The sequence below is a fragment of the Crocodylus siamensis genome, chromosome 3, assembly GCF_052110815.1.
Source record: "Crocodylus siamensis isolate JL-2025a chromosome 3, ASM5211081v1, whole genome shotgun sequence".
Lineage (NCBI taxonomy): Eukaryota > Metazoa > Chordata > Crocodylia > Crocodylidae > Crocodylus > Crocodylus siamensis.
In genome coordinates, this window is record NC_143397.1 from 214,861,392 (window position 1) to 214,933,480 (window position 72,089).

The window sequence follows — 72,089 nt, forward strand, 5'->3', positions numbered from 1 at the left end:
TTAGTCATCATGCTTTTACTGGCAGAGAGAAATGTAATCTACTGATATGAGCACAAGTATCAACAGAACTGTCAAAGATCAAAGTCTTTGATTTCAGATGCCAATGGCAAAAGGTCAGATGCCAAAGGGTCAGAAGCTAACACAACAAACTCTGTGGTTGTAATTTATGCCTCTGTATTAACAGTGTTGCATATACGCACCCCTATCTGTACCTCATTTCAGATTACTTAAGTTTTCATATGAAAGAGACAAACTGACCTTGGCAGCCCAGCACAAAAGATAAAGTACCTATAGTAACGAGATTAGCTAACTTTAGTAAAGTTATAAAATTAAATATACTATGCGCGCCATCCTGTGACCAAACAGAACCAGTACCACCCAAGTAAAAATAACCCCCCTTTTTTATGAAACCTGAGCAAACAAAGAAAGCACGAGTGCCAACTCATTAATTATTTATAATTGGCGTATAGTGATTGGTCACCTGTGAAAAGTATAACTTTGAAAGAACTTCGGCCCAAAGCAGAGAACTGCGTATACACTCAAGAAGAACAGATCGTGCACGAATATTTCTCTCCGCCTACGTTATCTTTCTGGCGTATCCCCTTTTATCTCTCCATCTCTGGTGTTATCTTTCTTATCAAGAGCTCTCGGTAATCTGCAGACTGCAAAGGCTTATATGAATCGCTCGGAAGCAACTGTCTTACCCACCCTGTAAATGCTGGGTAACATGATATCTGCATGCTGTAACTGAATAAATCAATCAGCTCCTCTGCCTACGCTCCAGTACATCAGAAGCGTAAGTAAAATAAATCTTTTGTGAAACCATCACGCTGTGTTTAAATCATCCTGCCTCCTGCTCACCGTTATCACCCACCTGCCCGGTCATAAATCCCCCTCCTCATGCCAAGCCGGTCGTGCCGACCCAGGCTCGCAGGTCAAGGGTGCACCGGCGTTATGGGGCGTGACATGGCGTCACGAACAGGATCCAGGGGAGGTGAAATGGAGTCAGAGTTAATACGTCACTGCCCGTGGCGTGCTGGAGACCGTGATTGTGCGAACTCAAATGATCTATGGGCTCACATTATTTACCACCAAGCAGATGGTCTCATTAGCCCATTGATCACCGGGTATAGATTCATAGATTCATAGATGCTAGGGTCGGAAGGGACCTCAATAGATCATCGAGTCCGACCCCCTGCATAAGCAGGAAAGAGTGCTGGGCCTACATTACCCCAGCTAGATACACATCCAACCTTCTCTTGAATACCCCCAGGGTAGGGGAGAACACCACCTCCCTTGGGAGCCCGTTCCAGACCTTGGCCACTCGAACTGTGAAGAAGTTCCTCCTAATATCCAATCTAAATCTGCTCTCCTCTAGCTTGTGGCCATTATTTCTTGTAACCCCTGGGGGCGCCTTGGTGAATAAATACTCACCAATTCCCTTCTGTGCCCCCCTGACGAACTTATAGGCAGCCACCAGGTCACCTCTCAACCTTCTCTTGCGGAGGCTGAAAAGGTCCAGTTTCTCTAATCTCTCCTCGTAGGGCCTGGCCTGCAGGCCCTTAACCATACAAGTGGCCCTTCTCTGGACCCTCTCCAGATTATCCGCATCCTTCTTGAAGTGCGGCGCCCAGAATTGCACGCAGTACTCCAGCTGCGGTCTGACCAGCGCCCGATAGAGGGGAAGTATCACCTCCTTGGACCTATTTGTCATGCATCTGCTGATGCACGATAAAGTGCCATTGGCTTTTCTGATGGTTTCGTCACACTGCCGACTCATGTTCATCTTGGAGTCCACTAGGACTCCAAGATCCCTTTCCACTTCCGTGCCACCCAGCAGGTCATTTCCTAGGCTGTAGGTGTACTGGACATTTTTCCTCCCTAGATGCAGCACTTTGCATTTCTCCTTGTTGAACTGCATTCTGTTGTTTTCTGCCCACTTGTCTAACCTGTCCAGGTCTGCTTGCAGCTGCTCCCTGCCCTCCGGCATGTCCACTTCGCCCCATAGCTTAGTGTCATCTGCAAACTTGGACAGAGTACATTTCACCCCCTCGTCCAAGTCGCTGATGAAGACATTAAAGAGTATCGGTCCAAGCACCGAGCCCTGCGGAACCCCACTGCCCACACTCTTCCAGGTCGAAACCGACCCATCCACCACAACTCTCTGGGTGCGACCCTCCAGCCAATTCTCCACCCACCGGACTGTGCAGTAATCCAAGTCACAGCCCCTTAACTTGTTCACCAGTATGGGGTGGGATACCGTATCAAAGGCCTTCCTGAAGTCCAAGTATACGACATCCACCCCTCCTCCTGCGTCGAGGCGTTTTGTGACCTGGTCATAAAAAGAGACTAGATTGGTCAGGCACGATCTACCTGCCACGAACCCGTGCTGGTTTCCCCTCAGCATAATTTGTCCTGCCGGGCTCTCACAAATGTGAGCCTTGATGATTTTCTCAAAGATTTTGCCAAGGATGGAGGTGAGACTGACTGGCCTATAGTTACCCGGGTCCTCCTTCCTCCCCTTCTTGAAAATGGGAACCACATTGGCCCTTTTCCAGTCCTCCGGGACTTGACCCGTGCACCACGAGCATTCAAATATTCCCGCCAGTGGCTCTGCAATGATGTCAGCCAGTGCCTTCAGTACCCTCGGATGGAGCTCATCCGGGCCTGCCGACTTAAAGGCATCCAGTTCCTCCAAGTGACCCTGCACCACCTCAGGGTCCACGCATGGAAGTCTGGTGCCTTGCTGCTGCCTCCCTACACTCCCAGTGAGAGACTTGTCATGCCTCTCGCTTAGGAACACTGAGGCGAAGAACTCGTTGAGGAGTTCAGCCTTGTCCCCTCTGTCCGTCACCAATTGTTTCTGCCCATTTAGCAGGGGTCCTATTCCTCCCTGGGCCTTCCTTTTACTCCCTATATATCTAAAAAACAATTTCTTATTGTCTTTTACTTGGGTTGCCATCCTCAGCTCCATGGTAGCTTTGGCCTGTCTAACTGCCTCCCTACAAGCACAAGCATAAGAGGTATATTCCTCTTTGGTGATCTCTCCCTGTTTCCACTTTTTATGTGCTCCCCTTTTGGCCCTTAGTCTGCCCTGGATTTCTCTGGTCAGCCAGGGAAGCCTCCTGGCCCCTTTCCCTCTTTTACCTCGCACGGGGATCGTCTCGCTTTGTGCTTGAAGGATAGCTTCCTTAAGGCACAGCCACCCTTCTTGGGCTCCCATCATTTCAAAACTACTACTCTGCAGTGCATCCTTCACTAATCGCCTGAGTTCGCTGAAATCAGCTTTCCTAAAGTCCAGCACGTTCACCCTACTGGTTACCTTACCCACTCGACGCCTTATGTTGAATTGTACTTTTAGGTGATCACTGTCCCCCAGATGGCTACCGATCTGTAGGTCCCCTACTATGTCATCCCCCGTTGCCAATACCAGATCCAGTAAGGCATTCCCCCTAGTGGGACCATGTACCTCCTGCGTCAGGTGGAGGTCCTGTACACAGGTTAGAAACCTGCGTGAGCGGTGGGACTTCGCTGTCTGTGTCTCCCAGCAGATGTCCGGGTAGTTTAGGTCCCCCATGACCACCGCCTCTTTAGCTTTTATGGTCTCTGAGAGTTGCCTCAGGAGCCCCAAATCTATTTCTTCCCCTTGATGTGGGGGTCTGTAGCAGACCCCTACCACCAAATCCTTTTCTCCTTGCCCCCCATGTAGCCTAACCCACAGTCCTTCTACTTCCTCATCCTTTGATTCTGTCTTGATGAGGGTTGATGTATATTGCTCCTTAACATAGAGCGCAACCCCTCCCCCCCTTTTCCCCACTCTGTCCTTTCTGTACAATCTATAGCCCTCAATATGTACCGCCCAGTCGTGGGATGGATCCCACCAGGTTTCCGTCAGCCCCACTAAGTCGTAGTCATTTAGTGCAACCAGGAGCGCTAGTTCATCCTGGGTATGTGTCTCTCATTGGAGACAAGGGAGGCAAAGAGTGGGCCATTCAATTGGCGCCAAGCTCCTTTGGATGTGTTATGAGCCGAGATGGAGTCACCTTTCGGCCCAGAGATGAGGTCAGGAACTTGTCTCTGGCGCGAGTAAAACCTGACAGCGCGGTGAACCCGACACCCACTCAAGAATTTGCTCACTGCATCCGCCATGAACGGGAAGGGGGAAAGGGCACCCCACCCAACAAGTTCAACTGCCCAAACCTGCCACCCAACTCACGTGGGCATGAACTGCTGACGCAGCTCCGCAAAACCCTAGAATCAGAGAGCCGTACGGTGACAAAGTGGACTGGTCCCAAATGGGACAAAGGAAAGATGATTAATGTTTTATTCCGTACTGTGTCTATCCTGCTGCGCAAGGTCACAAATTTTGATTCACAGCTGGGTATGGCTAGCAACACTGCTGAGGATCTGGCGGTAAAGTGCAGTGCTCCACCAGCGCCCCAAGATGGCACCGCACAAAAACAGAAGCCGCAACTAGAAAATGCCGGTACACAAACGGAGAAGCCACCGCCCTCAAATGGCACTGACGACAACAAGCCACGCCCAGAAATTGGAACTGAGCCAAAGGGGAGACTATACCCAAGCCTAGAGGGACTGACAGCGAATAACGAGACGTCACCGAACGACGCCACACCCACCTTTTGGCCGGCCTATCCTCCCGCCACCGCCCCGCTAATGAAGGACAATCTGACGTCACCAGACGTAGTCACGCCTACCGCCTGGCCAGACCATGCTCCGCCGCCAACCGCTCCGCCTCCACCATACCCAGAGAGGCTCAATGACATGCTGCTAATGAAAACCGAAAGTAAAGCTGGCGAAAAAGAGCCGATAACTTCAGCCTTGCCCATCACCGTATGCAAGCGTACTCAAGCAGGTGGTGTCACACAAACTACCACCACCACTCATCCCAGGACTCGGATGGAAATGAGTGAGCTCCACAAAGAAACAGAAATTCAACCCAACGAAACTCCTATAGTCTGGCTAGGCCATCTCGTAGTAGCGGCAGGACACGAAACTCTTGATTCAGACGAAGCCATGCAACTCGTTCAGAACACAGCCTGGAGCCGAGGGCTAGTTACTGATCCAGCCCCCGTGGCGAGAAATGGACATTGGCAATACCATTGCGGCCTTGGTAGTAGAAGTTCTCATGAGGAAATCACACATCTGGCATGAAGGCAGCCCCAACCAACCTAATGCCATCCAGTTGCTCCACGCCATAATCGGAATTTCTTATGCCATTTGGAACCCAAATCTACACCCTCTGAATCTGACACAAGTGCAGCAGGGTGCAGCATGGCCGCAACGTTATCTACATAACTCAAGTCGAGTTCCCTGCCTCCAGGAAGCCATTGAAGCTGCAACTGACATATACGGAGGTCCACAAGGACTTACTGCAAAATTGGTCCTTAACCCAAGTGTGAATGGAGTGTCGGCAAACGTCTTGGGCCTACTATCCCGCCTGCAATCGGCAATGGCGAGCAACCCTCCTAAAACCCATGCTGCAGCCTACCCAATTCAAGCACCACCCGGAGAGACCAATCGCTGGGGCCCACCCAGAACAGCTCCGCCTCAAAGATCACCGGAAGAAAGAGCCATGTTCGGATTCTTGTTGAACCACACAAAACTCAACAAAGCTCAACTACGGGCACTAGGAGATGAAGGACAGAAACTCCTTGCAAAACAACTGGGCTTCAAATACAACAAGCAGCCAAAAAACGAGTAGTCGCCGTTGGCAAGTCCGACAGCGCAATCCAAGAAGCTACTGCAGATGATTTTCGCCCTTACGCCGAGCTCACCCTCATCGATCCAACAAACCCTCTCAGACAAGTATGTCTCATTCCTACTCGACACAGGAGCCCAAGTCAGCGTGATTACCACTGATGTACCCCATCAGGTGACAAAGAAAGTCATCATGGTACAAGGCCTGAATGCCGAAAAGCCCACGCCTGTAATTGGATTTCTAGTAAAGGGTCATCGAAAAATGCTAACAGGTGTTCTAGGGGGCATCAATCTCCTAGGCGTCCCCGCAATCCGCGCATTAAAGCTCAAAAAACAAGTGTGCAAGCTCTTCCACTTGCTGTGTCACCAGACAGCCGCCATTGTCCACCTTTGCATAACACAACTGCTTGGCGATATCGACCCATCCAGACTAAAGCAGGAGTGCCATCAATGACAGGTTACAAAAATTGATTCTATTTGCAAAAAAGGGTAAATTAATAAAGCTAATGATGTACAATTAGCTGTTAAACAAAATTTTAAAAACTACTTATTTTATAGCGGTAACGACAGGCTCTGCAACCAGCAGCTCAAGAACTTGTGGCTTGTTTCAAAGGAAAGACTTAATATGGCACACATGAACCATCTGTATCAGCATGAGAGGGAAAGTAATATTATCTTGCAGTGCTCCTTAGGGATTTTTCTTCACTTTTCTCCCTATTCCTTAGTTCTAATTCACAAGCCAGGTCAGCATTTGAGAATGCCTTGCTCATCAAGAAGAACTTGTCTGCGTTTTCCACAGAAAAGCCCTCTGTCTTACAGCATAAATATTTGAAGCAAGGATGTTTGCTTCATTACAATTGCAAAGCACTAGATAAATCTGGGGAACTGTGTTTCATAAATCTTAAGGGATTGTATTAATGCATGAATATTATCTTTTATTTATTCATTTATTAGATATATATCTCACTCTATCAGCCAAGTCTTTATAAGATCTTTAAAATATAGCTTTGCATTTGTAGAGTCTTTTCTCAAAGAGATACAAAGCATTCTACAAATACCATTAATTCAGCTTTCCAACAGCCTTAAGGAGATGGGAGAACAAGATTCGCTACAGATTTTTTTACTCATCTGTGGCACAACTGGAAGCATAAATCATATCACTGGAACTTCTGGCCTGTGTTTGAGTAACCATCTCTTCCTTTAGTCTTAATCATAAGAGACCAGCTGCCCCAGTTAATGCACTTCTCTTCATTCCTTCTTTTTGTGTGTACAGGATTCTGCATTCTTCCCCTTTCAGGTGAGATGCTAGAGTTTCTCTTGATAAATCATTAATTCATTCCTGGATCTTTCCCAAATAACTTTAATTCATTCTCTAAGGAATAACTCATTGTAAAGTGGAGAGTAACACTGTCTAATTATAGCTGCCAGGATTTCGCCTCCTCACAAGCTTCAATCATACTCTTGTAATAATTGCACCCTCCCTTCTACCCCTTTTATGTTCTAGTTTCAAGCTTTAAAATAGATTTTAATAAAATCACCTACAGAACTCGTCTTCAAAGCTGTTCCTGAATGCAAAATGTCAGGATAACTCCATTCCCCTTGTCTAAACCTAGTTGAAAGTAGAGGTGCCCCAATACATTGATTCAATATTGGATCAGCATCAATAAAAAGAAAATTGACTGTATTGGAAATTAGCCTGATGCGGCCAATAATTTTGCTGATAAATGCACGTGCATCTGAGCGGCCACAGTGCAGCACGTAGGCTGGTAAGTCTATTGTGGTGGAAGGGGAGGAAAGATAAGGGATGTGGGGGGCTGATTAAGGCGCCTGCAGTAAGGGAGGGAGTAGGGCTGGAGCAGGCACTACCCAGCTGGGACAGGACGGAGCTGCAGCTCATCCAGGAGGGGTGGAGTGGGTGGTGGGGGCAGCTCCTGCTTGTGTGTGCACCCTGGGAAAACGTGGGGACAGGGTGTGTGCCCCCAGATCTGCACAGGAGTGGCCAAGGTGGGCTGCTGCTGCAGGCTGGGGCTGTGCCAGGCTCTTCCCAGCGTGGGGGGGGCTGGGCTGGGGCTGCATTCAAAGCGGGAAGCAGCAGCGCTGGGAAGGGGGCTATGGCAAACTTTAGGATGACTGCAGCCCCCCACTCCTGAAACCTCCCGCCCAGTGCTGCTGCCGCCCACCCTAGTGCAACCCAGCCCAGCCAAGCCCAGCTCCCACCAGGAAGAGCCCAGTTCACCCTGGCCCTAGCCTGCAGCTGCAGCCTGCCCTGTCCCACTCCGCGCAGACCCAGGTGCAGAGTCCCACCCCACTCCATGCTCGCCCAGGGCACATGCACTGGTGGGAATCACCCCCCTTCCCATGGCCCCTGGACAAGCTGCAGCTCTGTCCAGCCCTGCCCTAGCTGGACAGTGCCTGCCCCAGCCCCGCTCCCCCCCACTGCAGGGGGCGTTGATCTGCCCCCCACCACGCCCTCCCCCTGCACCACAACAGACTTACCAGCTGCAGCTCTCCATGCTGTATTTGAAATCAGATTGGTATCAGCCAATAAGCCTCCTTAACAATCGGCTATTAGTATCAGCCCCCAAAATCTCTATCAGTGCACCTCTAGTCAAAAGAAATCAGCTATGAAAAGAAAGCTGCTCAGTGCCATTCACCCAGTAACAGTCTTGCTTCTGAGTGCAAATTATATTCTGACTACAAGTTTTACAGGCACCTTATGTGCTAGGAGTGCATCCCTTTTAGTATAATTAAAAATGGAAGCAATGAGGCATTCAGTGATTGGTATAGTCCAATCTATTTTACCAAGAAACCAGGAATAATTTTATTCATGTCAAATCCAGCTTGATAGAAACATATCACTCTCACTCCCTCCCTCTTCGCACCAAATATCAGGGCTTCATTTGGGATTTCAGACACAGCCATGTGGCCCCAATAAGTTTAACACAGGCTGGGCCAAAGACAGCAGAATGTTTCTCTGAGTCAGTCTCAACAAGTGGAACTACATGTATGAATCTAGAGAGAAAATTGTTCCTAATTGTTCTGAAATTTGAAAAAGACAAGCATTACATTTGGAACATGAACTCTCGATGGAATTCACCATACTAGATGTATGGACTTGTTCTTTTCAAGCTACTGTAATAATGTGGCTTAATAGACTGAGTATTGATAGAACTCCGTCCATATTCCAAGCTACAACACATAGAAGAGGTTGCTAGAGTTCTGTGAATAAACAGTATTGAGAGAATTAATACTTCAACTAAATGTCCAAAAAAGCCAGCACAAGACTTAACCACCTGGCAGAGAAAGAACAACAAAATGCTACTGAGTTGTACAGAGAGCAAGAAGGTTATTTAAAGTAAGTAAATAAAATTTGCTGAACAAGTTCCTGACATCTACTCAGCAAACCCTTCTCTGCAAGGAAAAACACTCTGTAGCTGGCTCCACAGCTAACCACCACCTGAACTATGCAAAATGGATTGATGAAATTAGGAGGCCTCAGGCATTCAGGCAAGGAAACCATCTTTTGTATGCATCTTAAATATAAGGTAACAGCAAGCAAGAAACGCTCTGTTACTCTTCCAGAGCTGTCCATCCCACTTGCCTAGCACTTCCTATACAAGATTTGGACAGTGACAGAGTTCTTAGAATTAAGCATGCAAGCAGCAGCTCTCCAAAATTTAAATTCACTAGATCTCCATGCTATAGACTTCTTTCCTCCTTGCCTCTGAATCAGCCTTACAGGGGCAAGGGGCAAAAAAAAAAAATCAATCATATCCTCAGCTTGTTTGTATTTCAGCATCAGATGTTTTGTGTGTTAAAAAAAAAATCAATTAAGCATCTGGATGCTGCTTCTAACCACTGAACAAGCTTCTGTTACTCCCTTGCAGACTGTGGTTATAATAAAACATTCATTAGGGAAGTCTCTCTGCTCCTAATGCTTGTCGAGATAAAACGTGACACTAGTATACGGGATCACAAGTGACAGGTGACAATATGATATCCAGTTTCTCCCAACCCATCATCACTGAGCTCTTTTCTTTTACAAATACCTTGTTCTGCAACAGCTGTACTTAATGGTAGCTGCATACTTTGACAGCTATGGTGAAAAAATATGCATGTGTGTTTCACTTTGGCCACTGACAGATATTAATGTGCAATGGGATCTGATGCATGACCCCTCTTGCTATGCCACACATGCATGGCAGGAAGCATGATTATAGGATTGAGCATCAGATCCCATCATGCCATATTACTGGTGCAAGGGCAAACCCAGGATCATGATCACCAGCAATCTTCACTCCTGTGGCTGGGACTGAGAGGATTCCAAGTGCCAGAGCACATAGTGAAACCCGACAGATAGGAGCTTCATCAGCTGATTAGGACTCCAAGCCGGAAGCCCGTATCAGCTGATCAGTGTTCCCAGGCTCCAGAGTACAGGAGAATCTAAATTGTCTAAGAGTGAGGGAACATATGCTGGAAGCTGTGCCACATGTTCAGTTAAAGACATGATAGGAACCAGTGACAAAGTTATAATAGAAATGTGTAATAATTTTGTCCCTTATCCCTGGTTTTTATCACACCATTAATAGAACAAATGCGTGGCCAGGTCACTACTTAAGAAATGATTAACCAGTTAATCATATCTTAAGTGTAATGTGTGTCAGGGGCCTTAAACATAAGACACAATAAGCATAGCCAAAGAGAAAAATGATTCTATTTGGTGGAAAATTTGGGTATTTTGAAACCCAACATTTCAAAATTCTCCACAAGGGAGAAAGGTACCCCTGGAGCAGTCTAGAGTTGTGGACCTCAGAAGCCCTGGTTACCCAGACAAATAAGCTAAAAGCAAACCAAACTTAGTTTCAGTTCTGGGAACATTAAAACTTAAATTAACCCTTTTAGAGACTACATCTGTTCACTTCACCTCTTCATGCTTCAGAGGCTCAATTTAACTCTTCATTGCAGGCTTGTTAAATCCTTCCTAGGAAATCTCTCCTTAGATTCTCTTTAAATTATCTTATACATAACCAGTTCATCACTAAAGCCTCCATTGCCTGACACCACCATTCATGCCAAGAGTAAATTTCACTGACCACCTATTTGTATTGCACAGAGTGGCTTCCTGTGCTTACAACACAGTTTCAGGTTACCTGCATAGGTAGAGGTAAATGGAGTGTGCTGAACAGAAAAGACTTATAGTCTTTTACAAGAAACAAAGACATAAAGTGTGCTTCATGAACTACATGCAATAAACATGCACACAAGCAACATTTTCCACCAGCGTACCTTAAATATAGGCTGTACTTATATGAAAACCACATAAAATACTATCATTCTAAAGCTTGTAAATAAAGCAGCCATTGCTAATAGTGCAAAACTGCCATTCTGCAGCAGTTTCACTTACTGTTCTTATTCCAAACCTAGCAGATTCTTTTTATAAAATTACAAACTCCCAGTTCCCTTTTCTGTTATCTATGATTTATGCATATTTGTTTCAAATACCTCCCAAATTTTACCCCAACACTGCAGCTCAAACGAGTCCGTGATCCACAAATACATTTTAATAGAATATATATCCTATTTGCTTTTTTTTTTAATGCTTGAAGGCAACCTAAAAAGAATTCCTCAAGCTGGCTTTTATTTTCTTCTGCTTTTTTTAAGATTTAGGAACAACAGGAATATCAAATCTGTTCTAGGTGCATAGGCAGATTTTTCCTGTGTTCATGAGCTCTCATACTTTAACCAAAAGGGGAGCTTGTGAACAGTCAATCTCCAAGACATTCAAGGCAGGACCAGGCCAAGATACCAGGGAAACTCTTCATATGCTACCCTGCCTCCTGAACCCAAGGTCTTGTTTCTGGCTTGGGAGCCAGCTCTATTACGTGTGATAATTTGGCTGATAAATGGTCTGGCCATGCATGTAGCTGCAGTGCAGCATGTAGGTGGCAAGGAGCACACCCACGCAGCTTGAAGAGCTGCGTGCAGCTGGTAAGTCTGGCGTGGCGGAAGGCAAATGGGGAGGGGGGAAGAGAAAGTCCATGGGAGGGGGAGCAGATCAAGGCCCCCACATTGAGGGAGGAGTGGAGCCGGGACTGAGGCAAGTGTTGCTCAGCTGGGACAGGATGGGCATGGGATGGAGCCACAGCTCATCTGGGGGAAACGGGGAGGTGGGGCAGCTCTTGCCGCTGTGCACCACTCTTGGGTCTTGTGGGTGTTGCTGGTCCGGTGGCTCGACTGGGGCTCACGCACTCATCCGGCGTCTCCTGCTGCCACCCCCAGCACTCATCCAGGGGAGCATATGGGGGGGAGGGGCAGAAGGTGTGTGCCCCTGGATCTGCACAGGGCCAGGGCTGCACCAAGCTCTTCCTGGTGGGGTGAGGCTGGGGGCAGGCAGTGGCAGTGCTGGGAGACGGGGTTGGGGAGGCTGCAGCCACCCCAAAATTCACTGTAGCCCCTTCATCTCCCCTGTCCTAGCACCACCACCACCCAACCTGAGCCCAACCCCACCAGGAAGAGGTTGGTGCAGCCCTGGCCCTGTTCAGATCGGGGTCACCCCCTGCCCCATGCCTTCCCAGACGAGTGGCAGGAGCAGCAGCGAGCACCGCCAGATGAGCGGGCGAGTGCTGGACAAGCCACCAGACCAGCAGCTCCTGCATGATCGGCATACAGCCCTCCCCACGCCCCCTGGATGAGCTGCAGCTCCATCCTAGGCCCACCATGCCCCAGCTGGGTAGTGCTTGCCCCAGCCCCTGCTCCTGCTCCAGCCTCAGCTCCATTCCTCCCTCACTGTGGGGGCCTTAATCTGCGCCTCCCACCCCCCTTCCCTTTCCCTTCCCCACCAGACTTACCAGCTATAAGCAGCCTGGCAGCTTGGAATGCTGCAATCAGAAAAAAATCGAACTGGTATCACCCAATATGCCTCCTTAAAAATCGACTATTGGTACTGGCCCCAAAAATCTCTATCGGTGCAGCCCTATTTAATTCATTTTTTAAAACTAGCATTCCCTTCCTGTGAGCTACTCAACTTCCAGCAATTTCACTCAGGTCATAAATACGCTAGGTTTTCCATCCTCTGAATTTCTAGTACATAAAAGTAACTTTCTTAATGCATCAAAACAGTCAAATGTTGTTTTCCTTTGCAACCACCATCCAACTGTCCTTTGTAGCCACTTGGAAAGTTTACTACATATACTTTCTTTAAAGAAATTGAGTGAATTTATTGTATAAAATTATGATTGGCATGATACAGAAAAAGTTCTTCTTAATGCATATTTCCCCATTAACCTGTACACAGGTATTACAAGTATCAAGCAAAATGCAAAAAACTGTAAGAACTAATTCCATACTACAAAAAGTGTTCACATAGTGAAGTTACTCTGGTTACAAAATGTTATGGAAATAAAAAGCACTTCAAAATACATATTTGGGAAATGTGTCTGAACAATCAATACTAGTTTTAGTTAAGTTAAACAAACAAAGACATCCCCACCTCTCCCCAAATACATCTTTGTTGGTTCAGCCAAAACAGAGCAAAGTTCACATCAGTTCTTTTACTGGGATTATTCACTGAAAAAAAGTTTAGTTAGTAAAGGGATCAACCGTTATCTGATGACAAACTCCACCAAAAAGTAACCCAGTTCTCTCCATTGTCATACCAAAAAGGAACACAATTGTTGGAGGCTGAGATGTGCAAACACACACCTCCACGTACATGCCGACTGTCTCTTTAAAAGAAGTTCTGAACTTCACTATTTCATTTTGCTAGTTCAGCTCCTGAGATCATAAGACCCAAGAAGAGGGGTCTAACAAAGGATGCTTACATATTTAAAGACAGTAATTTGACTTGCAACTACTGAAAAATGGAGAAGGGTTTCAAGTCATATAAATGATACATCCTCACTATAAGACTGTTAAAAAGCTATCAAATCTTTGCTTCCTGACTACTTGGAAGGTTCTTGATTTCTACAGCTAGCACAGGCAAAAAAGCATGGATCCTAAGAACAGCCTTACAAAAAGGAGGTACTGTCATAACCAGTTAGATTCTAACACAAATATTTTTTAAAAGATCATAAATGTTTTTTGCAGTCCAGAACAAAATAATTACAAATATATTTTTGAAATGAACTAATAAACTATTTTTGTGGCAGTTACCACGTAGCTGATTGAGACAGTTGAGGAGTGTTTATATGCATATCTATAGTATGAAACTCACACACACAAATATGCATACAGCGCAAAAGCAATGTACGTACACACACAAGCATTATCTGGTTATTCAGTCCATCTAACACACTGAGGACCAATCCACAGCACTCATAAAAGGACTACTGTCCAATAATTCGAGTACAGTTTTTAGAGTTCCCCTGAGTCCCACAAATGGCGTTGTCCTCTTCCATTATTTTGAGTTTTTTCTTCAAATTTAATTTTTCCTGGTAGTTAAATACACACTAGTTTAAACCTTAAAATGTGAAACTTTAAGGAAAACCAAAAAACATATCAACTGGATTTAGGTTAATTTTTAAAGCTGTTTAAAAAGGAAAAAAAGAAAGGATCTTCACTGCTATAAAAAAAACATGAAGGCCACCTTAGTATAAGACCTATACCGCTCATATCCCAACACTTTTGTTTAAGTGAGAGATTTGACTTTTAGTTGAGTGCCTTATTATGTGAATCATGGAACGTGAAAACATAATCCATTCCTAAAATAAATCTTTAAAAATATTCATAAATAGGATTGCCATGGAACAGCCCTTTTTGTTGCAAATCTGTAAGGGTTGGTAAACCAATACATGAATTCTCCTTCAAGTAGTGCTATTCACCACAATCTATTACATCTTCTACAGTTTCCCTTTCACTTTGCATATTATACAATGTAACTTTAACATGTTATTTAAGAGCACTTCAGTCCCACAATGTAGGATTTAAGCTTGTGTGAATATGTATGACTGGCTCTGCAACATTTCAATGATTTACAAAAATACATTCAACCAAAAATTTATATAGGGTCCTCTTTTTTAAAATAAAAAAATGGGAGGGAAGCCAAATGGTCCCATAATTAGCAAAATAATACACTGTATCATTTCTGGAAATATTTCCAAAGCAAAGCACATTCAAGAGTATTGTATACTGAACTGCATACTTCTTCCTCATTCATCTGTATCAGTAATAAAGTTCTACTGTATATAATTATTCAGGCTTATAAATAGTGCTAAAACAGGAAAAATATTTACCTCTGATTATTTGTCTCAGTTTATAGGAGCAAAACACAAAACAAAACCTAAAGTGCAGCCTACAGGCCATGACAAAAGGTGCAGCCAAATTTGCATTTACATTTTAAGTTACTTAATCTCTTGTTCCTTGCTCAGAATCACCCCCTTGTGCAATTTAAGAACTGGTCAGTTGAGCTGTGCCACAGTACAATCTGTAACCATTTAGAAATGTTTTTAATCTACTTTTTGTCCATAGACATTTCTAGGCAATAGCTTAGGTTCACAAAACCTTACTTTATTAATACTTTAAATCACACAATATTGACCCCATTCCCAGAAAATGCTACTGTCCTCTTGTTGCAGAACGTTGTGGAACCACTGATGTTTGGATGACTGTCTTTAACGAGAGAGGTCTTCATCTCCATTTCACAGGCTACAATTGCTGCATTCAATTCCACTTGAGCTCGGTGAACAACATAAAACATGAGGCCTATGCTTATAACAATCTGTGAACAAAGACAAAATGTTTTTTTCAGTTGAACAGTATATTAAACAAGCAAGATTATAAGCTACTTTAGGGAAAGAATTATTTCGTCTCTTAATCAGTAAACACAGTTATCATTGGATCAATGTTTGGAGGTTAAGGCATTTACTACCAAATTTACTACTAAGCTGCAACCAATCAAATAACCAGGTGGAACTAAGGATTAACAATACTGTAAGTCTAACACCAGTGGTTCTCAACTCATTTGCCATAGTGGGCCACACTTGCAGCTTTCAATGCATCATGTGGGCTGCACCCACACAACTTACTTCCTGTGTATCCATGTCCGAGGGCCTGCAGCAGTGTGCTGATTGGGCCAGCCACATGTAGGCTGAGAACCACTACTCCAGACACTTTCTTCTATCCAATATAATCTTTGGCAAAGAAACAAAACAAAATTTCCCACAGAAATGACATGATTTGGAAAGAGGTATGAAGCATACAACTCTACGGTAGGAATAACATTTTTAAAAAGTCAGTAACATTCTGCTGAGGAAGTTTGATGCACAAACTATTAGAGAAGGATGCTCGACTGAAGATAAGGGCAAAAGAAGACAAGCATTTGTCTTCTATGTCCATCCACTGCAGAAAAATCTCCAGAAACATCAAGCCACTAAAAACTGCCCACACTGCCGAAGCTCCCGCAAGAGAACAGACTGTTTAGGAAGTCCATGGGTAAGAGCAAAGGCACTAACACTATGAAGAACGTGTACAACTTCAGATGTGCTACTGCCATCTGCAGTTCCAAGATGATCTTCATCCCTTGGAAAGCAATGCCAAAGGATTTCAAAGTGATTGTGAGGATCTCAAAGAGTGTATCATTTACATCAAGGATATCAAACACACAGCCCATGGGCCACATCTGGCCTGCGGAGCTTCTCTATCCAGGCTGCCAAGTTACTGCTGGGTTACAAGAAGTTGTGGGGTCAGGGCTGCTGCAGAATTTGGGACTCTTTGACTCTGGAGGCCACAGTTGTCAGCAGTGAGCTAAGTTTGCCGCCAGTGCCCCGGACCGTCACTGCGCTCCTACACACCCTCACTCCCAGGCCTCTTGCTGCCACCATGGCCACACCAGCCGTACCGTGTTCCTTGTTGGATCTGGGTCATAAGGAGCACCCCAATCTTGATATGGCCCAGGACCCCAGATGAGTTTAATCTATATTATTTATCTATATTTATAAATAAAATGTATTTAAATCAATAATTCATAGGGAGCGCAATGCTTTTATAGCAGTCCAGCTGTCTGAATGTTCACAAGGCCTACGGTTACTCCAAGAATGCAAATAAAATTGGTATCTCATGTTGGTAGATGGAGTTCGGAGTTCTGAATTAAGTTAGAGTTGACTTTAGAAATTGTTCTATCAGCTCCTGGACTTCAACACATTTTGGAGGGGTGGGGTTTTTTTTATGTTCACTTTAATACTGTTATTTTTAAAGGGCAATTATGTTCTCAATTTAACAAAGTTATTTGGAATGGCTTGAGAGATGTTTTATACTCCCATAATCCAAAAATTACATCAATACAATTAAAGCTGAATGAATTTTGCTTCCTAAAATATGTCTGCTTTATTTATTATGTGATCTCATAAGGAACCCACTACTGCAGCAGCTATGGTTCTAGCCATAAAAAAACAACACAGCCGTCCATAAAACAACAGCCAAGCTGTTTCTTTAAGTTAACAACAAATGACATTAGAATACTTCAGTGCAAAAATATGGAAAAATATTCCATTTTTTTCCTGTTTAAAACAATTCATTCGTAAGTAAAATCTACACTTAAAAAACTGAGGCGGCAGTAAAGAACTCAAAAATACAGCTTAAAATAAGGGTTGTTTTGCCTCCTAAAAGAGGCACTCTGGAAGAATTAATTACTTAAAACCAATCTGTTTAAAATGCAGCATGCCCCTACAGATAGGCAGCAGGACCACTATTATTAAAATTGAATGGGTTTTTTTTACAGTTTGCTTTTTCAATTTCATTGCTTAGGATAACAGAAGTGTGCACAGAAGTAGCATACGTGGCAATATTTTGGTCCTGGGGAATACACAGAACGTTAAAAGGTGTGGAAACTGTTTCAACCAAGATTTAAAATGGGAAAAAAGCAGAGAAATTTCCTATTGGTCCTCTCTATTTAAAAAATTGAATACAGCCTAAATTTGGGGTCAGATTTGGTCTAAGTTAAGGATCTCCTGCTATGGTATTCATAACAGAGGAAAAACTGCCTACTGAAACAGAACAAAAGCTAGGTAAGCATGTGGCAAACACTGAATCCTAGAACAGCCAGTGTTTAATGAATTGCTGTAGGGTGCAGAGAGAAGTGCAGCTGCCCGCTGTAACTGAGGACGCTCTGCAGGAAGCGCTCTGAGTTACAAGGATCCCCTGGAACAAACAGAAGTTCACTGCTGGTTGGGGGGGGGGGGAAGTGGAATCTAACTCAACCTCCTCTCTGCAAGGCCGTGCTGTTTTCAAAGTGGGATGGGGGAGAGAAAAGGGAGCAAACAAAGCTTGTTCTAGGGGTTCCTCAGCCAGCGCTGGAGGCTGGGGTGGGTGAATTTGAGCCACCTCGGGGGACTCCAATACCCCCTCCCCCAACCAGGGCCTCAAAAAAATCTAGACCAAACTCCCTCCACTCCCTTTCTCCCCTTCCATTCTGAAAACACCTTGACACTAGCAGGCAGCACAGACACAGGTTACAGAAGATGCTCTGTTCTGAAATGTGCTCATGCAATGAGGATTCAGATTTTCACCTGATTGGTCATTTTAGAAGTGGTCTGCAACCATGCACTTGTGTTTAGTCACAGCTATAGAATGCTTTCTGTGGCCAGCTTGAGAGAAAACTGTTACTTCTGTCTGCGCCCATATCAAGAACTTCCCAACAGAGCTAGAAAACAATTTCCACACAGACAAAATATACTTCTAATGCCGGAATTTGGAAAGGACACACAAAACACAGAATATACTCTAACAAATGATAACATTTTCACTTAAGTCTCAACTGAAGGACAGCTCTTCTAGCTTTGCAGTGCCTTGTAGCAGAAAGCAGGATGTGGTTTAATCTTAACTCATAGGCAATGTTTTTTTCTTATTGCCATAACTCATCATGACTGAAAAAAGCAAGAAACTCAAGTTACACAGACTGAGTTCCTTATCCAAAAGAAAGATTTAAAGGTGACTTAATGATAGTACAAATGTAACTTCATAAAGAGATACCAGGTACTACAGGTCTCTTTAATGGAACAGAGAAAGGTAGAATTGTAGCAGCCCTTTTTTATTCCTTTTCTATATCCCTTGCCAGGCTGGAAGCTGAAGCCAAATAAACTCAAATTAGAAAGAACACAGCACAAACTTTTTGTGTTTCAGTGGCCAGTCACTCTCAAGGCTCTTTCAAGCGCTGCTCCCAAGGCTGCCTATTAATTTTACATCAAACAATCACTGAATAAAAGCAGAAACAGTCTTGGGAATAAGGACTGTAACTCAGGGTTTCCATCTTCCACACAAATGCCTTACCTGCTAGGCCTGTTGCACACTATCTTCTTGGCCCTATGCTTCTTACATTTCTTTCTGCCCAGTGCCTTAGCTGCTGCCTCTACACTTGGGGTGCCTATACACCAGCAGCAAAGTTGCTCTGATGCGCTGTAATTACAGCACGTCAGAGCAGGCTCGATTAATCGAGTCTGCTGGAGTGTGGTAACTACCGTGTTCTAGCAGACTCCACTGTCTCATGTATCAGTATCCCTGTGCTGCAAAATGGCAGTAGGGGTGCTTTAACTAAAGCTTGTTCGACAACCTTTAATTAAAGCGCCCTTGCCACCATTTTTCAGCATGGGGATGCTGATACAGGAGACACTCCAGGCACTTTAAATCAGAGTAGCTCTAATTAAAGCCCCTCGTTCTGCTCCACAAATGTTTTCTAAGAAGAGTGAACTATTCTCAGTTCTTTCAAAGGATGCATATACATGCCTACCACCAGAACATGGAGTTAGGCCCCTGCTTAAAGCTGGACAGAAAACAGCTATAGAGTTCTTACAAATTTTCAAGCACTAACTTTATAGTTGGTTGGCTTTTTTATAGCTGGATAGTCACTTTCATTCTGTGATCACCACAGATCCTAGTTTCCTCTGTTTAAAATAAATAAATAAATAAATTTAAAAATCGCAAATTCTGATCAAACCCCACCAAATCCTCATTTTTCCATTATTAAAATAAAATGCATACATCAATCTTAGCTGAACATTATATTTACAATTTTAAAGCAATTTGGAAGCCTGCCAGCGCCTCAATCACTATAATAAAGTAAATTATAAATACCTATAGATTTTTGTTTGATTTTGTGTTTTGTATCATTCAAAAAAAATCAGACCTCCACCCCCCACCCTCCTTGCTCACCAGGACATGGGTCCAGCTGCAACTGTCCCCACCACTGTTCTGTGGTACTAAGCAGCCCTGATAAGCCCTGCCAACCTTTCATAAACCCCTGTAAATAGCACCTAGCACTTAATGCAAGGTCTCAGATCCCACTTTGGGTGTCAAGTATCTAAGAGTTGGGCACTGCAGCACCCAACCCTTAGGCACCTACATCCTTTACTGATTCCAGCACATTGCCCAATAAACTACCCAGGTATAACTCTATTATGCTTTAAGATTTTTTGGCAGAGGGACACTTACTGAATTTTGGCAAGCCATTGAGGGCCACATGACAGGCAGCCAGGAGCAGATAAATATTAATTTTCTCAATTTTTCAGGGACCCCACAGGCCAGACAGAATGGCCTGGCGGGCCGCACCTAGTCCACATTTTGCCCACCCCTGCTTTAAGGGAACAATAAAACAGTCAAAGGGAGTTTGCAAATCCCAAAACACCATTTATCTTGACAAGTTACAAGAAAAGGCCCTGATCCTGCAATCTGTAGTAGGCGGGCATGTGAGCAGGGATCCTTGTGCATACAACAAGTTGCAGGACCAATGCCCAAAACATCTCAGTGTGTGATTTAACAATCACTGATATATTTATTTTTGATCCTTCCCAGCCAGATTATCGTCTGGTAAAATAAACTGTTAAAATTATAATTTCATAACATAGTTTAACAAGATAAACAATAAAATGGAAAAATTTAGCCACTGTATATAAAGTCAGGATAAGATTTTCCCAAATGTATTATTCAAGATTTTTCACCAAATTATGTCTACAGATGTTTAGTGCAGTCTGAATACTCCCAAACTTCTCATAAGCAATGCTGAAAATTCAAGTTATATTGGTTAGTTTTGATCAAATGCACTCTATTTCCTACCTGGAAAAGCTTTTCAATAATCACATTTTATATGATTAAATATTTATGGATAGCATATTCTAAAATTCATTTCAATTTGGCTGTTCCCACAAACACTTCCATCTGTAAGCTAGTCTATTCACCAAAGTCACAGCTAAAAGCAAATCATATTTATTATTTCAGAAACGTTTACAGAAAGGCATGGGGAGTTTCGGGGTGCTGTTTTTTAATGCGTTAGCGTTTAAAAGATTCTGGATTACTCATTAAGCCCAAACAGCCAGGCAAAGTACGGAGCACATGCTTGGGAAAGTGGGGAGCGTTGAAAAACAAACAGACTGTCTCCTCCAGTTAACACATCCCCCGCTTCTCCCTCGTCACCTCCTCCATGCTGTTCCCCTGGGGCACATGGCTCCTTCTGTACCCCTTCCTACTTGCAGCCTCCCCACTGTGCAGATGCACCATCCCAGCTGCACTATGGAAGCTGCCTTCATATACATGAAGAAGCTAGCTGATTTAGCCCTTACCAATTTTAATGGAAAAAAAAAAGGGAAAAAACCCACACAGCCCTAGTCCACTAATGGAGTTTCATTAGTAAAAGGAAAACTATTCAAATAACCTTTTTGCTCTCCCATTTTTCTAGATTTAACCTGTATTTCAAAATACAATACTGTGAATATTCACAAACAAGTTCAAATCACCAAACCTCCTACATTATAAACTCGATATGCAACACACACAAAACATTATGCTTTGTTTAAACAAATGTGTAGCTTGTCTTTTTATATCAGTATTATGATAAAAACTGAGCAGGACAAGCTATTATAGTGCAACTTCATATTTGCAAGCAAACTGTTGCAAGTGCTTTTCTATCTAAAAGAATCAGCTAATCCTGTCAAATGAAGTTTTAATACATACTCTGTCACTGGCATGGAAATATCAATTCACCATACTCTCATTCAGCACTGCTCACCTTCAAGATTTATGGTCAAAAAAGTAATTACATAAACATTTGTTGAAGTAATTTATACTTTTTATGAACTCAGAATTACCGGTAAAAATGCAGCATTTCAACTGGTCACCAATCAAGTTGTGTGTTTCTATAGCAACTACCATTCCAAAGAACTAAACAAATTGGGGGCATGTTATCCGCTCAGAATACTGTAATGTAATCTCTACTAGGCATGTCCACACATGCTATTAGGGGTGCACCAAAAGAGATTTTGGGGACAATATCAATAGCCAATATTTAAGGAGGCTTATTGGCTGATAATGATCTGACTTCCGACATGCAGCTCTTCAGCTTGAAAAGTTGCATCCAGCTGGTAAGTCTGGTGTGGTGGAAGGGGAGGGAAAGGCTCGGGTGGGGGATGGCAGATCAAGGCTCCTGCAGTGAGGGAGGGAACGGAGCTGGGACAGGCGTTGACCAGCTGGGGCGGGAAGGGGCATAGGACAGAACCGCAAGCAGTTCATCCGGGATGGGGGTGTCCCTCTGGATCTGCACATTGTAGGGTAGGCTGCAGCTGCCAACCGAGGCCGGGGCCAGGGCGGGTGCAGGACAGACATGGCTCATCGGGGAGGCAGCAGCTCCCACCACTGTGCATGGCTCATCTGTCAGCTCTCGCCACTGCTCCTGCTGCTCATCCAGGAGGGCATGGGGGGCGTGTGCCCCGCCAGACCTGCCTGGGACAGGAAGAGCCCAGCCCACCCTGTGCAGATGCAGGGGCACACAACAACCCCTCCTCCCCCATGCCTTCCCAGACAAACAGTGGGAGCAGCGCCAGGAGCCACCAGACTAGCACCAGACAAGCCACACACAGCGACAGGAGCCACCCCCCACAACAAGCCGCACGTCCAACCCTGCTTGGTTCCCAGCTCCCAGGGAGAGCAGGGAGCTGGACAGGACCAGGCAAGTTCCCTATCCCTTGTGGCCCCCTGGTGTTGGGGCTGACTGGTAGCAATTCTGCTCCCTGTCACCAGCTACATTTTAAGTTACTGCACAGTATATACTGTGCACTTAAGTTTACTACCTGCATATACAGGTAGTAGCTAACTGCGAAGCAGACTAATTTACTGCACAGTAAATGGTGCGCACGTGTAAACAGTGATGCTTTATAGACATTAGACATTAGGGCTGGAAGGGACCTCAAGAGATCGAGTCCAGCCCAAAAGTTAGTCTACAGCACAGTAAAAAGGTTTCGTATAGCCACAGCCACTGAGCGAGAATGCTGCAGACAGACAGGCGTTCTCAACCTCCAGGATGCTCCAAGGAGCACTGACTATGTCCTTACTGGGTCATTACATAAGCACAGCCTAGCTACAGGCCAACAGCATCCCTATCAGACTCCTCTCTCACCTCCCAACACATCCATTACACTGTAGATTGCAGGAGCTGATGAAGGATAAGCCAGCTTTTCTAGGTCTATGTCCGTACTGCGATAAATCCTAAGTGGAAGGTCCAATGCTTTTGGCCTCTTTTCCCTATTTCTTGCCTCCGAAATCAGAGACACAAAAGGGGCATAACATGGGAAAGAATCTTCAATTGCATAGCACTGCACAGCATTACAAAAAATGTTGGTTCAGTAAAGAGGGAAGAACAATACTTGCCTCTCCTTCCTCCTCCCCCCCATACAAACACATACACGTGCACACAAAATCATCCTGTTGAAATTCTCTTAGAGGTAACTTATTTGACTGGAGAGTAAAGAAGAGCATACCTACAAGCAGACGACAGAATACAGAAAGTTTACAGAGGTAAGTGTTTTCATCCTAGCTTCAGGAAGTTCTATAAAAACTGGCTTTAAGATGAAAGATTATGAAAATAATACACCAAATAGTTAAAAAAAAAAAAAACCACTTACCTGTAAACTAAATATAAAATAACCACTAACACTTTGTTCCGCAATCACATCCTCCATGGTACGTAAGGTAGTACCCAAGTAGGAATTTAGGAGTTGAGTAGGAAGCAGTCCAACTGAAGAAGCCATCAGATAGTTGGGCAATGACAGATCTGTAATCTGAATAAAATGAGGTGTAAAAAGCAATGCACCATTTCAGCATAATTTTTATGTGTAATTAGTATGGTTAACCACCCCCTCAGCTATATAAGCAAAAGCTTACAATTAGTTACATTATACTATTTTGGGTATAAAAGACATCCAGTATGACAAACTTTTAAAATTCCGACTGGTTTGCAGATCAACTAGTTATTCCTTGTTTTATCATATTTCATCTTGTGCTGAGCTGTACGCTTAAGTGGAAATCAAATTAACTAAGGATGCAATTACTTCTCTTCCCCTTCTCCCTTTCTTAGAGGTCAGCAGAAATGGCACTACAATTTATCAGAATCTTGTTCTCAGAAAGAAACTACAGTATCAGATGAAAAAGGCAACAAGGCATGAAGTGAGTTTTGGTATGCACCAGCCTTTGTTTTCTCATTTCAACAATGAACTGAGAAAACATAAACCTTTACTAACAAGTATACCATGTTCAAAATCACAATGAAACAAATTTAGTTAAAATGCATTAAGCGTAGCCACCATATTTCTGTAAAGGAAAAGATAAGAATCATTGTAAATCCCCTGTGAAATACTTTTTTTGTATTACAGTTTTAATTGGGCAAGGAAGCAGCTAAATATTTTTTTAATGTTGATAAGAAACAGGAAAAAAACCCCCACACAAATATTATTTCATCCTCTTTCCTGAATTGATTTGTTGTTTTGAAAAGCTCTAAACAGTGTGCACACTATTTGCAACAGGACAAGGTACACAACATTAGCTAAACTAAGTCAAGCAGGATTTGGGGGTGTTGAGAAATACAGCAGAGGAATGTAAAAGCTAAGAGTTCAAAGGGGAATAAAATGCATTTACGCATGACAACAACAAAGGGAGGGAGTGAGGAGGGAAGAGAGAGAAAGGGTTACAAATAAAAGCAAACTGATCTACAACAGGTACCCAATATTTTCATTTAGGGACAGAGACATGCATCCAGACACCAAATCTTCATTCCATCCTCCTCACCCACACAAAGCAACTCAGCACTAGCAACAGGAGATACTTTTGCATTGCTCCTAGCTTCTGCAATTCAACCCTGATTGAAAGAAAACCACTTTTAAAGGCTGAGAAAACAGTTTAAGATGCTAAGCCCCTTCAGCTGCTACCTCTCTGCAGAAGCTGTCAATAATGGGTGCTAACAGATGGGGGGGGGGTTGACCCCCCCCCCCCCATCCTCTCCCAAACCCACAGCATTTTACCGGAAGAGAAATTGTGTCAGTTTGACCTCACTCCTCAAATTGAATCAGCTATTAGATAAAAGTGCCAAAAGGCCTTGCTGAAGCACACAAGCTATACAGACGTTGGGGAGCCATATCAAACTGATGCAATTCCTCTTCTGCACATGTGCTGCACTCAGTGTGAGGACATGCCAAGCTGAAAGTAAAGTACTGGGGTTTTTTCTCCACATCTGTCAGCACCCCATGATGCCAACTGGTATCAATATTGATATGAAAATGAGTCCTTTTAGAACTAAAATAAGATTTCCAACTCATGTCAAATTAAGTCCCTGAGAATGATACCACTCATTTCACGCTGAGAAAATGTTTCTTCTTCCTGGTTCCTACTAACCAAATGTTTCAAGCTCACAGACTGCAAAATTCAACTGATCTAGTCTGAGAACTCCAACTTAGGAAAACAGACTAATTAAATTCAAATCAGGTTAGTGCACAAGGATACTGAAGTCCACATGACCTAGTATTTCTTTCATAGATTTCATAGACATCAGGGCTGGAAGGGACCTCGGGAGATCATCGAGTCCAGCCCCCTGCCCGAAGGGCAGGAAGTCAGCTGGGGTCATAGGATCCCAGCAAGATAAGCATCCAATTTACTCTTGAAGGTGTTCAATGTAGGTGCTTGAACCACCTCCGCTGGCAGACTGTTCCAGACCTTGGGGGCTTGGACAGTAAAGAAATTCTTCCTTATGTCCAGCCTGAAACGCTCTTGCAGGAGTTTGTGACCGTTCGACCTCGTCATCCCTTGGGGCGCTCTGGTGAACAAACGTTCCCCCAGATCCTGGTGGTCACCCCTGATAAACTTATAGGTGGCCATCAGATCACCCCAGAGCCTGCGCTTTTCCAGGCTAAAGAGCCCCATGGCTCTCAGCCTGTCATCGTAAGATCTGTTTTCCTGACCTCTGATCACACACATGGCTCTCCTCTGCACTCTCTCAAGCTTCTCCACATCCTTTTTGAATTGTGGAGCCCAAAACTGGACGCAGTACTCCAGCTGCGGCCTCACCAAGGCCGAGTACAAGGGGAGAATGACGTCCCGGGATTTGCTCGAGAAGCATCTATGGATGCACGCCAGCATTTTGGTCGCTTTACTAGCCGCAGCATCGCATTGCAGGCTCATGTTCATCTTGTGGTCAATGATGACCCCCAAGTCTCTTTCTTCTGTAGTGCTACCCAACGTAGCACTGCCGAGCCTATAAGGGTGCTGCAGGTTTTTCCTCCCAAGGTGGAGAACCTTGCATTTATCGGTGTTAAACACCATGAGGTTCTCATCCGCCCATTTGCTGAGCTTGTCCAGGTCAGCCTGGATCACCCGCCTATCTTCTCGCGTGGATGCTTTGCCCCAAAGTTTGGTGTCATCAGCGAACTTGGCCAGTCCACTCCTGACTCCAATGTCCACATCGTTAATGAAGATGTTGAACAGTATGGGTCCCAGGACAGAGCCTTGAGGGACCCCACTGGTCACAGGGCACCATGATGAGTGACTGCCATCAATCACAACCCTCTGGGTCCGACCACGAAGCCAATTTCCCAGCCAGCGGATAGTGGTGGAGCCAAGGCCACAACCGGCCAGTTTGGCCAAGAGGTGATCATGGGATACCAGATCAAAAGCTTTTTTGAAGTCAAGATATATGACATCAATCTCTTCTCCCTTGTCCAGGTGATAGGTCACCTGGTCATAGAAGGAAATGAGATTGGTCAAACAAGACCTACCCGCAACAAACCCGTGCTGGCTGTCCCTTAGAATGTTAGCCTGGGCCAGTCCCTCAAGGATGGCCTCCTTAATACACTTTTCTAAGATCTTCCCCAGGATAGAAGTCAGGCTAATGGGCCTGTAGTTAGCTGGATCCACTCTCCTCCCTTTCTTGAAGATCGGCACCACATTGGCCTTCTTCCAGTCTTCGGGCACTACACCAGAGCGCCAGGAGTTTTCAAAGACCCGTGCCAGGGGCTGGGCTATGACGCTCGCCAGCTCCTTGAGTACCCTGGGGTGCAGGTTGTCAGGGCCAGCTGACTTGAAGGTATCCAGCTTCTCAAGGTGTTCCTTCATGAGGTCAGCATTGACGGAGGGTAGGGGATCCCCCTCACCCAGATTTCCCTGTCCCATAGCAGGCATGGGCATCCCATGTGACTGATGAAAGACTGACGCAAAGTACCTATTTAATAGGTTGGCTTTTTCCTGGGCATCAGTTGTCAGTTGCCCCATCTGGTTTAGCAGGGGTCCAACATTGCCCTTGCTTTTCCTCTGGCTCCCCACATATCTGAAAAAGGACTTTTTGTTGTCCTTGATGCCTGAAGCTAGCTGGAGTTCAGTTGCAGTCTTGGCTTTCCTAGTTTGCTCCCTGCAGGACCGGACCAGCGCGGAGTAATCCTCCTTGGAGGTGAATCCCGTCCTCCATCCTTTGTAGGCTTTCCTTTTTAGCCACAGTAGGTCCGCTAGGTCTCTGGAGAGCCAGGGGGCTGCTGTGCCTTCTTGCTGCCTTTCCTCCGTGTTGGAATAGATTTAGCTCGTGCAATGAGGATCACTTCCCTGAGAAGCAACCACTCTTCTTGAACTCCCATCTCCCTGGGGTCATGGTCCCTGAGGGCCTGACCGACTAGCCTCTTGAGCTTGTCAAAGTCGGCTTTTCTGACGTCAAGGACTTCTGTGTTGCTGACTGACTTGCCAGCTTTATGGCGGATGGTGAAGGTGATCAGCTCATGGTTGCTGTCACATACTTCCCATAAATCACTAGGTCGCCAATTAGGTCGTCCCCCATAGCCAGTACCAGGTCAAGCAGCGCTTTGCCTCTCGTTGGCCCATAGACTTCTTGAGTCAGGTAGAGGTCATCCACGCACCAGAGAAAGCTTTGCGCCTGCTCAGGTTTAGCTGAGTGATCTTCCCACGAGATGTCCGGGTAATTGAAGTCACCCATGACAACCAAGGTCCTGGAGCAAGCGGCCTCAGTCAGTTTCCGGGCGAACTCCTGGTCAAGCTCGGGACTTTGAGTGGGAGGTCTGTAGTAGACTCCCACCGTTGTGTCCCCTGTGCCGAATTGCCCACGAATTTTTTACCCAGAGGGTCTCTAGCTGTCCATGCCAGTCGCCAACATCAGCTTGCAGGGACATGTAGCTTTCCTTCACATAGAGAGCTACACCCCCGCCCCTTTTGTCAACACGATCCCTCCTGTATAGGGTATAGCCCTCTATACCCATGGTCCAGTCATGGGTGGAGTCCCACCAGGTCTCCGTTATCCCAGTGACATCATATTTCTTTGCACTGAGCAGGAGGATGAGCTCGTCCTGCTTGTTGCCCAGGTTCCTGGCATTAGTGTACAGGCAGGCAAGTGTCCCCTTGGGGGCTCTTGCCTTGCCCACAGATTGTGCCAGGGCTGGGGCAGGGGTGGGCTCCCTTAAGTGCCCCCTTAAGTGCCTTGGTCCGCTGGCTTTGCAAGGGTTGCTCAGCGGGCCAGCAGTGGCAGTAGTCCCCCCATCCCCCAGCGGGCTTCGTTTAAAGCCCGGTGGAGCAGGTCAGCCAGCCTGGCTGAGAAGAGCCTCCTCCCCAGGGAAGAGAGGTGGAGGCCATCTCTTCCCAGCAGCTCGCTGCCTCTCTCGCCAAAGAGCGGGCTGTGGTCATGGAAGCCAAAGCCTTCCCGATGACACCAGCACCGCAGTTTTTGGTTCACCGCGTGGATCCTCCTCAGCCCATAGCCCGAGACTGGGAGGATCGACGAAAACACCACCTGAGCTCCCAGACCCCTAAGCCCCACTCCCAACTCCCTGTAGCACCTCATGACCTGGCTGGGGGTGCTCCGAGCCCTGTCATTGGTGCCCACATGAATCAGGAGCATGGGGTAGTGGTCTGTAGGCCGGAGGAGCTGCGGGATCCTCTCCGCAATGTCTCGGATGCGGGCCCCTGGGAAGCAGCAGCAGACTTCCCGGGCTAAGGGGTCAGGGCGGCAGATTGCCCCCTCAGTGCCCCGCAGGATGGAGTCTCCCACAACAAACACCTTACGCTTTGTCCTGGGGAGAGCGGGGCCAGTAGCTGCGGTGGAGCCTGGGTTGCCTGCGGGAGCTGGCAACTGCGTGGGCTCTGCTGGGGCTGCAAGAAGTGCGAACCTGTTGCTAAGCTCCGGCGGGGCAGGGGCCTTGGTGCGGCGGGCCTCGAGGCCCTTGACCACCTTGGTCCATGCCCCTGACTGGGCAGAGCGGGAGGTCCCAGAGTCCTCCTTAGTCGCGGAGGGAGACGGAGCTCTCCCCTGCGGCTCCCGGGGGAGAAGGGCCTGGCAGTAGGAGTTGATCTCCTGCTCGCAGTCCCTGATGGCACGCAGTCTCTGGACTGTGGCCTGGAGCTCCTCCAGCTGGCGCGCCAGAGACCCCAGTAGGGAGCAGACCCCGCTAGGGGAGGTGGCCATGCTCCCGGGCCCCAGAGCCTGAAAAAGGGACAGGCAGCCCCCGCAGCCAAGAGCCAGGGGCTCCGACTGTGTGGAGCCCGGAACCATGGGCTCCGTCTGGGTGGCCGTCTCTGAGGTGCCCAGTGGAGGGGCCGCAGAGCCCAAGGGGACCCGAGGGGTGCAGCGCATGCCCATCCATGTCATGCCTCTGGTAGGCTGGCTATGGCTGGGGCTGGCTATGGCTGGGGAGGGGTCGCAGGCAGGGTCTCGTCTCCTCCCACGCCCTCCCCTGTGCGAACTCCCTTCCAGCCCTAATGTCTATGAAATCCATGAAACTCTGTGCTAACTCGAGCGCCTGTTTACGCAGCCTGGTCGCGGGGCTCCCTGGGGGGCTGGGCCAAGTAGGGGCCTGGGCAGGGGCTTGACCCGGCCCGGCACCAGGCAGCGGCCTCCTCCGAGCAAGCGAGGAGTTAACCCCTTTCCACCACGAGCCCGCTCACCTCCGGCTGTGCTGGGGGTCGGCAGGGGGCTCGGCGGCTGCTGAGGGGGTGTCTGGGGGCCTTCGGGGGAGCGGGGGCGCAGCGGGCTTCACCCGCGCATCTCTCACCACTCCAGAGCCTACCTGAGTGTGTTTTTTTTTTTCCCCCCCCCCGTTTGGCGGGCCCTTTTAAACTACGTGCATGCGCAGTGGGCCTGCCATCGGGGAACACTGGCTTCTCAGGCCGGGGGGCCCAGCCCGGGATTTGCTGAACAGTAAAAGGTGGCAAGAAAGGAAGTGAACTAAAAATGTAAGTCCTCCTAGATGTCATCAATCACAATATATTACATAATGTTCAATATAAGGGTTACTAAAAAAAATTAAAAAGACAAAACAAAAACATCTTAGGGCCCATTAACAAACATTTTTAACAAATACTTGTTGGGTCAAAGTGTCATTGTCTAGTACAGTATATTATGAAAATGCTGTTATTGGTTGAAATGGATCTAGCAATTGATGGATCTAGCAGATTGAACACACAACTAAGCTAGACTGAACTAACAAAAAGCCTTTGAGTTTCCTATACAGTCTTTAAAATGGAAGTTTAAAAGCAAGCTGTCAGCTGTTCCTAAATAATTTCTCCAAATTTCCAACTAGAACAAGAAAACACCTTCTAGAACTAGTTAAGTACAGTTCCCAGTGTTGAACTTCTGCAAGGAAATACTTGAACATGGCAGAGTCTTTAACAAAATAAAAGACAAAGGCCCCCCCAAAAATCAGCAGCAGGTTTAGGCATTTTGTTACCCATACCTAAAATAAGCGATTATTACTATGGGAGTGCACCACTAAAGGCAGTATAATCATTTTAAGCATAATAGGATTAAATAATTTAATATAAAAACATATTTTTGAAAGTCAAAAAGCATGCCAGATTCACGTATCTTAACACAAAATATTAATGGAGGGGTTTTGGTTGGGGAGGGGGGGGTTGGAGGCGAGGGGAGAGGGTAGAGAGAGGACGGGGCAGGGAGGAGCTGTCGGAGATTGAGAAGAGATTAAGACTATGATTTTCTTTAGTTTTTCTCCTAAAAGATGTCATCTGCATCCCAACTGGAAGATGACATCATTCAGTGGAAGACTTGTAAACTAATTTGATAAGTTGGTTCTAAACTTCATGCTGCAAGTTTTTCTTCCTGTAGATTGAAGTATGTACCAGCAACATGAGAAATATATTTTCTGTGTGGAAGTCTGACTAACAATTTTACTGAAAAGTATATTAATGATCAGCCTAGAGCTACATTTCTGACAGATGACTAATTTTTTTCCTCTTTTGTGATTTCGTAGGAATCTAGGCCACAGCAGAAGTATGCACAGCAGAGACCTTCTTTATTGCCAAAGGGATGTATCAAGTGTTATTATGATCTATAAAATAAAAAAAGCAGGTATGGGATTTGCTAAATAGGGCATTGTCATTAAATCTAGTGGAACTGGGAAACACATTGCAAAGATTAATTTAATACCTCTGGGTATTTCTCTGTCGGTGAACAGAAAATAAATCAGTTTAGTTGCAAATATCCACTTTTATTTCCTGATCCAGAAACAGTAGGGGACATGAGGAACTCAGAGACCATTCCCAAAGGAAGAGCCAGTAAGTTCAGAACTGGCCTGAGAGTCCTGCATCTCATTAAACTCCAGGCCAAGAAACTAGTAAACAGAAAAATGATGCAGCCAGTGTTCCTTTAGGTCATGATTTGTGGGGTTGGGTCTATGCCGATGAAGGCTGTAGCTGGTGTTCCTAGCTTGGAAAGAAATAGGAAGTAAAGGCTATGTTTGGTTTTCTCTGGTAAACACTGGCAGTCAAAATCTTTTCTTAGGGCATCAGCAATTCTTAAGAAACCTTGCAAAGGACACAAGTCTTTCAATTTGTCTAGAGCCTGGTCTGTTCTGAAACCAAATAGTACTCAACCCTCAAACAACAAGTTTTCTATCAGGGGTTTTATTTCTGGAAGATGTGCAAATGCAGGTAACCACAAGTTGCATCACTGATTCCTTTGGGATGCTACAGCTCAAGATATTATATCAGAAGCAGAAGATGCTCTCAGCCTGTGATTTAGAACTTAAGTAACATACGGTGGCAAAAAGTTAGGTAGATGTGTAGCACTGATGGAGGAGACCTAGCCTGATTTATTATTTGCATATTAAATATGACTGACACCTTTAGATGGTTTCATCGATGCCAAGATTTAACTAGGCTTTTTGCTGTTTTGGGGATCAGCTTCATGGATTCATGTGTTTGACTTTAGAAGGTTCAATCCCTAAATTCTCCCCTAACACATTGGCCTCTGAAGCAGGAAGCTGTTGCACAAGAGACTCAACTCTTGAACCCTTCTTTCATTGTCCCTGGTTCTGACAGCAGAACCAAGTACCTGTAGTATGGCACTGAGATCTTTGGTCAAATAAAAGATCCTTCTGCCTTCCATTTCTCCCCACTCTCCTACCACACATACATAAACATGCTAATGCCTAGGCTAAGAAAATAGCAACACTAGAAATGGTTGAAGGATCCTAAGGCCCCTGTGCACCTGCCTCCATGGCTAGAAAGAACCAAGATGGTCATCATGCCACACTTCTTTTACAGCTCCTCCTTCTGATTGTGGAGGGCTGCAAGGGGAGCGCAAGAGTACATGCACAGCTGCAAGAAGGTTCCACTGGTTCATGCTGGACCCAGCTCACCCCCCAAGAACAGGAATGTGTCGAGGTCACTACAAAGATTTTTGTTTTCTTCTGTACCAGCCCTTTAGAGAAGCAACTGGCCTTTCAAATGGGAGCCAGTACAGTCCTCTCAGGCTTAAACCAAACAAATCCAGGGCTTTTCTTACTGCTTAGCGTTCTCCAAGCAGTAACACAGTGACTTTAACAAGACTCTGGGTTAGAATCATTGTTGTTCTGGTGGCTACTGGTGAGAAACCTGACAGAAGCCATGTCAAAGGAGAGGAGATAGGATCTTCAGACAATCTGTGTAGTAGGTATCTGATAACATACATGATAGGTAAGCTCCAGGAATAGCACAATGATAGGAATCCCAGCACCCTACCACGCTCCAAGAGGCAGAGGGATATGAAAAGAAGTGTTGGGCTTTTCATTCAGAGTTAATTTCTTATTCTTTTATATCAACTTCTATTTTACCAGTTTGGTAGATTTTTATATACAGGTTTCCCTTGATTTATCCAGCACATGCATTCCTGGAGAACACCACATAAATCAAATCCACATAAAGTGAACCCACTTTATAATGTAAGAGATAGGGATAGGTTCTTGTGTCAGCGGCTCCTGGGGCTGCTCCAGCACAGGCTGGGGTGAGTACGAGCAAGCAGAGCCCCGGACAGTGCAGGGCGCGGCACTCACCCCAGCCCCAGCAGCCCCCGCCAGCTGCTTGCAGCCACTGGGCTGCACTCTGCCGCCAACCCCCCAGGTCTCTGCCTGTCTCCACTAACCCCAGCTCCTGCTGCACTGCTCCAGGAGCAGGCAATGCTAGTTCCCTGTAGCTGCTGGATTGCGCCATGCCCTGGCACTGCCAGCTCCCAGTGCTGCTGCAGCCGGGGCTAAGGTAAGTGCTGTGCCCTGCACCTCCCAGGGCTCTGCTTGTCCGCGCATATCCAGCACGTGGAGCACCAGCTCCAGCTTCACCCCACAGCTGCAGCCTACTCCACACTGCGCAGATCTGGGGGCCTTTGGTGAGGTGTAAGGGGTGCACATGCACCCCCTGAAAGCACCAGCTGCAAAACAAGAACTGCACCTACGGCTTCGCTGCTGGAGCTCCCCTGCCCCTCCCCCTCTCAGTGATCTGCTGCCCCCTCAGATTTGGGAGGCACCATGGCCCATGCTGGGGGCACACGTCCCCTGCCCCTGCCCTCCTGCGGTAGCAGCTGCTACCATTCTATAAGCCATGCCCCAGCTGGGCAGTGCCTGCCTCTGCCCCCTCCCTCACCGCAGGGGGCATTGATCTATCCCTCTACACCCCTTCCCTCCCTCCCTCCCTCCTCCCCTTCTACCACACCAGACTTACCACCCGATGGCAGCTGCATCATATATCAGATCAGTATCGGCCGATTTGCCTCCTTAAATATCGGCTATCAGTATCAGCCCCCGAAATCTCTATCAGTGAAGCCCTATTAGTCATGTACATAGAAACCGAAAAGGGGCAAGGATATATAAGAGTTTCTTATGAACACTCATGCTTCTATTCAATCGACTGTTTCTCACTTAGTCTCTTTATATGAATATGGCTTTTGCAAGCCATCCCATAAGCAGGAAGCTTTCAGCACACACTAAAAACATAAGCTGACATAGGATACTTGAAATCTTCCAACTAAGGATGTCAAGTTCAAAGTCAGTTCTCACAGAAATTACAGGATTGCCCCAAAGTAAAATACAGGCTTTACTCTGTAGCTTTTTGTATGCAGTCTCGCGCAGGCACGTGCATGCGTGTGTGTGTGTGAGAGAGAGAGAGTATACACACAGAGCAACAGAATTGCATTTAATCAGAAAAAGAGCTATAAAGTTTCTGACTTGTGTTACATTTTAACTTTTTCAACCATGCTGTTGTAGCTTGTATTTAATTTTATTGATGAAAACCTCTCCCTGTATTGTGTTTGTCAGCATGTCTTGCCCACAAGTATAATCAAATAAAGACAACTGCATTTATTTCATCAAAGTCCAAAGTAGAGATGTACGACTATACAGATAACTCGACACACGTGATCAACTGATGCTTATTTGTTGTTTCTAAACTAATTTCTTTCAGTATCATCACAGGTTATTGTCACTAAGACTCAGGACAAGTTAGCAACACAGAAGGCCAATTTAGGACATTACTTTAAAACGCAATGTCCTGCATTTTGTCTCAAGTTGGCATAGCAGAATGATGAGCAGCTGTCAAGCCATGTTTTCTTCCAATTCCGACCTGTCCCTTTTAAAAGGGTCTCACGTAGGAGTCACTTCTGCTTGCTATGGACTCTCCATATGATGTGTAAATGAACAGCTGGTGTTTCCCAGACTCTATTCGTTACCTTGTACATACAAGAAAACTAGCTCCCAAACATTATAATAAAAATAATTTTGAAATGGTTCAGCTAACCATAATTATGTTCATAACATGCAAGTAGCAAAATGTACCTAAAAAGAAGGAATACTGCTGTTTCTTTTAATTGTTACAGGCTCTTTTGGGACACGGTCTGCATTTTCAGGCTAAAAAGCACCAGGCATACCTTTATTTCCTTATGTACAATAGTTCCATAAGTATTCTGGGTTGGTACTAGGACTTCTTGAAGTTACGGTGTATCAAATTGCGTATGCCTTTGTTAGACCACAAAAATAGCATTCAACTACACCTTTAATAATAATTTTAATGAGTCTAATCACAGTAGAAATGTTTGCTTAAAATGTTTGAAGGATCAGGGCTTTAGGAGAAAAGAAAATGGGTTTAACTTGTACACTTCCATGCGATTCAACAGAGCAAACTAACTAATTTCTAGACCACTGATTCTCAACCAGGGTGTTGAGAGATAATTTTGAGGGTGCCATAGGATGCTGGACAGCATTAGCACCATTGGGTATTTATACACATACAATTGTCTGCTCCAATGCGCCCGAGACCTGGCACGTCAGACCAGACTTGATTAATCAAGTCTGCTCTGCATGCGAACCGACGCGCCTGGCACTGCGTTGCATGCCTTTGTATAAATGGCGAAATGTGCGTCAGCGCTAAGAAAATGGTGGTGGTGCGCTTTTGAACTAAAACACATCAAATGTGCTTTAGTTCAAAAGTGCACCACCTCCATATTCTCAGCGCTGACACACATTTCATCATGCAAGGCACATGACGTAGTGCCAGGCACTTTTAAAAGTGCCCAGTGCTGCGACACAAATGTGTACAAATGCCCATTATGTCTGCTAACACCTACATATGATGCACAAGATAAACCCAGAGATTCCAAACAGGAATCCACATCATCAAAACTATTCTGACTGGCTGTGGTTTTCCTGAGCAACCTGCAACAAAAGAATCACTCTATTATTTTTCCATAGTCAAAAAAATGAGTGAAAGCTATGAGATGGCATTTTCCAAAGGGTGCCTCGAGGCTAACAAGGTTGAGAACCACAGTTCTAAATTCCCTTTCATAAACAAACTAAAACCATTTTGAACCGTAAGAAAAATTTCTGACCTGCAGATTCAACTGAGTTAAATGCATGACCAAAATTGGATACTATAGATAGAATGACCTCAGGAGAAAGAATGAGTACAGAATTGAGTCTAATAGTCTAATAACTTGAAGTGTTCTATGAAAGAGCAAGCAAACACTCATTAAAAAGAAACTTCTTAGGTTTTGTTTTTTTTTAATTAATTATGATTATTATATGCAAGATTATTAATTTTAGGAAACCATTCCTTCTGAACTGTGCCCGCTTTCCTATACTTCTAAAAGTACAAAGAGAAACCAACTTGAAAGCTAGCCCATTTCCAGAAGGGAATCTACACTAGAGCAATTCCAACTATGACAGAAGTTCCGGATTTCCTTTCTTGCCAATTTGCAGAGATTTAAAATGTTCATATACCTATGTTTTGTAGGGACAGTTGTCAATAATAATAAAAATACAAATGGAAGACAACTAATCTGTTATGTACAACAGACTGAATTCAATCAACAGAAAAAAAAATCTGTTTTTCCTCTTATCTCTTTCTATCCTGGTAATCGCATAGATTACCACAACTAATCACTGTGTGTGATTCAACAGAGCACCATACACAGGTTTAAAACACAAAAATTAAAAAAAAACAAAACCACTCATTATTTGGATTAAATGCCCCTCTAAATGCCAAAGGAAATGTCAATCCTCCTTCTGAATCTGTTTTAACACAACTGTCTCCAGACCTGAAGTGTTTAAGACTCATTTACTCTGAATACTTTTTTTTTTTTTTTAAAGAGTTGCTGTAAAACCTTTCCACCCCTCTGCAGAGGTTCTTCTGTACAGAAAGCATCTTGAGATTCTTTTAAACAGCACATCTATTCAAAAGTATGAGCATCTTCTTAATGTCTAAGATGCAAAATAATTCCCAAAACTCCCACTTCACAAAGTGTCCCCAGAGCCTTAAATCCCCACACAGTTTTAGACTTTGCCTGAAAGAGCAGGGGATAGGAGAAGTAAAACACCAAACCTTTTTTCTGGAAGACGAACTTTCACTGGGGGAGTATTTGTTAGCATACTCTCCACCTAGCCATCAATATCTGTCCAAAACTAACCCCACTATCATTGCTTAAAACACCACTACATGATTACTGCAACTGGAAAACTGGTGGGGGAGAGGAGGAGAGGGAAGAATAATTAACTTTCATACACTGACTTAGATGCATATCACAGCAGTCCTGGGTGTCCAGTTCCCTTGCCCTACCTGTGAAGTCAGCAAAGCCCAGACCTGGCAGTCAGTTCTGCACAGGGTCTACCAAAGTCAACAGGGTGCTGCAGGGTCCGCAATCTACCTGCCTGAGCCTCACTGCAGGGTTTGGCTCTGCTCCTGCCATCACATCTGTGCACACAGCCCCTCAGTGGGCACTTGCTTCAGTTTCAAACGGGGCTTGTCTTCCCAAAGCAACAAGTGAGAGAAACTGTTTCAACAGGACAGAGGCAAGACTGCAAGGCCAGAGCATCGGGAGGAGCTGGGTCTGTGCTGGCTGTTTGATGCAGAAATCAATTAAACAAAGATAGTGATGGGCTTCCCCGCACAACAGGAAAGTGGGAGACAGCTGTGGCTCCCATGGCTGGTCTCCCCAGGCTCCAGGGAAGTGGGTGACACATCTTTGGCTCCCGTAGCGGGTCTCCCCGGGTGCCAGGAAATGGGCGACACGACACCGGCCCTCGGGGTGGGTCTCCCCAGGCGCCAGGGAAGTGGGCTGACTCTGGCCCCCATGACGCACTTCCCCAGGAGCCCAGGAAGCGGGCAGCGCGACCGCGACCCCCCTGCGGGCTCTGCCCCCCACGGGCCCGGCGCGGGGCACTCACCGAGAAGACGGCGTTCTGCAGCCCGAAAGGGATGGGCGTGAGCCTGGCCAGGGCCACCACCTTGAGCCCGCTGCCTCCCTCCACCACGCGGATGACGGCGCCGAGCCGCTCGCTGCCCTGGATGCGCGCCTGCACCCAGCGGGCCAGCAGCCACTTGCAGGCCACGTGGGCCACGCAGGTGCCCACCAGCACGCCCAGCACCATAAGGCCCATGCCCAGCACGAAGCCGTACAGGTAGCCGGCCGCCACGTTGAGCAGGATGTAGCCCCAGCCGCACGGGAAGGAGACAAGGATGAAGCCCAGGGTGAAGAGCAGCGCGCCGGCCAGGCCGTCCAGGCTCTCAGCCCACAGCAGCAGGTCCCGCAGCGACTGGCGCAGCAGGGCCAGCGAGGCGAAGCCCAGCGCCGCCAGCACGCAGGCGCTCACGCAGCTCTTGCACCAGCAGGTGCCCAGCAGGCAGCACGAGCAGCGCCACGTCCTGGCCCCGGGCCCGTCGCCGCCCGCCTCGGGCAGCGCGCACAGCAGCAGCTCGCCGGGCGGCAGCGCCTGCGGCTCCGGCCCTGGCCCCGGCCCCAGCCCCAGCGTCGCCGCCGTCTCCCCCCCGCCGCCGCCGGGCCGCGGCAGCCAGCGGCCCGGGTCCTGCCGCGCGCCCTGCGCCGCCGCCGCCGCCGCCTGCCTCGCGGCCCGGGACAGCAGCTGCAGCGCGGCGGCGCCCGCGCTCCACATCGCGCTCAGCGCCGCGCCATGCCCGGCCGCCGGGGGCTGCGGCGCTGCGCGGTTGCGCGGCGGCCTCGGGCTCGCGGCGCCGGCGGCCCTGGCGGGCGGCTGCGCGGCTCCATGGCGCTGCCGATGTGGCACACCCGGCGCCGGAGGGGGAGGGGGAGGGGCGGGTCCGCGGCCTCCCCGCCGCAGCTCGGGGGCACCTCCGCCGTCCCGCCCTGCTCCTGCTTCCCGCGCCGGGCGGGGCTCCGACCGCAGCCCGCCCGCCCCGCCCCGCCCCGCAACCCTTGGGGTGGGCGCGGACCGGCTTCGCCACATACACCGCGGCTTTCAGCCAGGACCCCTCCCCCCAGTAAAAGCCGCCTGCCCCGCGGCGGCTTGCCGAGTTCTTGCGCGCAGAGGAATTCTCTGGTGTTTTTTCTCTGTGCAAAACCAAGTTTATTTCCTACCTATGGAGACTTTTTACCATCTTGAACTTTCCCTGATCCTGATGAAAAGCTTGCAGGAAAAGATACATACATTTTTTTTAGTTTCTCAGTTGGTCTAATAAAAGGTGTCGTTTTATTAAAGGTAAAAGGTTTTAATACAAAGGTATCAAGTTCTAGATGTTGGCATTGCTTTTGGTCTCAGACCACCATGGCTACCACAATACGTTCCTGATATTTTTCTGCAGTCAAAAAGAACCAACCCAACAAGTGATAGCTGACATTTTCCACTAGGTGCCTCAGAGCCCCCAGTCTCAAACAGGTGTCCACTGCTGAAGCCACAGAGCCCTTGGCGCTCGCGGCCAGCTCTTAGCCCTAAGGGCCCCAGGTTATGGACCTGAACATCTGTCACAGGCTAGGATCCCCAGTCATGCAAGTCTGAGGCATCACTCATGGTTTTGTAACTAAGGGATGATGCAGCCTGAAAGGAGAGAGCTAAAACAATTCAATCGTCCACAATTCAAAAAGGATGTGGCTGCATCCAATTCTCGGCTCCACAATTCAGGAAGGATGTCGAGAAGCTTGAGAGGGTGCACAGGAGAGCCACGCGCGTGATCAGAGGTCAGGAGAGTAGGCCTTATGAAGAGAGGCAGAGAGCCATGGGACTCTTCAGCCTGGAAGAGTACAGCTCAGGGGGGCCCGATGGCTGCCTATAAGTACATCAGGGGTCTGCATCGGGATTTGGGGAAATGCCTGTTCACAAGAGTGCCCCAAGGGATGACAGGGTCAAACGGTCACAAACTCCTACAAGACCATTTTAGGCTGGACATAAGAAACAACTCCTTTACCGTCCGAGCCCCCAAGGCCTGGAATAGACTCCCCTCAGAGGTGGTGCAAACATCTACTCTTGACTCTTTTAAGAAACATTTGGTTGCCTATCTTGCTTTGACCCTAGCTGACTTCCTGCCCCTGGGGCAGGGGGCTGGACTCGAAGATCTACTGAGGTCCCTTCCAGCCCTGATGTCTATGAAATCTATGAAAACTGCAGAGAAACTGTCTACCTGTTATACATAGATAAGGCCCCGATCCTAATACACCTCTGAGATATCTCCGTTTAGGTGTTGCAGAGCCTACAACATGGGTGCCTAGCCTCAGTGGGGTGATCTTAATGAAAAGATGTAACGTAGGCAATGAGTATTGTGTACACTAAGTGGGAAGACCAAGGTGCCTCCCCGGGCCAATACAGATCCCCTTCATCCAACGGTTCTCAACCTTTTTAGAGTCAAAGCATCCCTCGTAAGACTCAAGGATCCTCTCAGAAAATGCCAGCTCTTCATTATCATCAGGGTTTTCTCTGATTTGAAAAAAATCCGCAATTTTCGGTTGTAAAAATAACCCAAATCCATATTTTTCCTTGATTAAAATGAAACGCCACTAATATATAGATATGTATACAGCTGTGTTGCAGTCATGGAAAAATGTAGATTTGAGGTTACTTTTTTTTAATCAGAAAATTGGGGATTTTTTTAAATCAGAGAAAACCAGGATCCCTGGTTATCACTTCCTTTTTGACTATAGAGAAATAATAGACCTACTCTTCTGTTGCAAAAGCTCAGACAACAGGTCAGAAAGTTTTAGACACTGGGTTCCAATTTGAAATCTCTGAATTTGTCTTATGAATCATGTTTGGACTCCTAAGTGACAACATTGTGTTGCACCAAATGACACCCCTGAAAGCAGCTTGGCGCACCCTGGCTGAGAGTCAGGCCCTAGTCACTGAGCAGGGAGGTACCTATAGCTAACCAATAGGATGTGCCTGATCCAGGGCGGACTGGATTCCTATTCCTCCTCAGAGTTTAGGTAACACTTTAAGTCTTGCAAAGGAGGGCTTCTTCATATCAGGATCCTGTTGGCTCAGGGGGATGCCTATCTAACTGGCATAAGAACTAAGTACAAAATGCAGCGCCTTTCACCCTATGTTGTAGTGATGGTGCCCATATCTTCTTTCTACTGATTAGCCTTGTGATAAAAGCAGTAGGACATGGTGAGGATCCTGGGAGGATTCAAGCACCCGTATTCCCCTTCTCAGAGGAGCTTTCTATCACCAAAGTATGGGCGAAGCCAGATGGAGCTTCCACCTCTCCTGCAGAAGCCGGCCCCCTGGACAGTCCGGAGCATGAGTGTCTTGGGGCCATTGTTGCCCTGTGGGGTCAGGCCAACGCTCAGGATCTCAATATTGGGCTGTTAGATAGGATGGCATGGTGTACAATTGCACATCCACACACACAAAAATCAATTAGGCACACACATACACTCTACATGCATATGCCACCACTACGCGCAAGTGCACATACACACACACACACAAATCCAACATTACCAGCCTAGGCACATGCACACCTATCACCAATCTAAGGGGACAACAGGGCAGACCCTACAATGAAAGACTGCGGGACCTAAACCTGTTCAGCCTTCACAAGAGAAGGCTGAGGGGCACCTGGTGACTGTCTATAAACTCACTAGGGGGGACCAGAGGGGTTTGGGAGAGACCTTGTTTCCCCTAGCCCCCCGGTGTAACAAGGAATAATGGACACAAATTATTGGAGAGTAGGTTTAGATTAGACATCCGCAAGAACTACTTCACAGTCAGGGCGGCTAGGAGCTGGAACCAACTTCCAAGGGAAGTGGTGCTGGCTCCTACCCTGGGGGTCTTTAAGAAGAGGCTTGATGCCTATCTGGCTGGACTCATTTGAGTCCAGTTTTTCTCCTGCCCAGGCAGGGGGTCAGACTTGAAGATCTACAAGGTCCCTTCCAACCCTACTTCTATGATTCTGATTCAAGCACCTACACGCTATACGCACCAAACATCAGACAAAAATCAATTGTCAATACCTGCACACCTATACATACACGAATTGCTAATTCATATATCACACACACAATGACATATAAATACATCTATACAGATACACACACACACACACACACACACACACACACACACCAGTTCACACACAAACCACCCACCTACACATACACACAGGTGAGTTCCTAACTTGGATGGTATGGTGTGTATGTGTGTGTTTGGGGTACTTGGGATACCTGAGGGAAGGTTAGGGTGAGAGAGAAAGCATAAGGAGTGAAAGTTGCTGGAACTGGGTTTAGAACTGGTTGACTAGAAAGAAGCTGGCTGAGGAACTGAGGCTTGGACTTACTTAAGGGGTTACTTGAGGTCATTGGTGCAAGGGAAAAGCCCAGTGGCAAGAAGGAGACAGCCAGGAAAGAGAGAGAGGCAGAAACCTGGGAGCGTGGGGCTGGAAACCGAGGCAGAAACCAGGGAGATCAGGGGGCAGATAAGTGGTGGCAAGGAGGAAACAGTCAGGAAACAGACTAAAATCCAACTCAAGGTTTCAAAATAACACATTTATTAAACAAACAACACACTACACAGCTCCATGAAGTTATTGGTTCCCACATACATACACACAGGCACTCACAATGGCAGCAGGAGAAAGAGACTCAGTGGAAGGGTTGGAGTGGAGGTAGGGAAGAGAAGCAGAGTCCAAGACCTTGGCTGAAGAGGAGGTAGGGATGATAACTATCTGTCCAGGCTGGAAAGGCGTCCTTGTCCAGTAGGTGTTGTCCACAGGGGGGGTCGCTGGCAGGGCCTCTGGATAGATAGGTGGTGTGGCATGGTGTTGGTCCAGATGGAGAGGACTGACCCAAGGAGTCAGTCTTCACTACCCTTTTTATGGGGCAGACTACCTCTGATCTCCTATGGGGAGGGCCTGTCCAGGCAAGGTCAGTCCTGTTCCAGAGGCCTCCAGGTGTCCTTACTGAGCATGTATAGCCTTGGCACAATGGTGGGTTGCCTCATCTTTTGTTTCTTGAATGCTGAGGAACAAGATGGGCACCTGACACACAAAATGGATACTTGACATCACTCAAGCCAACCCACACTGCAGGCCTAAATCATACAATGTTAATATGAAACAGTAAAAATCAATGCACAAATGATAGGTATACAATATAAAACAGTAAAAATATAAAACAGGTCTGTTTTATATTGGTTATACTGGTTGTTCTCTCAATGGTGATTTTTGACCGGACATGTGGAAAGGATGTGGTTCCCTGTTAAAAGGACGCGTGATATTTTGTTTGTCCTACATCAAGGGTTCAAACCTTTTTTTTTTTTTTTCAGATTTTGAAATGCTAAACACTTCTTAATCATTTTTAAAGATTTGCCGTTCCTTCAAACACAATAAAAAAGCAAGCAATAGGGAGAGTAACTCTGTGGCCCAGTGAGTTTGGCACAATCCTGTGTGAGGTAATGTTATTCTCCCCTAATTTTCATTTTATAGAATATTGGCCTGAAAAAATATCTAATTTTAACTATGTGAGTAGTCTGGCTGAAAATAATGAATGGCTTGTTCAGCCATATGCTTACATACCTTGCTGAATCAGGACTCTAAAGCCCGGGATAGCAGGATGCAATATGTAACCGGGCAGTACTGTAAGAGGCACCCCCTCTCCAACTGAGGGGATCAAAGCAGGTGCACAAGTGCTGTGGGAGGTGTAGGGACTCTCCTCCCCTGTAGAGCACAGCCAGACCACCAATTGGAACTTAACCATGTACCTTTGAATACAGGGAACATAACAGGCATAAATCAGAGGGTATAGTGGACAACACCCCAAGGGGGCAGGATTCAACAAAGGTTAGACACTTACAGTCACTGACAAAAACAGGGTTAACAAAATATAAAACTCAAACAGCAGAACAAACAATACAGGTTGGTGAAATATACAAAGGGCACAAAATGCAAAATGTCAAATGACAAGGAAACATAGGGCCTTGCTACCTGGAGGGGGAGAAAACACAATGGCCCCTTTCCACTGCAAGAAGATTTGCTTTTTGTTATCTCACTCACCCCAAACCACCTCAGCTGAGACTTGAACCCAGATCTCCCACTCCATAGAAAGGAACACTGCCACACAACCACCACTGGTAGCACTACCCTAGACTGCCATGGGTCATGAACTTCCTGGAGCCCTGGTCTCACATCAAGTTGCTTGGCCTCTGACTGGAGGAGTCGGAAGCAGAGCTGGGAACCCCTCAGGTCACTGCTCAGATCCTTTCTGGAGTGGGGGAGTCATTCCTGCTGGCCGCAGCCTCTCCTTGGGGATCCTGGAGCATCTCCTGCCAGCCGCACGCCATGCTCCTGAGGGTCCCACTGCTGCCTGCAGGTCCTGCTCTTTCAGGCTGTTCTGGGGCACTGCTCCTGCTTCACTGGCTCAGCTCTGTGAAGCTCCTTCCTTGTTGTCTCTCACTGATCCCTCCACTGAGTCAGCCCCCACTGCCCCCTTTTATCCCCCTCCAGGTGACCCAAGGGGCCAATCGGGACATGGGGGGGTGAGTCTCTGGGGCCTGATTGGTGTAGAAAGGGAATCCCAAGTCCTCCAATAATCTTTTACCCCTTCAAAACCCCTGGGCCAGGTCACTGCCAGCCAGCCTGTCACAAATATGCCAAAAAATGACTCAGAAGATGAAATTATTCTGACTCTGTGTTGCAAGCTATTTTACTGTAGTTATTGCCAAGTTAACTTTTTGGGGTCGGAGGCAGTTTATATGGAGAAAGTCATGTTTGGTTTTTACAGCATAAGAGTTAGGGGGGTTATACATGGGCCACTTTAAATATGTGAATATAAATGTTACTAGCCAGTTACCCACCAAAAATGATGTGGGGGGGGAAGAGGATGAAGCATTGCCACCTAACTCCCTGCACTGCTGCTGCCTTTGGCCCTGTGAGGCCCCCCCACCCCCTCTTGCACTTCGCCCACCCACTCTGGCCCCTCAATCCCCACCATAATGGGAGAGGGAGGGTGGGTGGGGATGGAGCTCTGCATCCAGCCCCATCCCTGCTTCTTGTCCAGCCCCATTTCTCCCTGCTCTGCCCTCCCTCCCCGCCATCCCCCTCTGCCTCCAAGGAGAAGGGCTGGGAAAGGGGGTGAGGCCAGCACCACTGGCCTCACCCACCAGCTCCAGCCTTTCTAGGGGACAGCAGAGATGGCGCCGCCATGGCAGCAGGGACTGAGGGACAGGTGGGTGGGGGTCAGGCCCCCAGGTCCATCACCACCACCTGCAGGGAGCAGGGCCGGTGGGGGTCAACCCCCCAAACCATCCCCTTCGTCACAGCAGCAGTCCACCATGCCACCACTGCTGCCTCCCATCCAGAACATTGTTGGGTCACTCTGATTGGTTGTTTCAGACAACCAATCGGAGTACGAATGAGGGAGGTCCAGGCTGAGGTGAGCAAGCTACGGAGGATCAGGGCTGCAGAGGACAAAATTGACACCTATTTCAATTCTCTGCAGGATCAGTCTTCTGGGAGACAGACCTCCCAGGAAGAACGCCCAGCAGAGGAATGGCAGAAGGTGACCACCAGAACCAGGGCTGCTTGGGCTAGCATGGTGGTGGCTCCCCAGGTACAACTGGGGAACAGATTTGAGACCTTGGCAGCCTTGGAGGAGAAGGTTGAAGTGGATGCCTCCAGAAGCAACATTGCCACTCTACGCATGGCACAGTCTGAGCAAGGACAGAACATCATGAAGAAGAAATGCTGAGTCCTCATCAACAGAGACTCTATCCTGAGGGGAACAGAGGGTCCCATCTGGTGACCTGACCCAATGGCACATGAGGTCTGCTACCTACCTGGGGCTCAGACTGAGGATGTTACAAGCATGATCCTGGACCTCATTTGACCCTCAGACCAGTACCCCGTGGTCCTAATCCATATGGGAACAAATGACGCGGCGGGGAGCAGTCCAGACCACATCATGAAGGACTACAAGGCCCTGGGGGTTAAGCTTAAGGAGATGGGGGTGCAGGTGTTATTCTCCTCTATTCTCCTGGTAAGTAGACACAGATGGTGCCATATGGCCTGCATCGGAGTGGTCAACTGGTGGCTTCGGAGTTGGTGCCACCAGACAGGCCTTGGGTTCCTTGACAATGAGCCGCACTTTCACACAGGGGCATGCTTGGGTGGGATGGGCTTCACCTCTCCCCTAAAGGCAAGCGTGTCTTCTCTTCCAGGTTGGCTGATATCATACGGCATGCTTTAAACTAGCTTCGCCGGGGGATGGGGCCACAGGGGGACATGAGGACACTTCCCAACCAAGACAGGTGATGAGCACAAGAAGTACCCAGGTAAGTGACAGGGATCCGGATAGTCCTGGGATCAGAGTGGAGATGGATGCACACATAGAAGGCCTGAAATGCCTCTACACTAATGCTCGTAATATGGGGAATAAGCAGAAGGAACTTGCCCTCCTGCTAGCTAACACATTAGGGCCAGGTCCTGTCAGAGCAATCTGGTGGTCTCTATGACCAGGTCACAAAATCCTTAGACACAGGTGTTGCAGTGGACATAGTTTTTCTGGACTTTAGGAAGGCCTTCAACACTGTCTCTCACCCAATTCTCAATAACAAACTAGGGGACTCTGGTGTCAACACCTACACAGTCAAACGGGCCTCTAACTGGCTGGAGGGTCGCACCCAGAGAGTGGTAGTGAATGGGTCATTTTCAGCCTGGAGGGATGTGGGCAGTGGGGTTCTGCAGGGCTCAGTCCTCGGGCCCACACTGTTCAACATCTTTATCAGTGACTTGGACGAGGGAATAAAAAGCACCCTGTTCAAATTCACAGATGACACTAAGATGTGGGGGGAAGTGGGCACGCTAGAAGGGAGGAATGGGCTGCAATCGGACCTAGACAGGTTACAGGGGTGGGCAGATGAGAATAGGATGGGATTCAACACTGACAAGTGCAAGGTGATGCACCTGGGGAGGAAGAACTGGCAGCATACCTATAAGCTGGGAAACTCCCTTCTCATCAGCACAGAGGCAGAAAAGGATCATTATTGATTCCAAAATGAACATGGACCGCCAATATGAGGAGGTGGTCAGTAAGGCTAATTGCACTTTGTCATACATCCACAGATGCATCATGAGCAGGTCCAAGGAGGTGATCCTCCCCCTCTATGCAATATTGGTCAGGTCGCACTTGGAGTACTGCATCCAGTTCTGGGTGCTGCACTTCAGGAGGGATGTGGACAGCATTGAGAGGGTCCAAAGGAGGGCCACTCACATGGTCGGGGGTAGCAGGACAGGCCCTACGAGAAGAGGCTATGGGACCGGAACCTGTTCAGCCTCCACAAGAGAAGGCTGAGATGGGATCTGGTGGCCGTCTATAAACTTACCAGGGGGGACCAGCATGGAACAGGAGAGTCCCTGTTCCCCTGAGCACTACCAGGAGTAACTAGGAATAATGGCCACAAGTTGACTGAGATTAGGTTCAGGCTAGATATCAGAAAGCTCTACTTCACAGTCAGGGTGGCTAGGATCTGGAACTAACTTCCACGGGAAGTGGTGCTTGTTCCTACCCTGGGGGGTCTTCAAAAGGAGGCTAGATAATCACCTAGCTGGGGTCATTTGACCCTAGCACTCTATCCTGCCCATGGCAGGGGTTCAGACTTGATGATCTGCTCAGGTCCCTTCCAACCCTACCAACTATGAAACTATGAAAGCATTATGGACAGACAGACAGACAGACTAAGGCTTTTATAATATTAGCATTTTAACTTTATTGATAAGAAGATGCATATCCTACAAGAGAAACTGAAATTCAGTAACTTTCTTGTATACACACCTTCATTTTTCATACATGAACATGTGTGTTATATGTCAATATACATGTGAATTCAGGAGTTTGTTATCTCAGGAAGTTAGCCATTTGTTGAACTATGAGCACTTCCAAATCACAATTTGTATAATACAATAGGAAAAAATGGCACAGTCTTTGAGAGCACTGATGTTCAGAAATGTTATTTCATTTAGAAGTTTTGCTTCAAATCTAAATTATAGGTGCCATGAAAAAATTGAGCAGGGAAGATTCAGTGAATAGGGCACTATCGTCTTGTAATGAAGTTGTTTATATACATACTTCTCTGCTTAAAATTACTAAAGTAAAAGCAAACCTAGATATCTAACAAGGTAAAGTGCACTTTTAGGAAGAAAGAAATATCAGTGACCATTATAAATCATGTTTTCATTTGTTCATATACTGTGTATCTGTGGTTTCTTGATAATATACACAGATGCATTAAAAAAAAACCACTTGAATTCATTCTGGTAACTTTGCACAAGTTATTATTAATTCCTGAATGTAAAATCTATTCAGTCCCATTTGAAACACACCAAAGCTAGTTGCAGAAGTGAGGAAAAGTCAGTTGCATTTTCCATCTCCTTGCCTGGCAATGGCATGCCTATGACAGTATATTATGCTTAAGTTTAGCTTCCCGTAGTTTTTTAATTTAGAGATTTTTAAAACACTTATTCTACACACTTGTTAAACCTGAGAATTAAGTATTCTGCTTTAGCAACAAGTTGAAATTTAGATGGATCTTAAAATGTTAAAATTTATCAAGAAGATTTGAAGTCAGCTTTAACCCAGTATTAAAGTAGAATAGTGTGCATGAAATTAACTGGATTACACCCTGTTATAAAATGTTAGTTTATAACGGACTAAATTTTGATCCCAGCACCACATATCCCTAGATAAGAATCTCCCAGCCCAGGCCATACAACCGTGGAGCTCAGATTGGAAGAATCCCCCAGTGCCAACCCTGTGACTGCAGAGCTCAGGCTGAGAGATAAGAATCTCCCAACCCCCACTCTCTGATCATGATCAGGAAGCAACAGCTGGGAGCTCCCTGCTGCTGAGGCAGGGTGACATTGTCTCCACCTGGTATCTGGTGGCACAGCCTGCCACAGCAGCAGGCAGCTCTCAGGGACAGAGACCAATCTCCCGGCCCCTGCCAAGAGACAGCTGTCTCCTGGCCCTGTGCTCCCTGCCTGCCCCTGGGCTAGCACCCAGGGGTCCGGTGCAGGGCCACAGGGAGCAAAAAATTGCTAGGAGCTGCAAATCTGCTCCCTCATTCCTGCACATGTAGATTCATGCCTGGGACAGTTTACTCTAGAGTAGTTTACTCTAAACTGATCCCACATTATTTGCATGTGTAGACACACCCACAGTTTACTAGATACCGGATACAAATACAGCATGAAGAAGCAAATGGCTCTAACATGAGAACAGAGCCAGATAGAACCAAGCAAGAAAGCAGTGTTGGAAAGACAGGTCAAAAAGGTTGCACTGTCTGTTCTGTAAACTTCCCAGGAACTCAAGAAAGATGCTGTGGCTTTGGGAAAACCTTGTTAAATACAACTTCAGTGAAACTATGTAAGCAAGCACACCTGAAGGACAAAATACAAGGTATATGCCTACATGGCCTTGGCCTCCATAGCTCCATTGCCACCATACAGCCCACCTCTACCAGGTTTGGGGTAGCTACGGTATAAGGGGGAAGGAAGCATGGCTTTTAACATTAGAGTAGACAGTCTTGTCTTAGGTAATTCAAGATACTGATTTAAATTTACTGATCTTCCTTGGATGGAAAACTATACTCAGATTCATACTGTATCAACCAATACAAATAAGACTCAAGGTGCCTGGACCTTTCAGAAGAAACATTTACCTACAGATCATTTTACGAGAATCAACAAAATTAGAGTGGCTTGTGGTAAAAGCCAAGGGATGTGCTGAAACAAGTTATTTTCATAGAGTGTGACATAAATTGAAAATTAATATACTTTTTGCTTGACAAAAAGGTATATTTTTAAACAAAGATTTTTAATAAAATGATTTAAATACAATAATATTTTACTTATTTTAAAGAAACCTTAAATTAAATTAGGAAAAGGGATAAGCCGTGATCTCAAAATCACTTAATAGCATGCTTAATTTTACTCATGTGAGTAAATACATCAATGTGCAGGTGATAGGCCATGTTGCTAGAAGCCTGCGTGTGTCTTATTTCCTCAGTCAATTCATTTCTAAAGATTATTGTTCACAACTATTACATTACTAAATAAACAAACAAATTACAGACATCCTCGATATGCTCAGACAAAGCTGTCCAGAACACTTGCAAGCATCCTGATATTTTGATTTCTATGCTTTACTGATCTTCTTTTAGCTCTACCTGGACTAATCAGAAGGGTTTTTATCAATCTATGTATGCCCTTGTCACTTAATCCTCTCTCAGCCTCAGGATTCTGCAGAGGTTTTTTGTGTGACTGTGAATCTGTCAAGTGTTTTATTCTCCTGTTTTGTTAGAAATAACACTTTGTATCTTCAAAGCTTTATACATGCATTATGCTTTTGGATGTACTGCATTTATCAGTTATTTCTATGAACTTACAATTTCTTTTCAAAACCTGCATACATCAATCAAATACATTAAACTTTTGAAAGGATCTTCTCCAATCTACTAAAATGCTTTCCCCAGCCATAAAATAAAACAGCTACTCTGTCAACACAGCTATTCCCTCAGAATATAAACACACCTGCAACATAGCAAATGTATGCCAATGAGGCCATTTTAGCTATAAAATATAGTCTTGCTGAATATTCACTTCAAACTAATTCTCATCAAAGGCTCTGCCCGTTTAAAAAAAATACCCCAAGGAAAAAACAGAATACTCTTGCTGTGTGCACCAAACCTGGACTCTTTAATTCCGGGCACATCTACACATGCAATTAATTTGACTGAATAAACTCTGGTACAGTTTGTGCCACATTTACACTGCACCTGGGACTGCCAGCCCAGGGCTGCTCTGACATATCTCAACATGCTGCAAAGAGGCTGGCTGGGACACAAGAATGGTCTAGTGCAGGGCTAGCAGGCAAGAAGCCCCTACGCTGAAGCACCCTCATGCCCGCAGCAGCCCCATCAGTGTCTAAACATACATTGCAGCACACTTAATAACACCACCTTGTGTTTACAAGTACTAACCTACAGCAGCATCTATGAGTTTACTGCAGCCTATTAGGGCTGCACACATAGACACTGAGAAATTACTGTGGAGCTAATTAAGCAACTCTGTAGTAAATGTCTCATGTAGATGCACCCATTATGAAGTAATGTGAGTTTCAAAGATAAGATTTTCTCAAATAGTCAAGATAGACCATTTACAAACAAACACTCAAAACCAGGTATCAGTTACTGCATCTTGGACCACTAGCATCTTCAAATTCACCTGCTTGTGTTTGGGGCCTAAAGTTATCAATGTGGGCAACATTTCCCTGGAATCAGCTGTATTTACATCAACACCATACAGGTCTGTTAGCAGCAAAGGTAAAGGTAACCAGAGACCAGATAACTTTCTAAAGCAAAGGATAATTTTATTGAGAACCAAAGAATTTAAGAGAAAACAAATCCTAGTAACAATAAAAGTCCACATGCTTGCCTTTCTTTTCCTAACACTTATCTTCCCATGGATCTGGGAATCCAAAACCTCTAAGATTGCAGAGATTCATCCTTGGGTCAGCCTATTTTTCCTCAGACAGTCTGTTGGTTGACCACACTCTTCTTCACCTCCAGAGAACTTTCCACTTATATCTATAATGTGCTTTTAATTTTCAGGCTTTCAGCTTTGGCAAAACAAAGTTTGCAGTTTGTTACAGTGGATAAAGGATCCTTAAAGCAAATAGATCTCACATCACATTCCAGCTACCTGTCTGAAGATATCCAGATCTATTATGTTGTTTTCCTGTTTGCTTCCAAAGTATTCAGTTAAACTAGATACAAGAAATTGTGACACTCTATCATTTTTATACACAGCCTCTGTCCTAATAAGGTCACTTACAGTATTTATAATGGCATTGTAAACCCCTGTTTTTAGATTTGGTAAAAGTTTCCTGTCTATGGTAACCAACACCTTACCAACTTTTCACACAAGTCCACTAGCAAATAATGCAGGATTCATTAATATTCATAACACTCTTGTGGAGTGGGCAACTGTCTTTAAAATGAAAATAAGAGCAGAGACACCAAGGCAGAAAGTGTTGTTACTATCAAATAAAGAATTTAGTAAGTTCTTTCTTCTCCACAACCTTCAGCTTTTTTGATAACCATTTTTTTTCTTTTTAAAGAGGCTGAAAGGTTTTTTCTTTTAAAACAAAATTTGTTCAGCAAGTTAATTCCCCTAAGTATACAATAAAATCACTATTTCATTAAAAAAGCTTATATTTCTTTATATGTATATATTATTAATTTACTGACCTCCAGTAGTTTTTCATCTTTAAGACGAATTTGTGCATTAAGTCAGTGGTATGATTCATAATGCTTATTTCTGGTCTTTAGCATCTTTTGCCTGTTTTTCTCCCCCCTGTGTCTCTTTACTCCTGCCTGGCATTCTGCCTATAGACAGAATGGAATGCATTTGGCTCACTTCTGTTCAATGCTTTGAGCACTTACAACAGTTCCTGTAGTCACAGTTTTGGAACTAATGGCTCTTTTGAATTAACTTATCTGTGTCTCTCAACAGCTGTTGGTATGCTATCACTTTACTGTCAGCTGGAAAAACAGGCAAAACTCTTTCTTTAGGACTGGTACAAACACTGTTCCATTCTGAAAGCAGTGGAGCAGTTAAATATCTTGCTGGAAGCCAGATCTTTGATTTCAAGGAAGCTTTGGAACTCACTTGTCCTTTTATACTGACTGAGCTTCAGAATTAAAATATTCAGTTTTCCAGAAGACTTACTTAAGAATTACATGTGTCCTTGTGGCAATAGCTCAGCTGGTGATTGAATGAACTGTCACATGATGGTCATGTACCACGAGTCAACATGCTCTGCTCTTTCAACCTCCCAAAGGAGGCTTAGCATGAAGGTTATTAGTTGCAAATCATAGGGTTCAAGGAATGTTCTGTGAACTCAGCTAGGCTGGAGGAAAGGAAAAAAAAGAATAGAGACTGAAAGGAGGGGAAATGAAGGGATATAAGAGAACACCAGCACCCGGTTTGGCATCGGTTGTTATTTTCAGAGCACAGCAAGCTGGCTGTGGCTAGATTGTGGAAGCGTCAGGCTGTGCTAAAATTCTTAGGAACATCTGACAGAAAGAATTTAAAAAATCAATGTGTTAATTTAAGACTCTAAGTACTGATGTCTTGTACCAAAGATCAAATTTGATTCTGCTCTCACTGATACTGATGTAACTTCATTAACTTTACTAGAGCTCCTCCCAGTTTTCACATGTAGGTGAATTCAGACATAGAACACTCAAAAAATAAATCTTAGCATTTTTTTCTGTTCCTGCATTTTCTACAGAAATATATTTCTTTCAAACATGATTAATTATAATGTTCCACAACAAAAAGATGGGGCCCTGAACTGCCTTAATTAAACCATATATCTTTGTGCCACATCTAAGGTCCAAATGATACCCTCATAGATTAAGCGGTCTTTGACTAGCCAGAAATCTTTACTGCTTTTATGACTCTGCCTTCACATAGAATGTGTCAGTAGCTTCCAAATTGTGCAACAGCAGTGATATTTCAGGTCCTTGTAAATGGCATTCTAAACCCATTCCTTATCTTAGCAATAAGCTTTAGTTGTGAGCCTTGAACTGCAGCTGCTTGCCTTTTGTTCTTTTGGATACATAAATGTTTTCTGCCAACTGGTACCATATGACAAAGCCCCATTATTAGAATGGTCCACAATTTTGCAGGAGTAAGTTTGAACCTGAGAAGCTGAAATTGTTCCTGAAAAGGTCTGACATATGTGTGCCTCATAATAACTCAATAAAAATATTTTTGCTACTAGAAAATAAAATTATATCGAAAATCTGTTTATAGTTAGGGCATGAGTTTGAATTTCTGAATTCCCTTTACATTAATGAAAAACAAGCTGCAGACTTAGGAATAGTGTGAAACTTCATTGTATAAAATATAATTTAGTGAAAAGAAGGACTATCCCCAACTAGATCATCCCAGCCAAGACTTTGTTTAGCCAGGTCTTAAAAGCCTCCAAGGATGGAAATTCCACAACCGTCTGGGTAACCTGTTCCAGTGCTTTACTACCCTCCTAGTGAGAAAAATCTTCCTAATATGTAACCTAAACTTTCCTTGCTGCAACTTGAGACCATTGCTCCTTGTTCTGTCATCTGCCTTCACTGAAAACAGTCTACCTCCATCCTCTTTGGAACCACCCTTCAGGTAGTTGAGGGCTAATATTAAACCTCAGTCTTCTCTTCTCCAGACTAAATAAGCCAAGTTCCTTCAGCTTCTCCTCATAAATCATGTGTCCCAGCCCCCTAATCATTTTTGTTGCCCTCTACTGGACTCTTTCCAATTTGTCCACATCCTTTCTGTAGTGAGGGCCCCAAAACTGGACTCAGTACTCCAGATGTGGCTTCACCAGTAGAAGGTAATAATTACTTCCCTTGATCTGCAGCCAATGCTCCTAGTAATGCAGCCCGGTATGCCATTAGTCTTCTTTGCAACAAGGGCACACTGTTGGCTCATATTCAGCTTATTATCCACTGTGACCCCCAGGTCCTTTTCTGCAGAGATGCTGCTTAGTCAATTGGTCCCTGGCCCCACAGGTGCATGAGATTGTTTTGTCCTAAGTGCAGGGCTTTGCACTTGTCCTTATTGAACCTCATGAGATATCTTTTGGTCCAATCCTCCAATTGTCAAGGTCTCTCTGAGGCCTTGCCCTACCCCCAACTAGTGTATCTACTACTACCCCCAGTTTGGTGTCATCTGCAAACTTGCTGAGGGTGCACTCCATCCCCTCTTCCCAGGTCATTGTTGAATATACTGAACAAGAGTGGCCCCCAGACCAACACCTGGAGCACTCTACTTGATACCTGCTGCCAACTATGCATTGATTACTACCGTCTGAGCCTAATGATCCAACCAGTTTTCTATCCACTTTACAGTCCATTCATCCAACCTGTACTTCTTTAGCTTGCTTGTAAGAATGTTGTGGGAGACTGTATCAAAAGCCTTGCTAAAATCAAGGTTTATCACATCCACTGCTCTTCCTGCATCTGCAGAGCCAGTCATCTCATTATAGAAGGCAATCAGGTTGGTCAGTCATGACTTGTCCTTGGTGAATCCAGGCTTCCATATATTCAGCCTTCACTTAGCACCCTATGTTCATTTGGCACCTACAGGAGGCCTCAAATGCCTCTACACAAATGCTCGAAGCATGGGGAATGTAGCAGGGCACCAAGGTGCCTGCTACTTGAAACGCAGCAGTATGGGCTCAGGTGCCGGTTGCTAGGGGCAACCAGGAGGAGCTAAGGGGCCCACACCTGGTGAGTCAGCTAACCGGAAGGGGCAGGGCTGACTAATATAAGACCCAGATTGGAGGTGGTGAGTGCTCTCTCTCTCTCTGCCGGCAGATAGGAAAAAGGAGTACTGCCTGAAGTGTGGTTGGAGGATGTTTAGCCAGGAGGTTTAACTTTGTGTTATAGCCCAGGGGCTTGTGTTATTGTTTTGTTGTTGCTGTTATGCCGGAGGACCGGGTGAGGCTGTTAGGGGTTAGAGGAGGCCTCATAGGGGCTCCATGGCATTGTGGGGACCCCGGTGCCAGAGAGGGCACAACATTCAGGGGTGCACTGACCCCAGCCCTGAGAAGGGGAGCAGAGGATTGGAAGAGGGCCAGGTAAGGCCGAGGCCACCTGAGCCCTAAGGTGAGAAGCCTAAGCATGGGCAGTTATGAGACAAGCCAGAGAGCGCCCATGGGAGCACAGGCTGCAAGACAAGCCAGAAAGCATCCATAGGGTGCAGAAAGGGAAATTGACCAAACAATGTCCGGTACATCTGTGAGGCTTGGGGCATGGTACGGGGTGGTTGGAGCCACGCATAGCCCATAAGGCTGTGGTGCATTGAGTCACCCAAGATAGAACAAAGGCTGAGATACATCAGGGCACCGTGTCAGACAGGACTAAGGGCAGGGCCTCCCTTATACATTGTCAACATCAAAGATGTGGCGGGCAAGATGTGAGGGTGCTTTTACCATCACACTGGCACAGTAGGGGGCGCTAGGGGAGTTCACGGCTACCCCTAGGACACTGTGCTGTTACAGGGAATAAGCAGGAGGAACTTGCCCTTCCGCTAACTAACAGAAACCCAGACCTAGTGGAGCTCACAGAAACCTGGTGGGATTCTACCCACAACTGGGCAGTGGACATAGAGGGATACAGGCTGTACAGGTGAGACAGAGCAGGGGAAAGAGTGGGGGGTGTAACACTATATGTCAAAGAGCAATACACGTCCTTAATGATCAGAATGGGGTCAGAGAAGGAGCAAAGTGAGGCGCTCTGGGTAAGAATGCAAGGGGGGCATGGGGAAAGGGACTTGATAGTGGGCATCTACTATAGACCACCTCACCAGGGGGACAAGCTGGACCTGGAATTCTCAGGTCAGCTCACGGAGGCTGTAAAGTCAAGGGATGTGGATGTAATGGGTGACCTAAACTACCCAGACATCTTCTGGGAGAAGCAGTCAGCTAGGTACAACCACTCATGTAGGTTCCTAGCTGGGATACAGGACCTCCACCTAACCCAGGATATGCATAGTCCCACCAGGGGAAATGTCTTGCTACACTTGGTCCTTGCCACAGGCGATGACCTGGTGAGGGGTCTGCGGGTACTCAACCACCTGGGTGACAGTGATTATCACCTGCTGGAATTTACTATCTAGCGCAGGGTGGTGAAAGCAAGCAGCAAGGCAGAGGTCCTTGACCTCAGAAGGGCCTACTTTTGTAAGCCAAAAAGGTTAGTAGGAGAAGCATTGGGGCCTCAGAGCTTCAATGACGGGTGGTTGTTCCTCAAGGAGATGATTCTCTGAGCTCACAAGGCATCAGTCCCAATGCACACCAAGGAGGAAGGAGTGCTAAGAAGCCCCCATTGCTCGGCAAAGGCAACCAGGGACGCCTTAGGGCAAAAAAGGAGGCCTACAAACAGCAGAAGCAAGGGGCAATCACCAAGAAGGATTGCACCTCTGTTGCTCGGGACTGCAGAGAGGCTGTTAGGAAGGCCAAGGTAGAGATGGAGCTAGGGCTAGTGACCAGAATTAAGGATAATAAAAGTCCTTTTTCACATGCATAGGAAGTAAGAAGAAGGTACCAGGTAATGTGGAGCCCCTACAGGATAGGCCTGGCAATCTGATGATTGCAGCAAATGAAAAAGCTGACCTCTTTAATGAATTCTTTGCCTCCATATTGCTGAACAGGGACTGGGACATCTCCAGAAGTGCGGATGGTCCCTGGGTAGGCACCACCACGCCTAGGGTCAGGAACGATCTACTTAGGGAACTTTTGGAGGGGCTGGACATGTATAAATCTGTAGGTCCAGATGCTTTTCACCCGAGGGTGCTGAGGGAATTGGCAGGAGTTATAGTGGGGCTCCTGGCACAGTTCTATGAGTGCTCGTGGGGCATTGGCCAGGCACCGGAGGATTCAAAAATAGCCAATGTGGTCCCCATTTACTAGAAAAGGAGAAAAGAGGACCCCAGCAATTATAGACCCGTGTGCCTTACCTTGGTCCTTGGGACGATCTTTGAGAAAATTATCAAGAAGCACATCTGCAAAGGCCCAGTCAGGGAGGTAATGCTCAGGGGCAACCACCATGGGTTCATTGAGGGAAGGTCCTGCCTGACTAACCTCGTTTCTTTTTATGATCAGGTCACAAAGTCCCTGGACGAGGGTGTCAGGGTGAATGTCGTCTTCCTGGACTTTAAGAAGGCCTTTGACACAGTTTTCCACCACGTTCTCTTGAAACAACTTGGTGGCTGTGGCATTGATGCCTACACAGTCAGATGGGTGGCAAATTGGCTAGATGGTCACACCCAAAGAGTGGTGGTGGATGGGTCATTTTCAACCTGGAGGGATGTGGGCAGTGGAACCCCCAGGGCTTGGTCCTGGGGCCTATACTATTCAATATCTTTATCAGCAATCTGGATGTGGGTGTGGAATGCACACTGTCCAAGTCTGCTGATGACACCAAGTTGTGGGGCGAGGTGGGCATGCTGAAGGGGAGAGACAGAATCCAGCTAGCTCTAGACAGGTTACAGAGGGGGGTGGATGAGAATAGGATTGAATTCAACACAGACAAATGCAAGGTGATCGATGATCTCCCGAGGTCCCTTCCAGCCTTAATGTCTATGTCTATGAAGGTGCTGCATCCAGGGAGAAGAAACCAGCAACACACCTATAGGTTGGGGAAGCTCAACAGAGAGGCAGAAAGGGATCTTGGAGTCATTGTTGACTCCAGGATGAACATGAGCCACCAATGCAAGGAAGTGGTCAGTAAGGCTAACTGCACCTTGTCATGCATCTAGAGATGTATCACAAGCAGGTCCAGGGAGGTGATCCTTCCCCTCTATGTGGCATTGGTCAGGCCACAGTGGGAGTACTGTGTCCAGTTCTGGGCACCACACTTTAAGAGGGATGTAGCTAGCTTTGAGAGGGTCCAGAGGAGGGCCACCTGCATGGTCAAGGGGAAGTGAGGCAGGCCTCACAAAGAGAGGCTAAAGGGAGGCCCTCCACAAGAGAAGCTTGAGAGGGGATCTGGTGGCCATTTACAAACTCACCAGGGGGAACCAGCGAGAATTGGGGGAGGCTCTGTTCCCCCAGGCACCACCCAGAGTTACTAGGAATAACAGCCAGAAATTGTTAGCAAGAAGGTTCAGCCTGGACATCAGGAGACATTACTTTATGGTTAGGGCTGCCAGGCTCTAGAATGGGCTCCCAAGTGAGGTGGTACTCTCTCCTACAATGGGGGTCTTCAAGAGGAGACTGGACAGATATTTGGCTAGACTGGTATGACCCCGGCACCCGTACCTGCCTGGGGCGGGGTTTCAGACCTGATGATCAGTTTTGGTCCCTTCCGACCCTAAGTACTATCTTACTATGATATCACCCAAACATGCATCTTATTGTTGTTTTCTGAAATAATATACAAAAATAGTGATATATTGTTTTTTTTAATTAGGAGTGGGGTAATTTTGAACAATTTTCAATAAATATAGTAGTACAAACTGTTATATTCCATAACAATTTATTGCAATCATAAGAAGATCACACTATCATGAATGATGCATGCCCCCAGAGGCTGGGGGTGGGTGGGGTACAGCGACTGCCCGCAGGTGGCAGCGGCCACAGCATGGCGGCAGTGAGTGGGGAGCTCCTGCACATGGCCAGAGCAGTGTCAACAGCAGGAGGGTGCCAAGCCCCGATTGGCAGTCAGCAACCACCCTCAGAAGCTGCCAGCAGTGTCATCGGCAGCCAGCAGTGGTCAACAGCCACCCAAAGACGCCACCGGTAGTGTTGGGAGTGGAAGGAGTGGGGGTGGAGAGCGGTGACTGCCTGCAGGCACCACCAGCAGCATCGGCAGTGCCTTTTTAAGGGAGTGCACCGCCAATCTCATGGGGTGCATGTGTACCCATGTGCACCCCCCTATGCATCGCCAAAGCACAGTATCCTTTTTTCACAAGTTCAAGTTGCAGAGCTTCTTCTGAATATAGCTTGATTCAAGATGTCAGAAGAAAATTGTTTGATCTTCACAAACATTTTTCCTTCCTCACAAAGAAGGTGCAGTAGTTTTATAGCCTTGTATATCTTCTTTATTCTGTTAATAATAGAAACACTCAATTAAGGATAAGACAGTTCTATTTCAGCACTGCCAATAACTCAAATTTATGTACAAAGTGCACATCATATCCACTACTAAAGCTTCCTTAGGAACACTGACATTGCTTGTACAATATAACAAATTAACTGCTGGTAAATCTCTAGTCAAAAGAGATAGCATAACTTGTTTTGTTGGATCACAAAAATTTGGGGTTACAAATGCATTTTAATTACAGGTACTCTCTAGCTCATCCATGAGCAACTTTCTGTCAATGACTGTACACAAGAATCAATTAGGAGAACTAATTTTAAAGCACGTGGCAGAAAATTCATAAGTAAGTCTGGATTTTTGTCATAGTTGTTGTAATTTTCTTTTATTTAGATACCTATAGTGTTGCATGTGGGTGGAAATGATGGTAAGATGAACCAGTTTCATGGAGAAATGAGAAAGCTGATGGTTTAAATAGAAAGCAAGTTGAGAGCAAAGCATTAAGCACTTGCCCATGTGAAAGACCAAACCTGAGACCTCTAAGTGGGTTCTCCAGTCCTTTTGAAGTGCTCTTTTCATAGTTTCCTAGTTTCCTTCCATTCTAATGAATAGTTCATGCCATCCATCTTCCTTCCACTGCAAGGATAGAACAGTTACTATAGCAACTCCAATAGTTACATATTTACTTATAGCAAGTATGGTTCTTTAGTCATTGGCTGCATAGATCCATGCTCTGAGCGATACATGCACTTCAGTGTGTTTGGAACTTTCTAGTTCAGAGGTGGGCAAGGTTTTTTGGCCAGGGTGCCGAAAAAACCACAATGTCTACCTTGGAAGGTGCCAGAGTGCCAGCATGCCAGAAAAAAAATGAAGGCGGGAGGAAGGTACATGGCAGGACGCACTGCATATTAGTATATTTAATAATCATAAATGTTGGCTTTGTTGTGTATTCCTTTTTTGTTGAGCATGTTGCAATGAAAGAGAGTGAAAAAAGAGACAAATAAGAGAAAGAGGAAAGAGAGAAAGAAAAAAGGAAAGCAGAGAGAGAACCAGACACACACACACACACACACACACGTACAAACACAGAGAAGCAGAACACACCCAGAACAGACACATGCACACACACATCCAGAACCAGACAGAGGCAGATAAACACACAGAACCAGATGCTCAGGTGCACAAATCTAGGCTCCTGGGCCACTGGACGAAGTCCGACCCAACAATGCCCTGGTCCCACCAGAGCCCCTTTGCTTCCCCAGGGAGCCAGCCCTTGGGCTTGCAGTACAGCTAGCTGAGGCCCCAGCCTGGAGCCTGCCCACCAGCCCAACCACCCACCCACCCTGTACAGCTAAGCCTGCAAAAGGTGCTGTGGTCCTGGCAAGGGGCAGTGCCAACCTCACCCTGGTGGAGGGGCTAGGCCAGGGCTAGGCTTGGAGTGGGTGGGAGTCAGGTGGGCTCAGCTGTATGCCCTGCTGCAGGCAGCCTGGACTCTGTGGTTGGCAGCAGCTACCAGAACCTGGGCTGGCTGCAGCCAGGAGGCTGCAAGCAGCTGCTCTGGGCTCTGGCATCAGCTCCATACTGGTGGGTGCGTGTGCATCTTGGAGTGGATGGTGGGAATAGGGTAGTCACAGTGTGGGGTCCTGCTGGAGGGCTGTGATCTCCCCAAGGCACCCTTCCCATGCCAAGTTGACCCAAAGGGCACCCTCGGGCTATAACATAAATTCTAACTGCCTGGCTATAACATTATTCAAGCCACACCGGGGTGCTCTGTCCCTCACCAGTCACGGGGCTGTACCTGCAGTCAGGCCTCTTCCCTTTGCTTGCACTGGGAGAGCACTTTCCCCCTTGGCTGCTGGCAGGGAACTGCTGCCCTGGCCTCAGCCCTGGGGTTTAGATAACCAGCAGCTAGAGCTCCTCCCTCACTGCTAGGGCTCTTTCCCTAGCAGTTTCCCCTCTTTAAGAGGAGCAGGGCACCTAAGTGCTCTGCGACACACCTCCCTCCTTAAGACCCAGAGTCACCAGGATGGGTTTTCACTCTTGTCCCTCTTTCATCCTTTTTCTTCGTCCTCTTAAGTTCTTGTTTTTGATTACCAACCATTCAGATACATAGAGGCGGAAGTTTTCAGGCACCTCCTGCTCGCCTTTTCCCCAAGGCACACCATATGGGATTTCATGGGAGTTGCCCCACCACGGGCAGTCCCCCCACGTTAGCCAAACTTGGCAGGCTGAACTCGCAGTTGGTGGAGCTCCTTGCCTTCTAGGGTCTATCCTCTCTTCCTGTGCTACTCTCCTGAGTGAGGGGAAGCTTTCTCCCTCTCCCATAAAAACTGAGCCCTGTTGAGGTCTGGCTCAAATCTTCTCACTCCTCCCCAGGGAGTTCTTGCCTACTTTTTGTGGGGTTTTCTCCCCCTCACATCTGACTCATCTATTTCCCCCCCTATAACACAGCCCAAGCCTTGCAGATGGTACTGACGTGGTTTCGACCTGGGCCCTGTTGTGATTTGGCCCTCTTCTTGCCTTCTCTCAGGGGCTTCTCACTGCCCCCCCTTTCCTCTGGGCTTCTCACGGTCCCCCTTGCTCTGGGGCTTCTCGTTCCTCACAGCCCTCTCTCTGGGCTCCTCACTGCCCGCCTTGCTCCGGGGCTTCTCACTGCCCCTTTGCTCTGGGGATCCTTACTGCCCGCTATTGATATGGTATACTTGCTTCTTTTTCTTATCCATCTGGTACACCTCGTAGTCCATGGGCCTCACTTGGCACACGACTTCGTAGGGTCCCTGCCACAGGGCAAGTAGCTTGCTTTCACTGTCTGCTAGTAGATCCAACATGCGGTCCCCCCACGTCAAATCTCCTTTCCTGGGTGCCTCGGTTGTAATGCCTTGCTTGCTGTTGCTGGGGCTCTGAGATTTTCCACCACCACGTTCCGGGCTGCTTCAAGGCGTTCCCACAGTTGGATCACATATTGGACGATGTTCTGGTCTCTATTCTGCTGTTCCTCGCAACTCTTCTTAATTAGGTCCAGAATCCCCCTTGGTTGCCGGCCGTACAATAACTCAAAAGGTGAAAACGCAGTCAAGGCCTGGGGTGCCTCCCTTACTTCAAATAGCAAAGGTGGTATCATTTTGTCCCAATTCTGTGGGCTCTTCGCCACAAACTTTTTTAGCATTTGCTTCAATGTCTGATTGAAGCATTCCATGAGCCCATTCGTTTGGGGATGGTATACAGTTGTCCTCAGATGTTTGATCCCCAAAGCTTTACTCACTCCTTCGAACAGACATGATGTAAAGTTAATTCCTTGATCCATCAGTAGTTCCTTAGGGAGCCTTACTCAGGAGAATATTTTCAACTGTTTGTTCGCCGCCTTTGGCATAGACACTGTCCACATCAGTACCGCTTCCAGGTACCTAGTTGCATAATCTAATAGGACTAGTATATACTGGTTCCCAGTGCTACTCCACAGAAGTGGCCCCACAATGTCCACTGCTACCCTCTCAAAAAGAACATCTACCAGAGGCTTCAAAATTAAAGGAGACTTTGGGAGTGGCCTTGGGTTTACTTTTTGGCAGATGGAGCACAAAGTGCAATATCTTGCGACTTCCCACATCAGTCCTGGCCAATAAAACCTTGCCCGAATGCATGCTTCCATTTTGTCCTGGCCCAGATGCCTGCCCATGGGGAGCTCATGAGCCACCTTCAATAAGGCCCGTCAATACTGCTGAGGGACCAACAGCTGAGTAATCTCCCCTCCTTCTGTTTTCCCCTGCTCAATAGGAGGCCGTTTCGTACCTCGAACCTCGGGGTTGTCCTCATCAGTTCCAGTCTCAGTACCTCATCATTTCTTTGAGTGAGGTGTTCCTGCAGCACCCGCCGAAAGTCCATCTCCCAACTCTGCTCCAACTGAAAATACTCATCTTCCCATAAATGGGTGATGTCAAAACCCCCCGCAACTTCCTTGCATCTCACGCCAACTATCTCCTTTAGCAACTCGGGCCAGTCGCAGCCCAGTACTACTGGGTAGGGTAAGTGTTCTGCAACCACCACCAGCATCCAGCAGGTCTTGTTGCCTACTCGTAGAGTGACCCTCACCCAGTCGAAAATGAGGGTGTTCCCTGCACCAACTCTGCACCCTTGCGCGATCTATTTCCCTCTCCCTTGTCAGTAGTATGTTGCTCCGCATCACCGTCTGCTGTGAGCCCGAGTCCAGTATAGCTACTACTCTTTTTCCCTCTATTGTTACTTCCGTTACCAGTGCGGGTGGCTCGTCTCCCACCTCGAGGTTGACTAGGGCTCCATAGCTACACAATACTACCTGCATCATTGGCCGGGATCAGGCATTTTCGATCACGGCGGCTAACAGGGTCTGTTGCCTTATGGCTTGGTCCAGTAGGCCTTGCACCGTTCAGTGTAGTTGATCCAAAGCTTGTTCCCCTGACTCCGGGCCAGGGTTAGCATCTGCTCTTGTTCCTTTCTCCTTGCACCCAAGGGCTCTCTTCTTTATACAGACAAACCAGCATCTTATGATTTTCTTGACCAATGCACCATTGTGACAAGGAATATCGCTACTGGAGCCTTTCTATTGGTGACTTTGCCCTCCTGTTATGGGCCAACCACCTGCGTACATTCCTGCCATGCCTTAATCGTAATTGATTGATTGATTGATGTAATTAGTGGGAGGCTGCCCACTTTACAAGCCCCGGTGCCAGGGGGTGCTATCTGCAGCTCCTTTTTCCTCCCCTACACCGCAGCCCAAGCCTTGCAGATGGTACTGACATGGTTTCGACCTGGGCCCTGCTGTGATTTGGCCCTCTCCTTGCCTTCTTTCAGGGGCTTCTCACTGCTCCCCCTTTGCTCTGGGCTTCTTACTGCCCCCCTTGCTCTGGGGCTGGGGTCAATGCACCCCAAATGCTATGCCCTCTCTGGCGCCAGGGTCCCCATGCTACCGTGGAGCCTCTGTGAGGCCTCCTCCAATCCCTAATAGCCTCACCGGGTCTTGCAGTCAAAACAGCAAACATAAAAACACAAAGCCCCCGGGCTATAAAATAAAAAGCTAAACCGTCCAGTCAAACAACATTCAGTCCCTGCCAGGAAAATACTCCAACCCATAGCAGTAATCAGGGGGTGCTCATGCAGTCCGGCTTCTCCCCTCTGCCTGCACTGACTGACCTCCCCCTCCCTTGGCCACCAGAGGGGAACTGCCCTCCTGGCCTCACATCTGGGGCTTAAGAAGGGCCAGGCCCTGCCCCTTCCTGTCAGCTGGCTCCCCAGCGGTTGTCCTAGGAACCCGCACCTGTGACTCTGGCTGCCCTGGTAACTGGCAGCTGAGCCTTCCCCTTCTTCCCACTAGGGGCTTCTCCTGAGCTGTTTCTGCTCTCAGGTGCAGGGCACCTGAGTGCTCTGTGACACACCTTCCCCACTTTAACTCCAGACTCATTGAGCTGAGTCTTCATTCTCGCGCAGGTGCTCCATCCATCTGGGGCTCCCCTCTCAGCCCTTTCCCAGGCACCCAGCAACTCAGGTACCAGAGGCAGAGGTTTTCAGGCACCTCCTACTTGCCTTTTACTGAAGGCACACTGTGTGGGATTTGTTGGGAGTTACCTGCCACAGGTAGTCCCCCGACACTAGCTGACCTTGGTAGGGTGCCACTTAGGCCTGTTTTCTTTCTACATTTTAAATGTTCGGGTGGATGGTTCTGGGCAGGTCATACCCCTCTGACGGAGGCAGCGGGTGCATCACTGCAGTTGTTGGGAGTCTGCCTCCTTGTCATCCCTCTATTTTTCTCCCTTATCTGGCATCCCCCTGTTCTTCCTGGCCCCACTTCTTCCTTGTATTGTCTCGAGAAGAAATCTGCATTTATGTTTTGAGTTCCAGGGTGATTCTTTACCTCAAAACAATACGGCTGCAGACTAAGGGCCTGCCTCATCAGCCTTGTGTTATCCATCTTCATACTCTGCAGCCAGCGCAGCGATGCGTGGTCGGTGACCAAGGTGAACCAGCATCCTAACAAGTAATATTGTGTCTCAATAGCCCACTTAATTGCCAGACACTCCTTCTCTACCTTGGCATAATTCTATTCCGGTGGGTGTAACTTTCTACTTATGTAGGCTATAGTATGTTCTTCTTCTCCTTCTTTCTGTACCAACATGGCTCCAATAACCACCTCTGATGCATTGGTCTGCACCAGGAAAGGTTTATTGAAATCTGGAGTATACAACAGTGGTCTTAGGCACAGCGCATCTTTCACTGCTCGGAATGCCTTTTCTGCCTCTGGTGTCCATTCCACTTTGGTTGGAGCCCCTGCTTTTATCATGTCCGTCAACAGTACCGCTACATCTGCAAAGTGAGGTATAAACTTTCTATAATAACTGGCCAACCACAAGAAAGCCCTCACTCACTTTTTAGTACGGGGTGCTTGATATTTCCGCAACCCCAGATATTGCATTTCCTTTTTTCCTCTCATACATTTTTTTGGGTTTGCTGTCAGCCTGGCCCTTCTTAAACCTTGCAGTACTGCTGTCAGGGCGGTGAGGTGTTCAGCCCAGCCCTCAGTGTATATGACAATGTCATCAATGTACGCTGTGGCGTAACCCCCGTGGGGGGTCAAGATTCTGTCCATTAGATGCTGGAATGTGGCCGCAGCTCCATGCAACCCAAAAGGCATTCACCAAAATTGAAAAATACACCATGGGGTGGTGAATGCTGTCTTTTCCTGATCTTTGGGGATGACTGGGACCTGCCAGTAACCTTTGGTCAGGTCTAACGTGGAAATGTGGTGAGCTTGCCCAATGCTGTCCACCAGTTTGTCCACTTGGGGCATTGGATAGGCGTCAAACTTAGCCACGGCATTCACCTTCTGGTAGTCAATGCAGAAGCGGATTTTCCCATCGGGCTTAGGTACTGCCACGATGGGGCTCCGCCAGTTGCTGTGAGATTCACAAATAATACTCTTCTCTAGCATCATCATAAACTCCACTCTTATCGGGTCTTGGAGTCACTGGGGGATCCGTCTCCAATTCTCATGTATTACCTAGCCTGGAGGAGTTTTTATCTGGTGTATCACGCCCCTGGCTTCCCCAGAGGTTCCCTGGAATATGTCTTCATACTCCTTGACTAACTCGGCAGCCTGTCTTCTCTGTTCTTCCGACAGTTGCGGGGCTAGTTCCACATCCCCCAGCCCACTTCCCTCCGTTAATGTAGGTCCTAGTTCCAACTTCTCGGGATGAGGGGCTAAATACATACACTCCCAGTCTTCCCACCTCTTCAACATATTGATATGGTATACTTGCTTCTTTTTCTTCTTATCCATCTGGTACACCTCGTAGTCCATGGGCCCCACTTGGTGCACGACTTCGTAGGGTCCCTGCCACAGGGCAAGTAGCTTGCTCTCACTGTCTGGTAGTAGAACTAACACGCAGTCCCCATGTCAAATCTTCTTTCTTGGTTGCCTCGGTTGTAACGCCTCACTTGCCATTGTTGGGCCTCTGTAAGGTTTTCCACCACCATGTTCTGGGCTGCTCCAAGGCATTCCTGCAGTAGGATCACATATTGGATGATGTTCCTACCAAGTTCCAGAATCCCCCTTGGTTGCTGGCTGTACAATAATTCAAAAGGTGAAAACCCAGTCAAGGCCTGGGGTGCCTCCCTTACCTCAAACAGCAAAGGTGGTATCATTTTGTCCCAATTCTGTGGGTTCTCCACCATGAACTTCTTTAGCATTTGCTTCAACATTTGAATGAAGCATTCCACGAGCCCACTCATTTGGGGATGGTATACAGTTGTCCTCAGATGTTTGATCCCCAAAGCTTTACTCACTCCTTCGAACACACCTGTGACTCTGGCTGCCCTGGTAACTGGCAACCAAGCCTCCCTCTTCTTGTCACTAGGGGCCTCTCCCGAGCTGTTTCTGCTCTTACAGTGCTCTGCAACAGGTCCCTTGTCCTCCCTGGGCTCTCCGTGGCCTTGTCTCACTCCACGCCCTCACTGGCGCTTGGGCTCTCCGCAGCCTTGTCTGGCTCTGTGTCTTCCTGGAGCTCGGGCTTTCCATGGCCCTGTCTCACACTGTGCCCTCTCTGGCGCCAGGGTCAGTACATCCCCAATGCTGCGCCCTCTCTGGCACCAGGGTCAGTGCACCCCCAATGCTGCACCCTCTCTGGCGCTGGGGTCCCCACACTGCCATGGGTCCCCTATGAGGCCTTCTCCATCCCCTAATAGCCTCACCCAAACCACTGGTCTCAAACAGCGAGCAAAACACAAGCCCCTGGGCTATAAGATAAAGTCTAACTGCCCAGCTATAACATTATTCAAGCCACACCAGGGGTGCTCCATCCCTCACCAGTCATGGGGCTGTACCTGCAGTCAGGCCTCTTCCCTTTGCTTGCTCTGGGAGAGCTCCTTCACTCTTGGTGGCTGGCAGGGAACTGCTGCCCTGGCCTCAGCCCTGGGGTTTATATGTGAGCTAGGCCCTGCCTCTTCCAGTCAGCTGGGCACTGGGTGTGGGCCACTAGCTCCCGGTAACCAGCAGCTGAAGCTCTTCACTCACTGCTAGGTCTCTTTCCCAAGCAGTTTCCCCTCTTTAAAAGGAGGAGGGCACCTAAGTGCTCTGTGAAAAGGGTCTGAGGCAGCACAGCCCTCCCGCTGTCTGCTGTGAGGTGCACGTGCAGTCACCACCAGCATAGAGCTGATGCCAGGGCTGTGGAGCCCAGCGCAGCTGTTTGCAGCCTGCCTGCTGCCTCCTGCAGCTGCCCAGAGCCCAGGCTGGCTACAAACAGCAGCGCTGGGCTCCACAGCCCAGTCATTAGCTCTGTGCCAGCAGTTGGGAAGAGGCCGAGGTTGCATTGCCTCAAGCCCCTCCCCCACTGTCCACTCTGAGGTGCTCATGCACCTGCCAGTATGAAGCTAATGCCAGAGCCTGGACCAGGTGTATTCAGCCTCCTGGCTGCAACTAACCCAGGCTCTAGGTAGTCTGCTTGCAGCAGGGCTTGAAGCTGCCCAGCCGCCTGCTGGGAGCAGCCCAGGGTTTGTGGCTGGCAGCAGATGCCTAGAACCCATGCTGGTGGTGGTGTGCCGAGCAAAATGGCCTCATGTGCCATTCTCAGCACATATGTCAGGGGTTGCTGACCCCTGTTCTAGATAGTAATGTTTACTAAAGAAGTATATCCCCACATACCCCTCTACCCAGAAGTTACAGTAGATGCAAACTTTAACCAAAATTGTTTCTTCCAAAATCAAAATTAATTGGCTGAAACAAGAATACATGATGCTGTAGCTTTTCTGCTCTAGTCTGGGGGTAGACCTAATACAGAAAAACCCAATACAGTTCCTGGCACTGAAGAAATGCCCAATAAATATCCCAATGCAAAGAAACTAAACATAACTGAAGGTCACCCAATACCACTTAGTCACGTTGTAAAGGTTCATAGGGCACGTCTAGATATTTATTTCCTTCAAAGGAAGGTTCAAAGTGTTACTCAGAGTCTTCTGCTAAGAAGGTTTAATAACAAAACACATTTCTTGCACAATAGTGAAACAATCCCTGGTTGACCTCTGAAGACAGCTTTTGGGGAAGCAGAACTAGCAGATTAAATAACCCACTGAGCATAGTTTGGGTGGTTCTCAACCTTGAATTTTTATTAGGGAATGGTGACAAATCCATTGGTTTTGGGCTTTTTTGAGTATTGACTCCAGCTGAGTATTGATTGCTGATGCTGAAGTGATTGGACCAAAGGGAGACTTTGAGGCTAAGCCTGTTGGAGGGTTGGTCATGGAAGCTTGCAAGCATCTTGTGACTACAATACGAAGCTGGAACTTGAATCATGATGTTAGGGTGACCACATTTAGATTTTGAGGAACACTGGATTTATAACTAAATAAAGGCTTTAATCTGTGTTTCAGCAAAGGCTGCTGGTCACAAGGGAAAATGATATATTAAAACTAACTTTGCAAATGCTTAAGTAAGCAGTTTTCTAACAATGAGATAGCGTGCAGTATGCATGACTTATTGTGTAAGAAGAACACAATGCAGCCCACCAAATACCGTCAGGTAATAAAGCAGAAGTACGGCATTGGAGATGGTGCTGAAATGAGCAAAGAATCAGAAAGAACGAGCAAGAAACCACAATAGAAGACAGGGTCAAAGTTTTAACGCATGTGCTTTTAGCAGAGAGGCATGTAAATGAAAGAAATGCATTGGCAATCCAATGCTAATGAAGTAAACAATAAACAGAGATGGAGCTTGAGATGGAAGGAGAAATGGGTGGAACTGAAGGAGAAGTGAGGGTGGAGTGAATGTTAATGAGTATGAACCAAGGTGTATAAAATATGAAAAGAACTAATGTTCAGGGCAGGTACTCAGTTAGTTGTTTTTTTGGGACTTGGCCCAAAGCTGTCTCCATTTTAAATAAAGCTGTTGTGAGCAATGTGTGGTGGTGTTTGCTCCCTGTTTGCTCTGGCTAATAAGTAACAGGATCCATGAGCAATTTGATCGTTATCTCCCTAGTCGCTGGGTGCTGCATGGAGTCAGGGTCTAACGCATGACATTCTTAATAATAATCATATCAGCTCAAAGGATAAGCAAGGTTAAGGTTTTTGGTAGACGGGCCTCATATTTTTCACATTAACAAAATGATTCTGATGACTCACCAAAAATGTATACCCACAGTGGTTTAGGCATGCATTTGAACCAATACATAAACACTTTGTAGTATTTTTCCCTATGTCTCATCCAGCTCCAAAGGAAATAACAGTCAATACTGATGGTGTCTGGAGAATACTATCCTGTTGCCTCAGAGGACAAAGCATCTTCACAAATCTCCAGTACTGTCTGTGGTGTTTAGAACCAAATCCAAAGAGCAATCAGTTTGTAAAGACTGCATTAGGATGTCCTGCTATAACAGTAAGTGGAGTCCTCCAGTTTGCATGAAATATTATTTCATCCAATCTCAATAGTGGCAGAATGCCTTAGCATAGTCCTTGTAGCTGAAATTTTCAGAGCAGCTATTTGGAGCTCGGTTCATATATTCACCAATTACTAAAGGTGTCAGCTTTTGGATTTGATGCTTGGTTAGGCTGATCTGCCTTACTTTTATTGTTTGGAGAAAATGTCTAGCTCCCATTTCTTTATGGAGTTGTAGTGTTCCATCAAGTATGTGGAAGCAAGTTTAGTTTGGTAAAATATCCTTTATTGAACCAATTATCTAGTCCAATAGTATCTGATAAAAGATATTACTAAAATAATCTTCCTTTCTACAGTACACTACACTAAACTATTTAGTGCAAAAATAATAAAGCATAGATATACCATAAAAAGCACAGGATAGGGCAACTGCAAACAGCACATGCTCCTAACCAATTCTTTTGATAAAAAGATTCTAATATTCTGCACACACAATGCACAGCCATCTAGAAAGATCCATGTGTACAGGTACAGGAGATGTGGTTCTTCAAGTTGGAGGAAAAGCAAGGATAACATTGGACCCCTGCTAAACCATATGGGACAACTGATGCCCAGGAAAAAGCCAACCTGCTTAATAGTTATTTTGTGTTGGTTTTTCACCAGCCCCAAGGGATGGGCCGGCTCAGTACAGTACAGGACGGCCAGGGTGAGAGAGAATTGTTACCTTTCATTCATGTGAATGAACACCTTGAGAGGGTAGACACCTTCAAGTCAGCTGGCCCAGATGGTTTATACCCCAGGGTACTTAAGGAGCTGCCAGGCATCATAGCTCAGCCACTGGCACAGATCTTTGAGAATTTGTGACACTCAGGCAAAGTCCCCGAAGATTGGAGGAAGGGCAATGTGATGCCTATCTTCAGGAAAGGGAGGAAAGTACAACTGGGTAACTACAGGCCCATCAACCTGACCTCTATCCTGGGGAAGATCTTGGAAAAAATTATCAGAGAGACCATGCTTGATAAACTGGGCTGATGGCAACATCCTGAGGGATAGCCAGAACAGGTTTGTTGCAGTTAGGTCTTGCCTGACCAATCTCATCTCCTTCTATGACAAGGTGACATATCACCTGGACAAGGGAGAAGAGATTGATGTCATTTATCTTGATTTTAAAAAAGCTTTCGATCTGGTATCCCAAGATAATCTCATAGAAAAACTGGTCAACTGTGGCCTTGGCTACATCACAGTCTGATGGCCGGGGGATAGGCTGTGAGGTCGGACCCAGAGAGTGGTAGTTGATGGAAATCAATCATTGTGGTGTGCCATGACCAGTGGGGTTCCCCCGAGGCTCCATCTTTGGTCCTATACTTTTCAATATCTTTATTAATGATGTGGACATTGGTATCAGAAATGGACTGGCCAAGTTCGCCAATGACACCAAACTTTGAGGTAAAGCATCCACACCCGAGGACAGGATCATGATCCAGGCCAACCTTGATAGACTCAGAAAATGGGCAGACAAAAGCCTGATGGCATTCAACACCGAAAAATGCAAAGTTCTCCACCTTGGGAAGAAAAACCTGCAGCTTGCTTATAGGATCGGC

The 72,089-nt window shown here is 46.7% G+C and overlaps 2 protein-coding genes across 2 annotated transcripts; one reads left to right on the forward strand and one right to left on the reverse strand.

The window, feature by feature from the left end:
• The first annotated feature begins 4,023 nt into the window (after positions 1-4,023).
• Positions 4,024-5,722, forward strand: LOC149869434 (uncharacterized). Its single transcript, XM_090037707.1, is given in 2 exon segments — positions 4,024-5,114; positions 5,116-5,722. Coding segments are annotated over 2 exon segments (1,698 nt in total).
• A 7,191-nt stretch (positions 5,723-12,913) lies between these two features.
• On the reverse strand, positions 12,914-38,904 carry TMEM64 (transmembrane protein 64). The gene is made up of 3 exons (XM_090040292.1): positions 37,929-38,904; positions 23,595-23,750; positions 12,914-15,433 (listed from the first exon to the last, which is right to left on the reverse strand). Exons 1-3 carry the CDS (start codon positions 38,652-38,654, stop codon positions 15,239-15,241), a joined length of 1,077 nt encoding a protein of 358 aa, XP_089896418.1. The 5' UTR covers positions 38,655-38,904; the 3' UTR covers positions 12,914-15,238.
• Positions 38,905-72,089: the final 33,185 nt, after the last annotated feature.

Bases quoted from the DNA above. Each gene is read 5' to 3' on its own strand.
- TMEM64 (XM_090040292.1), bottom strand. From the start codon at position 38,654: ATGTGGAGCGCGGGCGCCGCCGCGCTGCAGCTGCTGTCCCGGGCCGCG. The intron at 23,751-37,928 runs GTGAGTGCCCCG...CATTTTATTCAG, and splicing joins TGCAGAACGCCGTCTTCTCG to ATTACAGATCTGTCATTGCC. The intron at 15,434-23,594 runs GTAAGTGGTTTT...CTTTGTTCACAG, and splicing joins ATTTTATATTTAGTTTACAG to ATTGTTATAAGCATAGGCCT.